General features: G+C 38.2%; 3 protein-coding genes across 6 annotated transcripts; 1 reads left to right on the top strand and 2 right to left on the bottom strand.

Moving 5' to 3' along the window:
• Positions 1-1,782: 1,782 nt before the first annotated feature.
• MSANTD4 (Myb/SANT DNA binding domain containing 4 with coiled-coils) lies at positions 1,783-9,977 on the bottom strand. The gene is made up of 3 exons (XM_064718351.1): positions 9,883-9,977; positions 5,444-6,071; positions 1,783-3,733 (listed from the first exon to the last, which is right to left on the bottom strand). Exons 2-3 carry the CDS (start codon positions 5,903-5,905, stop codon positions 3,158-3,160), a joined length of 1,038 nt encoding a protein of 345 aa, XP_064574421.1. The 5' UTR covers positions 5,906-6,071; positions 9,883-9,977; the 3' UTR covers positions 1,783-3,157.
• A 2,857-nt stretch (positions 9,978-12,834) lies between these two features.
• Positions 12,835-30,471, bottom strand: KBTBD3 (kelch repeat and BTB domain containing 3). 4 transcript variants are annotated; one of them, XM_064718316.1, is made up of 4 exons: positions 30,363-30,461; positions 22,583-22,920; positions 21,259-21,500; positions 12,835-18,441 (listed from the first exon to the last, which is right to left on the bottom strand). In XM_064718316.1, the coding sequence occupies exons 3-4, from the start codon at positions 21,480-21,482 to the stop codon at positions 16,821-16,823; spliced, it is 1,845 nt and encodes a 614-aa protein (XP_064574386.1). In that variant the 5' UTR covers positions 21,483-21,500; positions 22,583-22,920; positions 30,363-30,461; the 3' UTR covers positions 12,835-16,820. The 4 variants fall into 4 exon arrangements, with proteins under 4 accessions (XP_064574386.1, XP_064574400.1, XP_064574392.1 ...); XM_064718330.1 differs by lacking the exon at positions 30,363-30,461 and adding an exon at positions 29,589-29,608; XM_064718322.1 differs by lacking the exon at positions 22,583-22,920 and having other exon boundaries at positions 30,363-30,471.
• Positions 30,472-30,720: 249 nt separating this feature from the next.
• AASDHPPT (aminoadipate-semialdehyde dehydrogenase-phosphopantetheinyl transferase) lies at positions 30,721-57,848 on the top strand. The gene is made up of 6 exons (XM_064718304.1): positions 30,721-30,884; positions 31,659-31,884; positions 44,723-44,844; positions 45,561-45,722; positions 52,341-52,418; positions 57,099-57,848. The coding sequence occupies exons 1-6, from the start codon at positions 30,741-30,743 to the stop codon at positions 57,255-57,257; spliced, it is 891 nt and encodes a 296-aa protein (XP_064574374.1). The 5' UTR covers positions 30,721-30,740; the 3' UTR covers positions 57,258-57,848.
• The last annotated feature ends 5,592 nt before the right edge of the window (positions 57,849-63,440 follow it).

Raw genomic sequence — 63,440 nt, 5'->3', positions numbered from 1 at the left:
ATGTAAAATACAAATCATTATCCTAATTGATAAATGGAGTAATTCATGAAGACGGAGGTGCTGGGATCAAGCAGCAGCTCAACTACCTGTCAAAACAGGAGCCAGAATCCACATCTTCTCCGCCCTGGCAAGACATGTCTTCCAGGTAAGATTGTAGGATGTTCTCTCTCTCCTGGTTTGGTCCTTCTGGTCACTACCTCTTGCAGAGCTGGCAATGTTGCTCCTTGTTCCTACTCTGACCCTGTTTGGCAGTCAGAATAGTTATCTAGAAAGTTGGTCCCCTCAGGGCACACAATCATAAAATCCATGCTATCCCACTGTCTTGATCAATGTCCTATGCACTAGACACCTGACTAACTCCGTGAATTTTGCCTCTTTCATGCTTTAAAAGGAAAAGATTTTCTCCAAATCACAGAAAGTTACTTTAATATCAATTTGCATGATGCATACCAGAGAGCTGCCAATTTGTCCCTTTGTTCTGGTATATTGGATTTGTGAGGTAATGTCTTGGTAGAAGGAGGGGCTACAGGGGTGGCTTCTGAGAAAAGCTGCCAAAGGTTGTCCACATGTCCAACAGAGCCAATCCCTGGGGGCTCCAAGATGGACTTGCCCCTGGCCATGGCCAAGTCCATCAGTGCTGGTGCTAGTGACACCGGGATAATGTATTTAACAAGAGGAAAATGCACAGAAGCCAATGCAGCCAGAAAAGAATGACAATATCCAAGCAAAAAAGCCCCAGACACCAAGGTCAATGCACAAGGAGGGGCAGGAGGTGCCCCTGGTGCTGGAGCTCCTCTGCAGCCCATGGTGCGGCAGCTGTGCCCCTGCAGCCCATGGGGGAGCGGAGATCCACCTGCAGCTCGTGGGGGAGCCACGCTGAAGCACATGGAAACATCAGAAGGAACAGGCTCCCTGCAGGACCTGTGGAGAGAGAAGCTCACACTGGAGCAGGTTTGCTAGCAGGACTTGAGACTCCACAGGGCACCCACATTGGAGCAGCCTGTCCCTCAAGGACTGCACCCTGCAGGAACCACACCAGAACATTTCAGTAAGAACTGCTGCCTGTGGGAAGGACTCTTGTTACAAAAATCCATGGAGGACTGTCTCCCACGTGAAGAACCCCATGCTGGAGCAGGGGAAGAGTGTGAGGACTCCTCCCCTTGAGGAAGGAGATTAAGAGACAGCATGTGCTGAAGTGACCGCAGTCCCCATTCCCCATCCTCCTGCACCCCTTGCAGGGAGAGGCAGAGAAAACCAGGAGTGAAGTTAAGCCTGGGAAGAAGGGAATGCCATGCAAAAGGTGGTTGAAGATTTGGTTTTATTTCTCATTACTCTACTCTTAACTGATTGATAGCAAACTAATTTCCCCAAGTCAAGCCAGTTTTGCCCATTGCCATAATTGCTGAGTGATCTCTCCCTGCTCTTATCTCCACCCATGAATCTTTTGTTATATTGTCTCTCTCGTCCAGCTGAAGAGTGATGGAGCAATATTGGTGTGCACCTGGCATCCCATTGAGGTCAGCCCACCACATTTAGAAAGAAAAAACTCAGGGAAACTTTCCCCAGGGCATTTTTATCTAACTGGTTGGTATCTCCTTCCTCCTTCCTTTCTCAAGTAAGTCCCAGGTGATTTAAGTCCAGCTCTGAGGTGCCTCATCTTTCTGACTGACTACACAGGGAATACAGGCACCAGCAACACTGGGGTGCTGCAGGGTTCAGCATCCAGGTTTCTCTTCAGATGTATCCTAGCTCCTCTGTGAAGAAAGCCTCAAGAGCCATTTTGGAGTGTAGTAGTCAAATTTATTTCCACTGTAGAATCACACTTGTTTCAGTAATAAAAAAATAATCTTTGCAGAATAAAAGTAAACCTGTAGTGATATAAATATTATTTACTTGCACACAAATTCACCTAAGTCACTCAACATAAGTTTAGACTTAGTATTCCCACAGTTCTACATTTTCAATGGAGTTAACATGACAGTTACTTGCAGAAAGATGAGAAAGGTGAAGTCTGGCTCAGTTGGTATTTAAACATACATGAAATAATAGAAAGCTTCCCTCCTTGGCTTTTTTTTTGTTATATGACTACACTGCCTATGAAAAATACTAACAGCCTTCAGCACTGATCATTTCTGTTTGTCTAATTAAAATACATTACATAGAGAGCAACAGAAGCCTCTTCTGGCTGCCTTGCAGATGTGACTTTGGCACTGGCCAGGCAGAACCAGCAATGAGTGCAGAAGTGTTCAAGCTCAGAGGTTCTTAGGCTGAGCTCAGTCTCCATTTCTGAGATTCCTATCACTAGCTACTGCCTTCCAAGAACAAACAAGGTCTAGCAATTTCCTACAGAGGGTCATCACAGACTCATTAGACAGCATGTCTGATCCACCAGTAAATCCCTGTGCTATCCTAACACAGGTGCTTTACTCCACACAGCATTACTAATGGCGGGGTGAAACCAACAGGCCAGCTCATAGTATGTATGGCTGATGTGTAACTGCCTAAAATGAATATGTCAACCAAAAAAAAAAAAACCACCATAAAAACTCAAACCTATCTTCTGCACTCTCATTCAGTTCAAGCCATGGAACAACAGTAAACACAACTGCAACAAATTTAACTTGCACTTTAACTTCTAGATAACGCTTCAACTGTTTTTCCCAATTATGGGGGTGGAGTAAAAAAAGGGGGGAGGGAATAAAATTTAATGAATTGCTCTTGTAATGACTCTGTATTCCTGTGTTCTGCCGAAATTATACTTCTTTACCATATAGGCTATTGTCAGTACCATGTCCTCACAGCAAGCTGATTTATTCTGATCCTTCCTTCCTGTTAGTACGGTGACAAAAGTACAAGGTTCAGCCTGGACTCTTCTCAAGGCCTCTGTGAGAGGACGACACTGAACTAATACAGCACAATACTGAAGACAAGAGAACATAACACTTAAGTTCTGATACACTGAAAAGCAATTTCACACGTAAGATCATTTATGTAGGCACACTGACATATTGAGCACCATTTTTTTTTCAATTTAACATCAACATTCAACTCTGAACAGAAGAATGTTAAGCCTCTAAGACACTTTCAGTATCAAGGAAAGAACTACTTCTAATTTAGAAACATCGAAACACTAACGTTGACACCTTAGCTGAGATGTTCACTGCAAGTGACCCTCTCTCTGAATTCGAAGGCGCTCCTTCTCCACTTGCAAGCGCTCCTTCTCAATCTGCAGCTTCTCTGACTCAAACTTTAGGAACTGCAGCCTCTCTTTCTCTAACTGCAAACGTTCTTTTTCAAGTTTTAACTTTTCAGTTTCTAGATCCAGAGGCTGCATGATGGGTTTTTCAGTTTGGGTGAGGTCACTTTCCAGGGCAGGTTTTTCAGCATGCAGAGTCTCTAGCCTGAGTTTCTCCCACTCTATCTGAAGTCGCTCCTTCTCAATCTGCAGGCGCTCACGCTCCAAGTCAACGTGGCGCAGCCGCTCCTTCTCAATCTGCAGGCGCTCCTTCTCCACTTGCAACCTTTCGGCCTCGATGTCCAGTCGCTGCTTCTCCAGCTCCACCTTTTGCTTCTCCAGGTTTATAAGCAAGTGAGAATCTTCATAGGCTAGCCTAGCTTGAGAAGAGCTCAGATTTCCAAACTCTTCAATGTGGGGGAAGTCTGGTAGGTCATTTTCCTTTTTTGAATCTGGTAGAACTGATGACAATATTTCTTCTTCTTCCTCAATAGGAAACTGCAGAGAGGAATGCAACAGACAAGAATTACATTCCAGTCTTTACGGCAGAACAAATTTTTATGTACAACTTGACTGAAAAGAACATAGTGCATGTTTTTCATAATCTTTAAAGCGATTCAGAAATGTTTAACTTATATTTTGTAAAATAACCACGCTACGTCAGAAGATTTTTTTATCATTACAGGAAGAGAAACAGGCTTTATCTGCAACTTAATATCTGCTAATAAAAAATGGAAAATCTTGTCAGTGAACATACAAAAACATCCAGAAAATATAGCAGAGTAGTTATTACAGATAATTCAGAACAACTGATAAAAAACTGGATCTAGAAGACCATATGTTGTTCTTACCTTTCATAGAGCTAAGTGACATTTATGTAAGCCACCAGGCATTTGTTGTGACTAATTATTTATCAGAGCAGATGGATCCATAGGGTATGTGTTATGTAAGCTAGCCTAACCTTCAATAACTTGGGCTATTCCATTCCTAAAAAACATTTAACACTGACATTTTTCACATGCTCCAAACTCTCCCAACTCTACTAAGTGGGTCAATAAGCAAGGACTTTTTTAACCATTTTGTATTATCACATTTGCTGTAAAGCTATTTGTGGCACATGATGAGGTGGTGAAGACCACTGCTTTCAGGAGACTGTAACATTTTGTGTATTATTACAGCCCTTACAAATTCATAGTACAAAAGAGATAAACTGTCTCCCAATACACATGCTGCAAGAGAAAGGCAAACTGAGGAAGGCAAGTGTTCAGAAAAACTTTAGGACTAGGAGAGCCACCGTCAGTCCTCTAGCATTAGAGAAGACACACACTGTTCCTTCAGCACTGTCTGACAGTAGTTCTCACTACCATCTAACAGCTTACACTGGTTTTCTCCCAGCATACATATCAAAGGAGTTAAGACAGGAGTTGCCTCCCCACTCTTCCCACTCAAAAAAACCGAATCCAACAAAAAATCTCCCCCCCAAAAAACCTAAAGCAATAAAACCCTACACAAAATCATTTGAGTACCCCTTTTGGAAAAGGGAACTATGTGTTTAAAGAGGAACAGCAAAACTATCCCAACATGTGACTGTGCTCCAGCTGGTTGCCTATCCCAAGACAGTCACAGTACTACTAGGAGCATCAACTTGTCTATAGAATCCACTACTGCTTGCCAAATTCACGCTAAAATTCTGACAGAGAGGAAAGGCTGACTGACTAATTCAAGTAATGTTTTTATCTCCTGTAGGTTCATTTCAAGTAATGCAAGCAGTATCCTATTTCTTTCTGTATTCTATTTCTTTCTGTACCTGCAGGTAACATTTACTTCCATTTGTTAAAGATGAGCACTTCTCTGCTTATCCGTCGAGGCATTCTGAATACTAAAATGACCAGTTTCCTTCAACAGTATTTTCCTTGAATTGACTCAACTAATTCTTATCTGTGGCACATGCAAAAGGAAAATACATGTGCAAAGATATACTCGAAGTTTAGGGATCTCAAATCAGTAATCAACATCCAAGACCTTACAGACAATTCCAAGTTGCTAGATCTGAACACCATGTCTCTGAATTATATTTATTTCTACAGTTTAATTCACACGTTCAGAAAAAAACAGAAACAGATGCTATGAAGAAACACAGTAAAACGCCTTATGCTGAAATGAAGCAAAGGCCATATTGCACATAGCTCAAGTATATCAGTCACTCACTTCAAAATTCTGCGGGTCTTCCTCTTCCTCTTCTACTTTGATTTCTGTTAACGATCCCCCGGCTTCTCTGAAGTCAGTGATATTTTGCCACTCAAAACTAGATTCAATTGCAAATCCCATTTTCTCATCCATGTCTTCATTGAGAGAGTCATCTAAATTGGATGAAGGAAGGTGAAACCCAGCACCTACTACTTTGATGTTTGCATTCAGACGTTTTCTCTTCATGAGTGCTCTCCAGTCAAGGTATCGCCTTTTCACTTCTGTCCCTGTTCTCTGCTCTCCTTCACCTACAGCATTGACACACTCTGCTATTTCCTCCCAAGCTTTCCGTTTCATCTCATTAATTGTTGTATTAAGTTGCTTCGAAAAGAGTACTTCTCTCCTTTTTCTGATTTCCTTAAGGAGAGTTTGAGTTTCCTGAACACTAAAATTGCTTTTTCTTTTTCTTTTTAACTGTTTCATTTTTTCCAGGCTTAACCTAGTAATTTCACCAAGCAGACCACAGAGATGATCTGACACTAATCAGCTACTAATACAAATAAATTTAAAAGCAAATGAAAGCAGAGCTCAGTTCTCATGAAGTAAATTTTCTCTTCACTTTGTTGTATTTTTCTATTTGTCAGGCTTCCTAAGAGAAAAAGAGCAAACAAGATAAATCTCCAAGGTACACACCAGATATTTTCATTTAACAACTTGACTCCTAAGTCATCATTTAAGGAATGCATATTTTGAACTAACTGTTTATTTGATAAAGGAAAACCATTTTGCTAAACTTTCAATACAAAGTAGTCATAGATACTTCCTCTAATCTCCTATAAATCATAAAACCATGGATATATTAATATATCCATGTCACAAACTGTTAAGGCTGATTTGGTATTTCCATTATAAAACTACAGATATTTTCCTTCAGCTCTTAAGAGTTTTGTCAGTTGGGATTTCCTTAAGACTGAAATTTGACACACGCATTTCAGTTTGAATGCTCAACTACTTACAAAAGAAGCTGAAATTGTTATATCATTACTTCAAAAATATGAAATGTTTAGGGTACTGAAATTTTTTTAACACATTTTAAATAAGAAAACATTTTCATTAAAAAAATAAATTAATATGAAAAGTTGACATTTTCGAGATTCTTCTAACTTAACATAAACATAAATAAGAGAACTGGAGCAATCCTGTTGAATGTCACAAAATAACTACTAGTTAAAACAAATGTCACTCATTAGAGACATTTTAACAGGAAACAGATTTAAGTCACTATATGCCCATGGTAAAACCCTCCTGCATCCTTCTCATGCTGCTGAACATCTCCTGTCAGATACCAGGGCAGCTTTACAGTTCAGCCAGTGCTCTACCCTCAGCACCAGCTGGGGCTGTGCCTGATGGTGAGGGGAACACAAACCCCCCTGATTCACCTGACAGACTGTGTGCAACTCTGCAGAGAAGCAGAGACTGAGGGGACTGTTAACACAGTAACGAATATTATTACTGCATTAATAACAGATTATATTAAAAAAAAAAACCAAAACAACCCACCAAATTGTGGAAGACTAGGAATCAAAAATGGCTCTTGCTCACAGACTGCTTGACAATAGGTTCAATTTAGGATTATTTTGAACAGACTTTTGTACCATGCTACCTACCACTGCAGATAGGTTTAAAAAGCTTTAAGTCAAGTGGGCCATGGACTCACTATACACTTCTAGCTGCTGCTTGTTCACTGTTCATGCAGCAGAGACATTGGTCCACCTGAAGGGAAATGGCTTCCAGATTATAGATTCACTCGTTACTAACTAAATAACTCCCTCCCACCTATACGGGATTCTTAAATTACTAAGTATTTTTCCTCCTATTGTTCTCCATGAACTTGATTAAAGCACACACATCAGCACACTGCACTACAACTCCCCACCTGGGGAATAAGGTCTCATAGTTCAGACATTGTTCTTCATCGCTGATACACTACTGACTGCAAGTAAGTGGCTCACTTGCAGTTTTCCACATCCATGTTTTCTTTCATAGCCAACAAACACAGAAAAACAAACAAAAAATGAACTGGGTTTCCAAATTTTCATCATCTTCCAAATACAATTGTACATCAACATGGAAAATGCTGACAGGTAAGTTTTCTCCTTAGCTCTAGAGAGGGCTGAGAGTTTAAACATGCAAATGTTTTAAACGACCCTGTGGGCCAGCCCCCTGCATCACTTGACTGATCTCCCCAGCCATGCTTTGGTAAATGTCTATTCTGTTTTGGATCTTATGCCATAAGCCAAGGACATGACCTTTAAGAACTACAATACTAACTTGGAAACTACTGGCATCCAATTCCTTTACTAGGTGAAGTTTTCTTTTAGACTTTTATTTAAAACTTTTACTAGAACATATCCGATACGAACCCCTGACTTTCCCAGTGAAACATCAGCAAAATATATATTTTTTAAAACTCATGACTATCAACTTCCAATTGGTAAGGACACCCTGCCTCTTTAACTCTTTCCTTTTTGAAAGCATATTGCTTTGTTAAGGACAATTCCTTTCTAATTAATATAAGTTGAGTTAGTGAATTGTCTTAACAGGATATTTACTCCCAAAGATGGTTCTGTGTATCTATCTGATATATTAACTAAAAAAACCTTATTATCTAACAAAAGCTGAGGTTTGGGATATTCAGTTCTTAGCCATTGCCAGATGGTCTCCAGGATATTACTCTTTAATGAGGAAAAATGAGCTGTTACATACCCAAAGTACCTAAGAGATGAGATTGTAAATAAGCTAGGATTTGTACACCTTCTAGATAGCTACAGGAAAAAAACCCACCAATATTCCAAACCTCAGCAGCTGGGATAGCATTACTGCTCATCCTAGTAGCTGGGACAACGCTGTGTTTTGGACTAGTGTGCCAATAATGTTGGCAGCACACCAATGTGTTGGTTGTGCTTAGGCAGTGCTTACTTTAAACCAAGGGCTTTTCAGTTTCCCATGCTCTGCCAGTGAGGAGGTGCACAAGAAGCTGGGGCGAACTGCAATGCAAAATGCACACTTTGACAGTTTGGGTAGAAACGTGAAGTGGTGGCTAAAAAACCCCAATTCTGATGACAACATGAAGACTTTAATGTCTTCCAGAAAAGATGGCAGGATGGAGCTTAGACTTTGGGCCTGTCAGGCCAAAAGCAACCTGTGATCAAGAAGGCTCTCATCATTGCACAAAAGAAATACAAACTACTGGGGTTGAAAAGAAACAAGTACTGTAAAACTAAGCTGGAAACTCCACAAACAGAATATGCATACACTGAGTACCTTTGGCATAGTTAAAGACAGAAGCATCCTCATTCTGCCTCTATATTTTCTGTCTCTTTTGTTCACACTTTTATTGTCCGACCACATGTTGGACAAACAAAATAAAAATTAGCAAAGGCACCAAACAAACAATGAGGCAAACAAAAAAATCCATGCATTCACCAGGAGTGGAAGACTGTTGCTAGCATCAAACTTGAATTTTATGAAAATCATTATTTTTTACAACAGATGATGTCTTGATTAAAAAAACTTTTAGAGCTTATGCTTGAATAAAAAAAAAATCAAATTACAAGGACCTACTATCGCTAAGTTTTCTTAAACAAAATTAGGGTCTTGAATATCTTCTGCCTAAGGCTTTCTAGAAAACTTTTTTGTGATTCCTAAGCGATGGCTACACTGGCTTGGAGCAACTTATGCTTTTGTACAAAGGTTTTTACTACAGGAGGATCTGGACGCTGCACAACACATCACCCAACACAGCCCTGGAAGAAGCCTGCGGTTTACACAACCAAAAAAGCAGGCACAGAAGGGAACCAACAGCACCTAAAAGGACAATTCAACGAAGCAGGGAGAAAGCGCGGAAGATGGGAAGCAGCTGAGGACTGAGGCAATTGAAGGCACAGACTTATCAGGCCGCAGCTCCCGTTCCCCGGGACGAGCCAAGGCCCCGCAGGGGAACGGGAGGCCCGGTGCCTGCGCGGGAGGCGCCCCGGGAGGCTCAGGGCGGGCTCGGCCGCGGCTCCGGGCTCAGCGCGCTCCCACCCGGAGCGCTGCAGGCAAAGCAGGGCGGCAACAAAGGGAGGCGGGGGCACGGCGGGCTGCCCGGCCAGCACAGCCCGAGGCCCCGGGCAGATGGGCCCGTGGGCTCTGAAGCAAGCCAGGGCCTCTCCGGCCGGCGCGGCCCTGCGACTCTGCCGGGAGAAGGAGAAATAGGAACGGGACCTCCCCGTGGGGAGATAAGACGGCGGGCAATCGCCTCATCCCCCCCAGGGGCCGAGGGCGGCGGAGCCCCACCGCTGTGCCCCAGGAGGGCGGCGGGGGCTGCCCAGACGCCGCAGGGGGAGTGGCCGTCCCATCCCCGGGCCGGTGCCGCCGCCCGCCCCGCCCGGTCCCCGGGGGCCGCGCGTGCGACTCACCTGCGCCCGGCGCTCCCCTCCGGGCCGCCGGCCCTTTAACGGCCACCGCCCTCCCATTGGGCGAGCGGCCTGCCTGTCACTCGTCTCCGCACGCCTATTGGTGCTCCGTGTCCGCCGTTTCCCCCGCCCCGCCCTGCCGCGCCAGGCGGGCCGGAATCCCCAACGCGCCTCCGCCGGCGGGGCCGCGCCGCGCGCAGCCGCCGGGCAGCCATTGGCTGCAGCCACCGCTTGTCTTCTGCAGGCGTGCCGATGATTGGCTGCGAGCTGTGGTGGCCCGCCCCCCTCATCCAGGGACCCTCCGCGGGGTGGGTGTGGTGCTGCCGCTTCGCCGGAGGGCGCGGCCCGAGGTGGGTCGCGGCGCCTCTGGGCGGGGCCTGCGTGGAAAGGAGGAGGAAAGGAGGAGGAAAGGAGGGAGGAGCAGGGGGGCTCGAACGTGCGGGGTAACCGTGTATAAGCTACCGGTGTGCCCGCCCGGTTTATGATGCTGCTGCCCAGAGGGAGCGCGCGACAAACCGGCTGTTCGTCCTGAACTGCGCGGTTTGTGATTAAAATGGAGAAACGACGTCTATCACATCCCGTAATGAAAGAAATAAAAGTATTTTTCGGGGAGCGCTGCACCACGCCATTGATGTGGGTCAATATACACATAAATCGCTTTCCTGGAGCTGTCGGGCTTGAGGTTCCTCGTCCCCTCCACCACACAAGACGTGTCTGGTCCTTGTCTTCTATGTTAGGTCCTGGCGCCTTAATGATGTAACTCTACTTTTTCCAAGTTTGGTACCTCTAGTCTGCCGAACCTGATGTGTGCATTTAGTACTTCGCATATTCATTAACAGTGACTTGCTCAGTCTTCCCAAGTTTTTTCACTTGTATGGGTAGTAATTTGATTAATACAGCTTTAAGAGATCGTAACTGTGATGAAATTGCAAATCTCCCTAAAACGGTATTTTCCAGTTTCAGCCAACTATTAATTTACCAGTTTGCTAACAGGTAGTGATAGTGTTGCTGCCATAGTTGCCCACTGTGTACTGAAAATCCAGTTAAAAAGGAAAATGGTGAGGAGTAGTGGAGCAAGACCATGCCACATTGCTGACAAATATAACACTGAGGTATTTCTTACTGAAACCCATACATGAACTTGGCTTCCCTTTACATTATTACCAGTATATGGAGGGGCTTGACAGCTGGCGTGCAAACAAAGGTGAGTTACTAGAACAAATAACAATTGATGATTTTCGAGAGTATCCATAGCAAGGAAGAAGACAAGGCCATCAGCATGGGAACAGATTAGAAAAGATACATGAACATTTTTGTAAGTTAGACTATGTGCATTAGTAAATGTGTATACATGCCTCATTAAATTTCTGTAAAACTTTTGCCAATTACATTGATGCTAATTGCTTTCCACCAATTAATATAATACATTATTGTGATGTAGTTAATGACTTAAGATCATGTTCTGTTAAGAGTATATAAACAGGAGAATACACAGAATAAAAATGTTTTTTCTTGGACCCTGATCATGTGTGTATGTCATGTCTGACCTAACGGTGACACCAGTATTTTAACTTGTAATTTTCTGGTGCTCAGAAATCAAATTCAAGCGCTCTGTAAAGGTCTTGCAAGGTAGTTCACACTAGATTGAGGAGCAAGTAGGTGGATAAATGATGGAAAGGGGAGGTCATTAACAGTCTGATCCTCTGCTAGTCTGCAAAAATAATTAGTCCTAATTATACCTTGTTGAATATTCTTCTTTTATTGTGAAAGACAAACCCACTAAATATGATTAGCATTCCTAGAAAAATTCTAACTAGGAATCATATTATTTCCTAGAGTAGCTATGCATATAAACCTAGCTCTACTTTCTCCCAGAATTGTTACTCTACTTTTATGGAGGCTGTTAATCACTGGTGAAAAATCCAGGTGTATAACAGATTCCTCCAACAAAAATTCTTGGACCTCCTTCATTTATGTGAACTGACTTGATTTTTTGCGTAATTTATGTGTATTTTAATAATTAAATCCAGATTCTTTCTTCCTTGCTTTTGATGACAGGAGGAAAATCCCTACCATATGGTCTACTTCAGACACAAACTGTTTTAAGTCCATGGTGAATTCCCTGGATCTGTAGAACATGCAAAATACAGTTTCCTTTTGATTGTGCACAGGGTTATGCAACTTAAGCTCTCAGATTTGGTCTGTGAATCCCTTCATTGTTCAATATAAGCTTTTAATATTGTGAATGCTGCTGGAATGCTTTGTACATGTCTCCAAAAGGCTTTTGCTAGCTGAAAGGCTATTGGGGCAAAGGCCTTGGAGTGTTGGAAAGTTAATTTGTATTGCTGCAACTCTAATCTATCTATAGAGGAGTCTTGGGGTTACAGAATTTTCAGTTTTGGAAGGATATAAGACAACACTGGGCTCCATCACTTTGTATCGATGCCATTTCTGCAAGTCTTGGCATGCAAATTTTGGACTCTGCAGCTTTTTTCTCCTTCCATATAAAGCTCCTTCTACTAGTATGGAAGGTCCATTTCAGTAACAATAAACACCCAATCATTTGCAATACTTAAACTGTTAAAAAAACCTGTATATCAATCTGATCTAATTTTAAAAAATGATACCAATTTAATTGAGTACCTTACCATGGTAAACTTAAAAACTTTTCAGCAGACAGTTAAAATTAGCATGGGAACAGTAATTCAGCATGCAAAGGAAATACAAATACAAGGTCTAAGGATAATTATAAACCCCCCTCAGTGCAGTTTTCATCCATGCTAACTGCATTCTTGGTTATGGCATTCAAAATGTTCTCCAACTGAAGGGAAAAAAACAAACCAACAAATCCCAAAAGAGATTACCTGCATTAGAAACACTGTAGAATCTCTGCAGTTTAAAACTCACTGGGGAAAAAAAAAAAGAAGAAAAAAAAAGAGAGAGACCCAAGAAAGATTCAGTTGCTCAGTGCTTTATTTCACAAAAGAATGAACATCTCAGCAAATGTGTAGTATCATACTTTCCACATATCAGCAGAGCCCAGGCAGCAGTGAAATGTTACTGTTCTCTATGCTTTACTGGCTGTTAGAAGGAAAAAAGTAAATTGAGCATAATGCTCAACTATAAATATTGTCAAATACATCCCTGTTTTCAGTCTGTTTTAATTAAAAGAGATCTTATGCTGCCTCCTGTTGGTCACCTACAAACAGAAACATCTAAAATTAATCTCCACATTAGGAACTGCAGTCAGCACATTCTATAGCCTATACCTTACCTACTAACCTTTACTAACCACAGGAGGTAAACAGTTTTCTTCACAGAGTAATACCGTAAATAAATCTGACCCAGAAAATCTACTCAATTTTGATAATATAATGAATTTTTAACAGCAGTAAACTGACTTACTACAAATGCATTTAGAATATAGAAAACAGATTAATTAGTCCTTAAATAATAATCATCAGGTCTGTGCAAACATAATCAATAAAACACCTGAATAATTAATATTTATTATAACAACTAAACCAGTATGATAACATTACCAAAGTGCCATAACGTTTTGACAGCATTCTTTAAAAATTAAGATTATCCAATATAATCATCACTGGATATTAAAATCCCGCATACAATATATATTATCTTCGTGTATATTATACTGGTCATGCTTATAATGTATTCTGTGACATAAAATAGAATACTATTAGAAATGTTTTGGTTACATCATTTAAGTGCAAATAGTAGATTATAATTTTACATGCATTTTGTATGTTTAAACATCACTCTATTTCAGTGAGAACATACATAGTCATTAATCTAGTTACTATTTTTAGAGGAAGGTACTTTTTCATAAAGCTTTGATTCAAAGAGCTTTGAAAAGTCATAAAAGATTTTTAAAAACTCACTTTGCATTAATTTTGTGACTTTTGTTTTTAATTGCATAAATGCTCTGTAGACTGAAAAATCAGTTTGACCCAGACTACAACAGTTACTCAAGGAAATTTTTTTTTTTTTTTTGTGTAGTTCACTGAGATTTCTTACATCTTTAGCAATTAATCACAGGGTTTGGAACATAGGTCCTTTCTTCTATGATAAAGCCTTGTTTTTAAACATGACTTCCTAACACTTCTGCTTCTTCTGCATTCTGTTCTGCTACCAGATTTAATACTTTGTATGTGGAAATGTGGCATATGATCCTTTTTCCTTCTGTGAGAGCTGTAGTACAGGTTTACCTGCCTAACTGCAGAAAATCAGTACCATTTCACAGTAACTTTCCTGTAAGCAATACTAGAAAGTAACTGACATTACTACATTATTTCCTGATCACTGAGTAAGAGCTCACCTCCCTGTGAAATCCATGAATGATTTTTCAGACTGGGAACTGACATTAGTTCCTGCACAAGTATAGTGTAGAATATTAAAGAAGCACATCTGGTTTCCCAATTCAGCTACAGTCAGTTTTCACTGTCTGTAATTCCTCTGTACTGAGGAATTTCTCACATACGTCATTGCTCTGTCTGATGTCAGATGCCAGAGTCTTACAGCAAGTAGCTGGGTGGAAGACTGCCAAAAAGATCTGCTGTAGGCAAAAACTTAGAGGAAAGAGCATCACCTGAATGACTCACTTGCTTGCTGTTTATGTGACCCAGCAATCTGGTCATGACAGTGGCAATTAAAACACGCTTGCAATTCTCTAGTCTCTTTCAATTTGCATAGCTATTTATACCCATGTACTTACTACGGGCATATTATGTCACTTTTCTCAATGCATAAAGTGTATACTCATATTACTCAGGTATAAACACAACACAAATACATAAGCAAAGGTGAATTGGGCCTTTTATTCCAATGATGTGACAAGTTGCAATAATTAATGATTAATGAAATCTCTATGCTACCCTGAGTAGCTTCATTAAAACGAAAACTACCATTTTCCTATGTGTTTGGTTTTTTCCTATTGTTTCAGTAAGTAGGAATAGTATTCTTCCTCTCTCTACTCAATACATTTGCTTTGCACTAACAAAAAGTAGTTGTGTCCCAATATAAAAATACTTGCATTTCTGCAAGGTGATTGTAGAGGTTACCTAGCTACGTTTAGTTAAAATATGGAGAATTATTATGAAAAAAAACCCAAAATAAATGGGGAAGTTGCCTGAAATACTGTAGCAAGCTACTTACTTCTACAGAACTGACACACATATTAATATACAGAAATTACTGAGTGGAAGGGTCCTGCTCTATTCCAAATATACGTGATTTTATTTTACATGCTTATGAAAATTGCTATGATGAATGTTACCTAAATTTGTAAGGGTATCTCATAACAAATTACAGAGTCAGTCACACAATCAGAACCTTCCATTGTTTACTGCTTAAAACAGAAGCCTGTTCAAGGCAAAATTAAGCTTTAAGCATTAATATTCAGCTTGGGTTTTAGAAAAAGTACATGCAGTAGTGATGTGATAATGAACTTACCACAGTTGTCTCAAGACATATGAAAGATGTCTCTGATGCCTCACTAAATTTTATTCATTATTTAAACTTCTTGAAAAGATGTGATTAAATGTTTAAAATCATTATTTCTGTCTGGCAGAAGACAACCTTACTGCTTTCACAACACTTATGGGGAACATAAGTGCTCTCAGTGTCTTATCTGGATACATGGTAAGAAAGGAAGTTCTCAGGCTGTGGAAGAATCCAAATTAATTTACGAAACCTAGCTAATTTCAGTGTCTTCCTGTCAGAAAGAAGACTGACTTTGTAAGCATGAGATCAAATTTACTTCAGAATATATGGCTAGACTAATATTAGCACTAAAAGTCCATTACAATTTTAACATTATCATAGCTGACTACTTAAAGTTTATCAAGCAATATATTGTGAAGTAACTGTATAATATTTTTTCATCTAAAAAATACAATGAAGTTCAAGATAAAGTGTTTTAATTAATTTAAACCACAAGAGATGATTTCTCACCTCAGAAATACTATTTACTATTGCCTTTTAATATGGGGGTGCAGTTTTGTAACTTTGATGTATGACAAGATACAAACTTTTCCCATAGTTAACGGAAGCAACAGCTACAGTTCAGTTTACAGCTTGCTGCTATAAGCAGCTTAGTGACTGCTTAGTAGGTAGCACTGAAGACTTCAGAGATGAAGACTTCTGACAGAAAACATCCTGAAGTTTTCTTTCTTTAGTTAGCAACATCACTGAAGCAAAGGTAACACATGAATCATCTGTCCTGTAGAAATCTTACCTACCCTGCAGTATGTCATTGAAGTTTACTTTGCCACAGTTAATGGCATGGAAACAGAAAATAAAGCTACTACTAAGGCACAAGGATGGAGAAAAACTGGCAAAACTGAAGAGCTGAAGTAAGATGCCAGGAATTATCAGTCTCTTCAAGTTAGATACCTGGTTTTAATACTGTGAAGGTCACTTTGGCTCTTGTCCTTGCTAAGGTCATTGTGATAAGATAAAGCTGACAATGTATTCCTATTACAGGTTTATGAACATGGAAAATCTGAATCACACTAATGAAAATGTCTTTTAAACTTCAGTTACATAGGGAAAACAGTATCACAGTCAGTTTTCTCATTTAGCAATTTGTCTATTGGGACAACTGTGAATATTACAGAAATAATGACACATATTACACAACTAATTCCTCATTAATATTCTTTTTGGAAAATTAATATAATTTTTAAAATTATTCTAATAATTACAGAGAAGAGTTGTATATAAAATTAAGTATATAATACTGTCTCTATAATGACTAGCATGAATGACATTTTAATGGAATCTTCCAAAAGCAATCCTACAGCATTTAATCGAAACTGAAAATTTAAACAAATAAGTACATATTTCTCCATCTGTAAACTAATACTTAAAAACTATTCTACAACTTGTGCATTTAAATAGACTCTTTTAACTTGGGAATTTCAAAATTCTCCAGAGCAAATCGTCAGTACAGGTGACCAGGGGTCCCTATATTTATTAAACTGAATGACCTGACAGTAAAACTCAGTTAAGGCTCTTGGCATTGGTGAAACTTCTTCCCACTCAGACCTACTACTGTGGTAGACTTGAACTTCATCTGTGATTTCTTCTGGAGCATAATCACCACCTAGTATATAAATTTTGTCTTCTGTCCCAACTGCCCCTGCATTAAAGCCAGCGCATTCAAAAGATCCTTCCCCTTTCCAAACACAGGTTTCTGGGCAAAAACTGTAAACCTTGTAGGTGGAGAGATCACATATGTACAATGTGCAGTTCACTGGAACAGCTTTGATTAGAGTTGCATGGAAAAACTGCCCAAATTCTGCTACAAGCTCAGACCACTGATCAGTCATAGCGTTATACTTAAAGAAACAGTCAAGGGACGGATTAAAGGCATCAGTAATCTCTACTTCTGAGCCAAGGACATAAATTATATTCTGGCATGCACTTGCTTCTGGATAGTAGATACCTCTTGGTAACTGGCTTACAGATTTCCAGTCTTTGGAAAGAGGGTTATAGGATTCTACATCCAAAAGACTCCGAGTTTCTTGAGCTCCTCTGGTCTTTCCACCTATCACAAAGAGCTGATTTAAGGTTACAACAGATGTGTGCATTGTCCTCGGTTTTTTCATAGCTGACACTATGGAGAATTCATTGCTGACTGGGCAGTAGCACCAGGTTTGGTCAGTGGCATCATGAAATGGTTCAGCAATATGAAGCCTGACAGTCCTATAACAATTACCCTTGCATCCTCCAGTTATAAATATTTTTTCTCCATAGCTAGACAAACTTGACCCTGGCAGATCAATCATGTGCGTATGTGGTAGTTCTTTCCATTTATCTGTTTTGATGTTGTAGCAGAACGTATGTCTGTTTTCTCCATCTTCATCAGTTTTATGAACAAATATATATTTTTCTGTTGTTGAAGGACGTGCATCTGGAAACAATCCACTGAAGTTCTGCACACTTTTAACTGCATCATTGATTATTACTGAGCAATTAGCACTCTTAAGTAAGTGCTCTTCAGAATGCAGAAAGTCCTGCAAAGTCTTTTCAGGTAACTGGTGTAATCTCACTTTTTTAATCAAATTAGGCAGGTATTTCTGCCGTGTTTCTAAGTTGTGTTTGGTCCATTGGAGGACAGCTTTCAACACTGATTCTTCCTCAGGGACATCTAGTTCATCAGCCTCGAGGCATTTTTGTAATATCTCAAAATTCATCTCCAAGAAGTCACTCGATCTGAGCAGCAATGAAAAGTGGTGTTGTACAAAATCTAGCGCATGATCAAACAAGCGGACAGACCCATAACTTTCTGATAGAGAAAGCAACTGTAAGCAATTCACAAGATCAATACTTTTTATTAGGAAGTCACTGCAAGCTTTGGAAAGGAGTGAAACTTGAAGAAATGACGACAGTTGGAACAGCATTTCCACATTATCATTGGTTATCTCTGTTTTTCCTGTGTAAGCATAATCAAGAAAAGCTTTTACTGCCTTGGGTGATAGGTTACTAATAGTAACATTGCCATCATCCCGTTCTTTCATATTAACTTCAAACATGGCTCTGTGAATAGAATACAGAAGATATACACACAAATTAAAGATTCAGCAAACAGATGAGAATACTGATGTGGAAGGAGACAATTAGGGGCACTTAATAATGTGGGCTGGTCTAAAATTGGTCTAAATTGTGGAAGTTCTTATATGAACAATGAAATTACTTGGTGTGTTTGAAAAAAAAAATATTGGTGATAAGAACATATTCAGTGTGATGGCTTAAGAAAATCATTGCAGCACCTGTGTTTTGTATGCATTTTCACAAATGGTGATGAAATCTGCAGCTCTCAGCATGAGAATATGTGAAATATTTCAGGACAGCATCAGTTTCTACTTTGGGAAAGAAAGCCTGATTTAAAAAAATACATAGTAAAAAAGCCCCATGAGTTAGGTCATGCAATGTGGATGAGTACATAAAATTATGTGGAAAAAAACCCCTTCCAAATTGCAGGCTGAGCAAATGGCCAGACAGATGATGGGTGTAGTCCTCAGAAATAAAAGTAGGTAAGGGGTAAATGAGGAGAAAAAACACAAGGAAACTTAATTCTTGCTTTAGAGTTGACAGAGAGATGTATGAGTACAGGCCAATGTCAGAGAAAAAATGAGATTTTGATATGATTGCATGACATAAAGAAACTGTGCAGAAAGTAGATTGTGACTGAATACAAAGATGATGGTTGAAATTGTGGAATGAACTATTGACCAGGAGATTTGTGGAAATTTTATTACAACTTTAACTGCTTTATTCTAACTATGTAATAACATTTAACTCTTTCACACAATCTAACACGGCAAGATAAAATAATTAAAGTTTTACAAGCAAGTAAGTGCTAGCAACAGAACAGTGCTGCAATATCCCTTGCCCTACCCTCCCAGAGACTAAGCCTCAAGCTAGGAGAGCAGCGGCTTCTGAATATGACACAAGATAATAAGGGAGGAAGAGTTTGATAAATCATCAAATGCAAAACAGAGAATCTGGATATTAATATATCATAGTTAATTCATACTAAAAAAATTGTTATATCATAGTTCAGTTATACACTTAGTATCTCGGTTGTATGGGATTTTTGAAATCTCATTTTTTTCTGAAGCCAAAGAGGAAAAAAAAAAACTATCCCTGTGTATAGCACATACTCTTTGGGATGTGAACACCTGGTAAAGGAGGAACTTGTCTGACTTCCTGAACAAGAACACAAAATTACAGTAAGACAACTGTGTCCCAAAGACCTCTTTGCATACTAAATGATGACCCTTATAATCCTTTGCTCATTAACTCACGAGCTATGAAAGCCCTAATTTGGGAGTAAAACAGCAACTGAACAATACTAATAGAAGAAGAGCAATGTAGGCAAAGGCTTTGACTCTTAAAGCTAACAAGTGAGGATCAAAATGTTGCTGATTATTCGGTTTACACAATGAAGCCAAAACTAAGAGAAGTCCAAAGGCCAAAGAAGACAAAAGGTGTTCCATTTCAAAATGTTTGTAGTGGACCTAGGTACTTTTTATTCTTTGAAAGTAAAAAATGGACCTTGCATTGCAGGACGACTTCTGAACCTGATGGCTGCTATTATCTATCATATCAACCATTAGGAGCAGGGAGAGATCTCTCCTGGCAGTTTTTAATCTGAAAGTCTGTAGGTAATGAAAATGACACACGCGTTTCCATGTGCTTAACTTCAGTTCTAAAAATTACCACTGGAAGTTATTTCATCCTAGTATTTCTTTCTACCAGATCATCTTGGTGCTGTCAAGCAGTTAAAGACAAATAAAAGTAGTCTTGTGTGTCAGAGAAAAAAACAAATCTGCTCCTACAGTAGAGAAAGTGCTCGTTTCTTCCGCATTTCTTCTTTTTTTCAGTAATTCTTAGAACACATCTAGCTATCTTCTGTCATACATGGCAGACTCACTTAGACCATGGGATGTTCCAGGACATTTGAAAATAACACTCACTCATGTACGGGCAACCAAATTGAGGCTATTAACTCATTCCCAAGAGTCCATTTTTTCATTGTTAGAGTCTGAGCTTTGTTTTTAGTAAACTCTATTCAGAAACACTTTCAGTGTGGAACTGAAAGTTTGAACCTTTCTAATAAAAAGGTTAGCAAGGTTTATTTATAAATTAATATTCTGTATGTGAATGAAGACTGTCCCTTAAGAACATACAGCTTTAAGCACAAGAAGGAAGATCCATTTCATGCTGAAAAGATGAAATCTGTAGTTTAGGAAAAGTATGCATATCTATTTAAATACCTCTGAAGACAATTTCTACAACACCGACCACTCTTCTTGGACAAACAAAAACCAGTTCCATTCCAAAGTTATGTACAATTTATCCACAATTGCTCAGTACAAGACTACAAGATATATTTGTAATCAATCGTTTCACAACATGAATGTGTCAAAGTACACAGAATATCATATAAAAATTGATATAAAAACTGAAACAATATCCTTGCAGACCTTCAAGTACTGATACAGGCAACAGGTAACTCTTAAACATACATAACCTGTGTCAGTTCAACCTAACAGCAGAACCACACATTTATGATTTGAAACTTGTATTACTGAGTTTCAACTGCTGTTGGAATCTGATTCATAAAGTCCTCATGGCTTTCTGAAAATACAAAGAGCTGTATCTCGCATACCCCTAAAAGGATGTTCGAATGCTGTGCTCAAAACTCTGCAGATATATGTAAATTGTGATAATTTTTTAAACTTTTGGTTTGTTTGTTTGTTTGTTTGTTTTAGTTCTATTCCCTCCCTCCTTTCCTCCCAGAGAACTTAGAATCTATTTACTGCAAACTCACACCAAAATTAGGTTTACCTGAAAAAATCACTGCATGCTGCCAGTACACAACGATGACAGGGAATTATTTCATCTTTCACACGAATTTTAAAATCAAAAAATATATTTTGTTCTCTGAACTTTTGTAGCACTTTTAGAATTTGTTGTCCATGACCTTCAGCCACTAAGGAATTGATTTTATTTTCAGGAACAGAAATTCCATTGCAAATAGGTCTGCTAATGTAATCCCGTTGATTGGCCATGTTTTCTTCAATCTATTCCTGAAATGGAAAAATAAGTAATTGATTCTACAGTCTTATTATTAGAAAAAACCAAACTAAATCAATACACCATAAAACAAACAAAGAAGTTCCCAGCATTGAATTTAGTTTGTGTATCATATGCACAGTTAGAAATTTGTGTTACAAATGACTTTGACAATACTACTACTTTGTAAAATATATTCATATGGCAAATTTTGTAAAGTAGATTATCTGCCATATATCAGAGAACAATTCTACAGATAATACCCACCTGTAAGAATTTTTTTAATAAAGTCCACGGGAAGCACATCAAGGAGTGTGTCTAATTATCAATTAAGAGAAAGACTAGTCCTAGGCTTACCCTCAAAAAACCCCAAATTTTTACAATTTTATGTAAAATTAAGATGGAAAAAGAAAAACTTAGTTACATATTTTACATTCCAAAAGACTGATCACTCTACATCTTGTAGTGGAAGGGAGACAGAGGCTATTAGACTGCATCCTAAGTGGATTCCCATGAGGCACTCTGGACATGCAGTAATGGCATACAAACAACACCAAGAGCCTGACTGAATACCAGGATTGCTGGGACTTACCAAACACGGTCATTTAGAGACAGTTTTTTGACAGTACACCTTTGAGTGCTTAGTCAATTGAAACTGATTTTGTCATGAACCTCTAGTCGTGTTAGGAAGCTTTGTGTTTGCCCACTCTAAGTTTCATTTAGAGTGGCACAAATTAACTGGCTTCAGAACACATTTAAATTTCAGACCATCTCCCTTTCAGCAGCCAAGTTTGTCTCTGGTGAAAATCCCTACACTGAAGTGCGGTTTCTTCTATGGTAAATTGGTTTGAACTGTTTTTTACAATGAAAATATTTTATACCCCTTTGTCAATATAAAGAAACATCAAACATGATTATATTTTATTCACACATATTTAAAGAGCTATTTATTTATTGCAGATGCATAAATTGCCCTTACTGAAAATCTGAGTCAAGACTGCCTATTTTAAAGCTTAAAGAAACATTCCAATTTTTTTTTATTCCAGGATTTTGCTTCCACGATTCCAATTAAAATCAGTAACAGATAATGGCCCACCTGAATTGACAGGGGACAAAACATTCCAAACAAAACCCAGAAACAAGAAAATACTGGGTTTGGTTTTCAATTTTCTGAAAAGGCTCATCTGATAACAAGATATATTCAGTGGAAACTAAACCATCAGGCAGTCTTCATGTGAGGTACTTTCACAGCAGACTGTTCTATACTTTATCTAGTCAGGTGGCTCCAACCACAAATAGACCTCCATGTCTCCTGGAAGAGAAGAGATCCAGTGATCTTGCTGCCAGCACTGGCACCCTTGGAGCAGGCATCTTCTCCTTCCCATGGCCAGACAATCTCAACGTATTCACTCTTTCCATTCTAAGCCTGAGGAACTAGGAAAATACAGAAGAACAAGACCACCATTTATTCTGATAATGAATGGCCTCATAAACCCCAACTTCCATAAATCATGAAACTTTTTCCTATGTCAGAATTCTCTAGAATACCTTTTTCTTATGAATTTAAAAGCCTGCTCCTCAAAAGGCTGAATCTTCAAAAGCAGAGTTGCTTCAATAACATTAGTTTCCCACATTTGAATGAAACTTTTTTGTAAAAGAAAGTGAATTTCAAAGTTTATTTGGCATCACATCAAATAACACTTCTTCTAAAAGAAAAATAAACGTTTCTGCAAAATTCTGGAACTGACAATTGATACTAGACATCTTTCTCCACTTACATGTAATTTCTATAGCAAGCTCTAACCTACAATACGCTTTCTGATGATAAAATTACCAATTTCAGTAATATTTGTATTTGTATTATGAAGATGGAAACATCTACTGTAATCAAGTTGAACTATGCTATTTTAGACAAGACATCATATGATCACTTTCATACAAGCAATCAATGTTTCAGAAAGTTTTATTTACCACACTATTACCACAAAAACTCTATTCCAGTACATTGGTGTAGAGACTGTGAACCTCTTAATTACACGTTAATTTATTAATGCTTACATAGATTTTTCTTCTGTTAAAATTGTTATTTGACATAATTTTCCTTTTCATATTTATTCATTCTTACAATTATCAAGAGTGTTGATATCCTCTCTCAACTTTCATTAGAATGAATAATTTTCAAACTTTCCAAGGTCCACTTATAAGGCTGAGTTTCTGGTTTTCCTTATTATTGCTTGCAGTTTTCTCTTTACTCTGGTTTGATCCTAAATTTCTTTCACTGATACAAGATTTGTTGCATGTTATGGTTCAGACCTCATCACTGTCTCAGTAGACCAATTTCCAAGTCATCTAGTGCATCCTAATCCTAATCTCTAATAGCAGTATCACATTATTTTCTTAAAAGCAAAATTCAGCAGTGTATCTTTAATGTTTTTGTCCACAATTAAGGAATGTAGTAATGAACACTGTGCGATGACAGCCTAATTCACCCTTCTATTAAAAAAATACATATTAATAAATTCAATTTCTAGCTGTCTTGTAGCCAATTCCTGACTTACTTTATAATTTTAGTATTAATGTACCACTTCACTGAATCTGCTGATGATTTCAGAGCCCTTCAAACTCTCTTAACAATTCAGCTAAAACTTGGTATGTTAAACAAGGCATTTATAATTATTTCATGCATTCTTCTACAAAGCCATATTAATTATCAGTGGGGGATTTTATAAATATTTGATCAGTAGGGGTTTTTATAAATATTTGATAAAAGGGCAAGAAACATAGGGGGTGCAGATATATGTGGAAGAGGTCTGCAGCTCAGGAATGCTGGGGAACACCCCTCCTTTTATTTGCTCCATAAACTCCCCAAGGATTCCTATTACAAAGCCTGTCTTATTGTGGATTACCAAGAACCAAGCTCCAGTAAATGGTTCATTAGATCTGGGATCTCTTACTTTTCCTCTTTAAGACACGTCTGGGTGTTGTTCAGCAACCAGCCTTGCAGCCTCCCCTGGAATATGACACAAGTACTTCTGTACGTGATCCAATCTCTCACCACCTGGCAAAACCTCCCTGCTCGTCCTGGACCTTTACAGTCTTACACTGGCAAATGCCCCCTTAGCTATTAGCCTGCTTTTCTGAAAAAAAACCAAAAAAAACCAACAAACCAACAACTGGTTGACAAAGACAACTGAAAACTATTCCAAAACTAAACTCCCCTAAAGTTAAAATTTAAACACTTTCCCTGGCTTATTTTTATTGGATAACACCTGAAACACAAGGCCAGTTGGCTGCTACAGTGAAAACTGATACAAACTTCAGTTATTAAGGTCAACCCCATATAACACATGTGAAGGGGACATATATGTACCTCTCAAAACTATCTGTACAGGTGTCCAGTTGAGGGGCCAGATTCTGCATGCCTGACAGTCAAGTGGCAAGCAATGGCCAGTCTGTGTAGGGCCACAGAGCAGCGAGCAGTTGAGCAGAAGGCTGGGGATATGCCAGGACCTAGGACATCCCTCTGGCTGTCCTGAGCAGCCAAACCCCTGCCAGAGGTCTCAGAGACCCTGGCACAGAGCCCAAAATGACTGAGGTTTTGATTATGACCCATGGAGCAAGTTACCAACCTTAGATGAAGATCTGCAAGCCACGACAAATTAAGTAGAATGATAGTGAATTTATCACATGGTGAAAAAGCAGATTTTGGGGTTTTTAGAATGGAGGTCCAGGGGGCAAGATGAAGGGAGGGATCTGGACATGTCCAGCCTTTCTCCTTCTTCTTCTTCTTGGCCTCCATCTTCTGCTGTGATGCTGGCACTTTTAGACTGGTTTAGAGAAGAAGCTCACTGTCTAACATAGGTGATAGGTATTGGAAAGTTATTGTAAACATTGTACACGTAGTTTTTAGTCTAAAGACATAAAATAAAATTCTTTCTCCTGTCCTGCTGAGGTCTCCCACGACAGGGGACCTCAGCAGGACAGGAGAAAACTTTTATAGATAAGATACAATAAACAACCTTGAGACCGAGAAATGAAGAGCCCTGACTCTTTCTTCAAGCGCCGGGCTGGGAAAAGGGACTTCCTAACTCTTCTTGGGGTCACTCTGACAAGCTAGAGACCCCGACAGGGATAGTAAACTACTTTTGGTCATTATGGTGGATGAAATAAGGGACAGCCTGAGAGCTCAGAGTGTAAGAGCATTCTTATGATCTGTCACAGAATCCAGTAATAAGGGCCCAGACCTCATTAGCTGTGCTGTTTATGAGAGCCCTCTGTCATAGAAGCATAGAGTGGTTTGGGTTGGAAGGGCCATGAGGGATCACCTGGTTACAAGCCTTTGCCAGATTTAACACTGTCCTTTCCCCAGGACACTAAGGGACAGAGCAGTCTAGAACAAAAAGACTCATTGACCCAGATGCCAGGTAACCACACTGAGAACTCTGATAAGATCATAGTCAAAATATAAGATATACACACATTCCTCATAGTATCTAAGCATTTGTAAAAAGCTACAAGAAAGTGTTTAACTGACCTTGATTCCATGCAAACAGCTGCCAAAACCTCACTGAATTTCTAGTGGAACTTTTCACTTCACCAATGCTAATGCTCCCTTTCCAAAGATATATGGAGGATGCAACATATTTATGATTGGTTTTTAGTTAGCACCATCAACAATCCTTCTTAAGTGTTCTTATAATTCTGTACCTAGAAGACACTGAAATGCATTAATTTATTTTTTTATACTTTTCCTTTGGGAAGTTCAAATGACCTTTTAGACATGAATTTAATAACCTGGATATATGTTGAATCCTAGATATTACACTAGGAGACTATAAACACAGCATACTGTTAAACTCACAAAAGGAGACCAAAAACATCAGGACAGACATTTTCAGAACATTCAGGCATACACTAAAATCATAACCACTGCAACAGATGTCCTAGAAATGACTTTCACATCCATTCCACCAGATCAGAAACAGTAAAGGAAGCAGAACTGTGAAGTGACCTTTGAGCAGAGATGAACTTTTGTTTGTGCAGAATCTGTTGTAGCTCCTACCAAAGCACTGATGGGAACATACTCACATAATGTACGTATATTAATAAACATTTTTGCTGAAAAGATTTTGCTAAACCAACAGTCCAAATAGCCTTAGCTGCTACAACTGATAAACAAAATGGTTAGAGAAGTTTAAATATGCTAATGAAGTTGAGAATGGTGGAAGATGTGCAATTATTTCTTTGTGAAAAACCAAGGAAAAGATGTCAAACTAGGGAGAGGATGTGTAATAACAGTGAAGCACGAACACCCAAATGAGGGTCCAGAAAGACAGCGGCAAAGACACCAAACTGTGATCACTTTATAATAGTGAGATAAAAATATACATACAAATATGTGTGACTTTGAAATAGCCTAGGGAATTCTGCTTTGTGGTAGCACTGAGCACACATAAATATCACACATAGCTCAGCTCTACTTTGCCAGGAAAAGCCCCTTAGGGCTGTGTCTGCCTGACATAAACAGGACCAAACCCTTGGAACGGGGCTGAGGCTCCAGACTGTACCAGCACAAGGGAGTGGCCATTCAGAAATTACAGGTAATACTGTGCAGGTAGACATACATGCATGGAAGAGCTCTCTCCTCTTCCAACACAGCTGGCAAAACCAGTCAAAACTCAACCCTGATTTGGTACTTTAATAATTACAACCAATTGTAAAACAATCTATCTGCTTTTACCTGAAAGCACAATACAGCTGTGCTACAGCACTCACCAATTAAAAAAACTTAAATCTTTGTACTTCATAGCAGGTAACTTATGAGAAATAAATTGTTCTTCAATGGAACATTATGTTTTTTACATGGCCTTCTCCCAGCTTGGACAGTATGTCTTACTAAGGACCAGGATTTTAAAAAAGGGAAATGTTAAGACCTGGTATTTTACAGAACATTTAATGTACCTAGGATGAAAGAATTAAGCACAGTGAAGATGAAGTAATTGTATAGATTTCTCTAGAGAACCTTCAGGGGGTCTTTTCCATACAAAATTTAAGGGTGCATTAATATATGTTTTGAAAAGGTCAAGATCACCATTCTAAGATCTAATATTAAAAGTATTATAGTATTGAGTCTACTGGATACCCAATCAAGATGATTTGCTATTTTCATTCCTTGTCCATTCAAAAGGAGAGAAATTAATGACTTGTTAATAAGTTTTAAAAACACCACTCTACACTCTGCATCTAATTTAACATTCACTAAGATGAGTATGAGTGGAACACATATCTGTAGGATTTGGTGACACTTCTAATGAACTAAAAAAACTGACTACTAAAAAGCCAAGAGTCACTTAAAATGTAATTAAACTATAAATACTGAGGACAAGTTCTGTGCTTTTATATTCCATTAATGTGTTGATTGTCAGTGATTGCCTGAGATTGAAACCACTAAGAGAATTCAGAGGCAAGTTCCTGCCTAGAAATTTCAATGCAACTGAGTCTCACACGTTTTTCATAAATAACTGAACTTCAAAGAAAAATAATATTCAGTCAATCATTTCAGCAAGCAAAAAAAAAAAAAAAGAGGACAGGACCTTTTGCGACATTTAATCCACAAAAATGACATTTATCAATTATAAATGTTGGGATAATATTCTCAGATTGAAAGGTGACACAGAGACTTTAAAGCTTTGTGTTCTTTAGAAGTGATGAAAAAAAATCAACATGGAAAAAAACCCTAGCATGGTATCAGTAGGAAGTAAGGAAATTGAAGTAATTCCAGAAGGCATTTCCGGAGTGGAAGATTCCCACTCTGCAAGCAGTGATTATTAAGTGCATGTTCCCTGATAAACACATGAACCCATTAAGATAAAGTAGTAATCACTTAAAAGAAGTAAAACTGGCTGGATTTTCTCTTAAAATTAAATTTCTCTAATTCACCAAGTTATTTTGCAAATTATTTCCTTTGCCAAAAAAGATCAAGAACTGTAATTTTAATTTTCAGGAAAAAAAGGAATTAAAATGACACACTGTACTTCTAATTCTGCTGAAAATAACTGCAAATTCTGTAAAAGAAAATGACAGATTTTAATGGCTTCTGTAGTCTGTCACTTTTGCATGTGATTAAAATGCAGGTTTGTTCAAAACACGCATGAAATATTGAGCATCTTTAGAGATTAATTTAGCATACCTTATTATAATAGCATGTTTTACTTAAAAATGTGTGTTTATATTGAATACATCCATAATTATATTACATATTATACAATGCACCTTAAGCTTCAGATTGCACTTACACACGAAGCTCATTTAAAAAAAAACATTCATCCACTAGTGAAAAAAAGTGCTACATGTTTAAATCTCTTAAGTAGAGAACATGAACAAGCCAAATCTATCAATCAAACCAGAGGGGTTTTTTTTTTGGAATTAGGTAAGATTCACAATTCATTAGTATTATAATCTATCAGGAACTAAATATACAAACTGCCACAATTTTCTCTTCAAAGTGCACAGAATACAAAGTTTGAAATGTAAGCCTCAGGTACAGTTTGATATTAGTGAAGAGCATTTTCCTGGGATTTTTTTCTTGATGGTGTTAAATCCTCCTCTGCTGTCAGTTAACTTTATCTCTGGGTTTGGATAATGCAAAAGATTATGCCATTCCTTGCTTCATTAAATCATGGAGAAAAAAAAGAATAATATTTTGAAATAAGTCAAATACCCAATTGATTCCTTGACTAAACATTTTTTTATTCAAGTTACTTCTGTGTTTAAAATATTTTGTGAAGACCAATCTATACTAAGCTATAACTGAGACTTATTCTGGACAGAAAGACCTTCTGGCCTGTGCAGAAACAGCAGTTTTCCATATTAACAGTGAGCCAGCAACGGTGAACAACAACAACAAAGGAGGATGGTAACAAATACCTGCAATAAAACAATTTTCAGCATTTTTGCATCATTTGTACATGGTCAGTAGGGGATGGTGAAGTGCAAGGATTTCTAAAGGTAAGCAACAGAAAGACAGGTTGTAAATTTTCAAATAGGCCCCAGATTTTAGCTATGGTTCAACTCCAGAACCAAAGGGCAAACAAATTTATTACCTTTTGAGGATTTACAGATGGCCTATAATTGAGGAAAAATGGGAATCCAGTTGACAACCACTGGAATTCTTAACAGAACAAAGCGCACGGGATGCAAGAGCCGTTTGTTTGAACAGATGCTTAGGAGCCAGAACCCCGCTAGGGTGATGCAGCGCGCTGCATCTGCTCTCGGGACAATCAGCTCCTCTTTATGGTCAATAAAAGGTACACAGAGCCCAGCCCGCTGCGACAGCGACAGCTCTGCCAGGGCCCCGGAGGGCTCTCCAGCGGGAAGGATGCGCTGACGGCGGCATCTTAGCAGGATGCGCTGCTGGCACAGACGGGCCGCGCATCACCTGTCCGCAACGGGGCGCGCTGCCACCAAGAACCACCTCCCCCGGACCCCCTCGAGGCCATAACCACCTCCCAGTGCCGCACAGGGCCGAGGAAAGCGGAATTTAGCGGGCAGCTACGCTCCTTGTGCCACGGCCAGGGTTATCTGCCATCCTCAGCCCTGCAGCAGCACCGTCTGCCATCGCCCCCGCCGCGGGAGGGCAGCGCCGGCAGCGCCCCCACTGCGCATGCTCAACCGCCCGCGCCTGCGCCCCGCGGCGGCTCCGTTCATTCTAAGGGAGGACTAATTCTGACAGGACGGGCGGGATGGGGCAAAGGGATTCCCTTCCCTCACAGCGCGGCCTGGCCGCGGCATGCGGCGCTCCCCGCCACTGCCGCCTCTCCGCAGGCGGCGAGGCGCCGGTCCCCCCTGAGCGCTCCCTCCGAGCAGCGCACACCCACCTGCAGCCAACACCCGCAGCTCACCGACCGCTCTGGCCCACCCTCCGCAGCAGCCACGCCGGCAGATTGGCTCCTTCCGGCGTCATTCTCCCGCTCCTTGCACTCGGAATGGCTCCGCCTGCCGCCACTCCAGGTGAGGGCCCGCCCACCTGTCCTCGCTGACGACACCGCGGGTGCTGCTCCGCCGCAGGCACCGCCTTTCCCCTGATAGGTCGCTACCTGGCGCATTCCGCTGTCACTCACAGGGCGCTCTGACATCTGGTTGGGTATTGCTCTCAGGGGCGGGGCCCTCCGCGCTTCCCGCACGTCGATTGGCTACCGCCAGGCCCGGGGGGCGGGCGCAGGGAGCGCGGCCGGGCCGTGGCGGCGGGGCCGGCCATGGGCAGCGTGCGCTGGGCCTTCCCGTGCGGCGCATGGCGGCCCCGCCGCCGCGAGTGGCTGCTGGCCGCGCAGCTGGTGCAGCCCGAGGAGAAGGAGCGCATCGGCAAGTTTGTGTTTGCCCGCGATGCCAAAGCCGCCCTGGTACATGGGGAGCCGGGGCGCGGTTGTTTCTCTGCACAGTCAGTGGTGCCCAAGTTTCAGATTTGCCATGGCAAAACGTGCCGTGTGAGGGCATTTCAGGGGTGTAACGCTAAAGGATAAAGCTTGTATAAAAGTATGAAACCAGGAGGGACGGCAGGCTGCTCTCAGTAGTTATTCTGAAAGACTTCCCAACTTCTAAGTCGCGATACCAAGTCAGGAGACAAAATCAGCGTACCCTGACGAACTCTACATGGGACATCGGGGTAACGACTGGGAGAATAAAGCTGTTCTACAAGATCCAGGGTTTAAATCTCGCCTAATAGCATAGTAGTACACGCTTGCTAATTAGTCTGAAAGAAGTTACTCATCAATTTTAGCTGTTGAGAATTTCATTTAGCACCTAGTTAGTAAATGGATGTAATGAAATGAAGTCTATTGAGATAATTTTACCGTTCAGGGTGGTGTAAAAAGTATTTATTTGTGCCACAAAATATCGCAAATAAGTTACTAATGTAGAGAAAGGAACTACTACGATATGTCTAGGCTGGGACTTACGTTAATTGTGCTAATAGTGGCCGTGTGTTTGATGCTCTGATGTACTCTTCTGCTTAAACTTATTTGACGCAGGTTTTATAAAAGGGAGAAATTTTAATTATTTGTCTAAAATACGCAAAGTGATATCAAGAGTAATAAACCAAGTTTTTTAGGTGGGTGGTTTTTTAGCAACTATGTAGCACAATAGTTCTGTATGAATTACTTCCATTTTTTTCACAGGCTGGTCGCCTGCTGATGCGGAAATTAATGGCAGAGGAGCTGTGCATACCTTGGAACGAAGTCCACTTGCAAAGGACACCAAAAGGAAAACCTTTCCTGGCCAGTAACTTAGTTGGTATCAACTCAAATTACAGCTTCAATGTCTCTCATCAAGGAGATTATGCAGTCCTTGCAGCTGAGCCTGAGCTTCAAGTTGGCATTGATATTATGAAGACTGATTTACCAGGTAATTGATTATGGTGACTGAAGCAGATTCTGCAGTGTTTGAGTACTGAACATTTTCCTATTTCCCAAAGAACCAATCTGTGTCCTAGAAATGTAGTGTAATTAGCAGAGGGTGTGTGAATGTTTTGTGTATTTGGGATTTCTAGCTGTTAAATGCACTCCTCATTGTTTATTTTGGGGTGTATTATAGGACAGATACAGATATATTTCTCTTTCAGAGAAATAGAACTCTGGGAAAATAAGATCATGAATCCTTCTATCATATGGGCAGCATCTGCAGATACTTTAATTATGGATTTGCTGTGTGTGAGGCAGAAGGAGGAACATCTTTCCAAATAGGGACAATGGGATCCATCCACATGAGAGCTTGATAGACTGTGTTACTCAGTTGTCCCATATGTATGGACATTTTGTGTGTCAGCAACACAGATTTGCTGTGAATGTGCAGTAATCCTCAGTGAGAAGGGATCATGAGGTGGTCTTGGGAAAAGACTAGACTTTACAAACTTTAGCTATTGGCCTATTTATTAGTATGAAATGACTGGATAGGTTGGTGAACTTCAGGATCCAAATTAGGATTGTAGCAAAGTGTGTTTTTAAATACAGTTTTATGGAGGTGATTTAGCTTGCAGATGTTCATCAATGCATAGTCATGGGTTAAAGGAGAAACATACTGGGGTTTATGATTCACTGGAATTCTTTTTTTTTTTTTAGAATCTTCCTTAAACATTTAACCAGATATGACAGTAGTAGCTGTGTTCTTAGAGGATCTTTCTTCTAATTTTTTGGAGTTGCCTGGCATTTTATGCTGCAAAATATGTTGTATTGTAAGGGAGAGACTCAGGTAAAACCCTGACTGGATAACTTTCTATCTGATCACTTTACACCTCTTTAATGACAACTACAAGTGTATAGTTTTGCACTGTCACATTCAGCCAGGATTCACAGAAGCTTTGCTGCAATCTGAAGTTCATTGCTGTGACTCACACCTGCTGTAGACCCTCGCTCTGAGCACAGGTTCAGCATGTCAGGCCACAGGGCAGCCTTTGGAGAGTCCTCCAGCAGAGCTGTTGTGTGTTTGGTGACAGGAGCTTGTCCAGTGGGTAAGGCTGCTTTGGTACAGGGCCACACCTGACAGGACTGCAGGAACACAGGGCCCAAATAACCAGATTAAGCTTAATCTGGTGCTTTTGTCATAGCTCTCTCAGGCAAAGCAAGCAAGGGGATGTCCCAGCTGTGCCTCCTCACAGCATCTTGCACATCCTCAGCCTCTTCACTGGGGGAGCAGAGTGACAGAGAAGGCCTTGATGCTGTGCAAACACTGCTGATACCGGTGTGCTGTCAACACTGGGTCAGGCATAGACATAAAACAGAGCAATCCACAGGCTGCCATGGCAAAGGTAACCCCTGGACCCAGTACCCTTGGAAACACCCTGGTTGGGCTGCCGCTGGCCTTACCACAGGACTCGCTAATTTTAATTCCTCATTCCAAAAAGTTTCTAGTTTCAGCAGGTAAATAGTGAAAATCAAAACATTCAAGCACCTGTATTTGAAACTTTTCTTGGGAACTGCAAAATTCAAATTTATGCAGAAAAATAAAAAAAAAATTATGTGTGGAAGTAGGGATATCTTACATCCTCTGCTGGTATTTTATGCAGGGGAAATGTAGCTGGCATTTTAAAGGCATGTTGTCAATGTCCAGCAGACAAGTTTTATGAAGGGTGTTCAACTTTATTTCTGAAGTCTAAAGACTAAGTAATACTTTGAGATCTGATACAGACAGACTTTAGTGTTTTTGGGAGATGCTGGTGATTTCAAAAACTGAACAGTGAAAGATGACTCATATGTCTTCCTTTTTGTAATTATAATTTCTATTTTTGAGAAAGAAATAAGATACTAATGGAAATGTAATAATTGTATGTTGAAAAGAGAGCCAGTAAAAAAGTAATATTAAGGTTAGAACTTCATATTACAGAGACTCTAATTTAAAGCTGGCCATCTTTTCACCTGAAATTATTCTGAGGAAGATTTTAGTCTTAGTAGAATCACCTTCAGCTCAATTTTGTTGCTGGGCTATGAATAAGTAGCACTGACTTTACCAGTATTATTTTCTCTGATAGTTCCACTGAGTGGTGCTCTTGTCCTGCACTTGCTAAGTACATTTTATTTGTGAAGGTGCATCCACTATAAATCTCTTTCCTTGGAACAGCTACAAGGACAAAGAGTTCCCTATGAACAAAGTACATTTCAGTAGGTTTGTTTGTTTTCTTCAGACACTTGTTTAAATACAAAGTTTTTCATCTTATGGTGTTGTCCAACAGCATCTTGATTGAGGTCTGTTGTATTGTAGCTCTTATGTTCCTTTATTGTTCAACCAGCGAGCATACAGAATCTGCTGTGCAGTTATACAAGAGTATCGTGCAGCTGAAAGTTTTGAGAAATCTGTTGTTTGTGTGCTACTATGTAACAAGGAGTTCTGGTGCACATAAACATTTTATGCCACTTCTTAATCCATCCTATGTATTTTTGTTTTAGTTACTGTTCGTAAGAAGCTCCTTCTTTCCATATTACTTGTGCTCCCTTACATAGCCTTCTTCAAAGGTGAAGGCTGGCCACACTAGAAGCTATTCTTATCACTGCAAAAAGCAGCAGTTCTACAAAAGTTCCACAGGTGTGCAATGGTTTATCACCTTTTTTCCTCTATTCAGATATTGCAGTAAATACTGTAGTGATGATAGAAAAGGAAAATATCCTCATCAGGCATTGTGTGTTGCTACCTTTTGGTTTTCTGGCAGGTTATTGTAGATTTAAATAAGTCTTTCAATTTAATTGTTTTTGAAGAATTTCTGAGATCAATGGTTATTTTTCTTCTCTTTAGATCAATTTAAGATGAACTCTTGAGTCATTTGGAAAAATGCACACTGTCCTGTAAATTTGTTTGTAGAAGTGTCTATGTACATTATGTGGCCAGGTAATGCATATGAGTTTATTTTAAGCCTTTCAAAAAAAGAAAAAAGAAGGATTCTCACTGTTAACTCCTGTGGAAAAAACTGAGCTTGTGCTTGATTTTTTCGCTTATGGAAAAGAAATTCTGCAACAAGTGTCAACTTGGTTTGAGTGGTGTGTGGGATGTTGATTGACCAGTCACTTAAGCTCTGTAAAGCAGAACGTTTTCAGAGACTTAGGAAATAATTACAGCTTAATAAAGATTGCCTTGAGCATTTGAAAAAAGTTTAGATGTTAGGCTCAAGAGCTTTCCTGCTGTGCAAGTGAATTTCTTTTCACTAATGCTATTTTTTAGCTTAGATGGATTTGCAAAGATAAATAAATTAACAGTTCATTCCATATCTTTGAAAATCAGCGTTCAATCTTTCTTACATATCCCACTATATTTGCTTTGATCCAGATGTCTCCAATATCAGTTTTATTCCAGAATTAAATATTTGACATGCAGTAGAATTAGCTTTTCTCATTAATATTTTGATTTTATGCTAGGCTTGCTTGTTAAAAGACACAAAAGGGTAAATTATCTGCATGTGAGTTTCACAGAAAAATTAATTTGATCTAAAAATACTCAAATAAATGCTTTTTTAAGAAAGTAGGCTATTATGTGCAAACACCTAATTATTTGAAACTGGTTTTCTCTGAGGCAAGGAAATATAAAAAAAGAACTTGACGCATTTTTCTCTTTTTATTCTCATTATCACATTATTGGGGTGAGGTAATGCAAGAGATGATCGAGTTCTTCAAATCAGAGACAGGTCAAACTTGTATCTAAGTTCCACATGAAGAAGCTAAATACCATACTTCAGTCTAGCTAGTGGAGGAAAGCTCTCTCTCCAGACAGTTTTAAACTTGGTGCTGTTAATTTTGGTGTATTCCTAAGCCTAACTGAGTTAGGCTCACCTGCATCATAGTTCAGATATTTGGCATGTCTTTTATCTAGCAGCCATGTTCAGTTTTTTTAATTGCAGTGCTTCTTTAATTGCTGCATTTCAACTTTTCAATAAGAATTTCCTGACCTAGAAACAAATTTCAAATCAGGTTGTTCTTTAGAGTGCTTTTGTCCTTGAAGTGATTTACCTTAAACAAAGTTTAAACTGTTCCTGGTTTTCTTGTTGTATTTCAGTAAATCTTTTAGCAGCAATCAGTATCCAGTCTTTTACTGCTAGAGATAATCACCAAATTGTTAGCTAATGTTACAGCTTTAGGTGTGCAGGTGCACTGCTTGGAATGAAGAAATTAACAAAGGGTTTGATTTAAATGTTCCTTCTTACAGATCAAAGAAGTCATAATTTATCAATAAGCACATCGTTTTTAGATGTGAAGGATGTTAAAACAGCTGATATCCTTGCTGAGCTAAAGAATCTCAGTGATGTTATGCACTTACACTGAGTAAACAGGGAGGCATTTCTTTGTTCTTGTTCTGTTTGCAACTGGGAAGAAACAGCCATCTTAAATGTATTCTTAAAGGATGTATAATATGTAACAATTTCATTGCTGTGCTTTATTCACATTTCTAACACAGTTTTAATTGGCAATCAGACAATTCTGTAATTGATAAAGCACCAATGCTTGCTAAACTGTGAAAGAGAGTTGATCTTGTGATTAAATCTCCTTTTTAAAGGAAAATGTCTTTATTTTCCAAAGAAACATTCTTAATTCTTTATGATTATTTCTTTAATAGAAAAATGTAAAACAATTTGGATTAAAATATAAACTGATGGCAAAATGCAAAACTATAAAATTAAGCTGTGAAGAATATATATTTAAAATGAGGAATAAACTAGTGATTAGGAAAAGAAATATCCTAAACTAGGAGCTTTTATTAAAAGTAAGAGTTGGAATAAAGAGTAACTATAAAAATGCTTGTCAGATTGTTTTGGTGTTGTTTTTTTCATTCTGCACAATAATCACAATTTATTGCTAAATTGGTAGTTTGGGAAATTAAGTTGCACAGTCACAATGAGCAGCTAAATAGAACTGATTTTTTTTACAAAACTAAAAGTGTTTCTCAGCCTTTGACAGTTAGCTTTGGGTTTCCAAATTAAGAAAGTGTAGCAGAAGAATTTGATCCAAGGAGTAAGGTTATGTAATTACTATGTAGGTGTTAAAAAATTGCCCTTTGAGAAGTTTCTTGCTAACACTGCCCAGTTCCCATAGCTTCAGCCCTACAGATACTTGTATTTGTTGCAAGACTGCAACATAGAAGCTGAGTTTGCTTTGTGTTGTCACAAGCTTATTTGGAGAGTGACTGTGCAGGTATTAGAGTTTGGAGCCCTTACTGGTTTCAAGGTTGTGAGACAGCCTTTTAGAGACAGACTTGCAGATTTTTTTTTATACTGACTTATGAAATGCTAGAAACTTATCTTAAAAATTTCACAACTCCTCTCAGTAAATATAAGGAAAAATAGCCTCAGCTGTATTTGCCTGATATATTTCCTTTCTAAGAGAAATTCTTATTTTCAACAAGACAAATATTTTTGTATTTCCTAAAAAAAGATGACAGGTTGCTTATGTTATGTCAGGTTTTCAGGAGCATTTAGGATTGGGAGACATTTGCTAGTTCCATAGGTAGATGCTTTCTTTCCATTTATTGGGTTGGTGCTGGGAATTCTAAGCATTCATAGCTATTATGTGCTGTGTTGTATTTTGATAGAAAATCCAATTTTGTAGTGTATTAAAAAGTTATTACTTGCCCTGCACAGTTTTCTGGTTTGTTCATCAGATTTGTTGGGTTCTGTGTTAAGCATGTATATCTTCCTTTTTCTTTCCTAGTAAAAAGAAATTTAATAAAAGCAAAGCAAACACTTGGAGATGATATCTGCAAGAGTAGATACAGCTGATACAGGTGAATAGACCATTGAAGTTCATCAGTTTTTCATCTGTGGGCCTCTTCTTTTTCATCTGCTTTTGCCATGTTGCAGCACATTTATCTTACACTTGCATCTTTCCTTCTATATTTTGGCTGGATAAAAGACAGCTCCTGTAATGGCAAAATTTAATTTGTGTGATGTGAAAGGGAAGGATGTGGGGGGACAACATGCCAATGACCAGCTGACTGCTGTCTCTTCTCTGTGAGAAGACCAAACAAAGAAAAATATGCTGGATTTTAGCTGTCAGGTGGGACAAACAGTCTTCCATCTGCTGGCAAGCCAAACAAATGGCTTTATAAGGTTTTGGTTTTTGGATTTTTGTTCATTTGTTTTTAAAGAATGTCCTTATGTAGGAGAGATTGATTCCCAAATTTGAAACACTAATACTACTTCTCTCATCATGTGGAGTTTTTAAGACTTCATTATGAAGGAGGGAAGGATGGAGTACATACAGTAGTGGGAAAGTTTTAAGTGTGAAAAGAAGGGATATTTTTACTGCATTCAGCTGTGCAATTCATGTTCTGGGACAGCTTCTGTGCCAGGTCCTGACTTCTGCCATTAAAGAGCAACTCTCATCAGACCCGTTCAGGGAAACCAGCTCAGTTTGAATCAGCTTCTGCTTTCTAAGGTCGCAGAGCTTCCCAGGAAAAATTTGCATTAGTCAGATGAAGGAGGTGTTAGAAAGTATGAATCATGTAGTGAAATACATGTGGAAGATGAGGATAACTTAGGTACTGAGAATTTGCTCCCCGCCACCCCTTTTATACAGTATAGTATTTTATATACCAAATATCAACTAGATTCCAGTGCAAAGCAAGGTTCTGCAGTGGTCTTAGCTTCTTAAAGATGGTCCTACTTTCCCTATAATTACATTGTTGCTAAATACCTAACTTTTTCTGCTTGATAAACTGTGAAAGGGAGATCATAAAATGTAATAAAACTTTTCAGAGATCTGGTGGCTTGGTGGCACTAGGTAGTGTAAGGCTGAAGGTGGTCAGACACCATCTGGCCTTTCTGTTTACATCTGTAGTTGTGTCCTCATGACTTGCCTTATAAAGGAAAATATATTTTTATGTTTATTTATATTTTTGGGGTTGTGTTTTAGTGTGAAGTAGCATAACTTCCTAACTGTTGAAAGGAAGTAGAGTTCCTGCTAATCTGGCAATGCAGTGATTGATGTAACTGTTTGATGTATGTTCTATAATGAGAAACTGATGAAAATGTCTTTTTTGTGGGGTAATTTTTGTTTTTGCTGAAATATTATGGCTACCCAGAGCTCTGTTAGTTGTGCTCATGCAACTTCTTGTAAAGAGCTTAAGCAAGTAAAAGGTATAAGAGTTGGCAAGCACAAGTTAGGAAACTCCTTATTTTATTACTGCTCATTGCCTTATTTGCTATCACTTATTTGGTTGTATGTGCATTTTTCTCAAAGAGTTTGAGGTCCCTTAATCTTAGTGATTAAGATCTTTTGTATTTTATATGTTTTTATTTTCTCTACTCAGAAGTAAGCTAAAACTATGAGCTTGCATCCGGGTTAGTTTGTCTACAAGCTCTTCAATAGCAAGTGTATATTCCAGCTGAATGTTTGGCATGGTAAGAACATGCTGAAATATTCTGGAGTCTGAACAAAATTTGAGAGGATCTGGAATTTCTTTTTCAATTTTAAGAATAAATGACAAAAAGCATGAATCCGTTGCAGACAGTGTGCTACTTGTCTTTAAATTGATCAGCTATGCGATATGCTGTTAACAGCTTTTAATTTTATTTCAGGTTTTTTTAACCAAGTCATAGCTGCTGTTTTTCCAGCAGCTTTAGAGTTAGAGCTATCTAAGCCATTATGATCCTTACTTCCTTTTGTTTTACTTTGACTGTCAAGGCAGCTTGCTTAAATTTTCATCACTGCTGTTAGACCCAACCACATTAATGCAATTGAAACCTTAGCAGTTTCTCTAATGTTGCAGAGACTTAATGATGCTATCTGCAGAGAAAATATCAAACATTATCAAATTATTTCAGTGTCTTTATAGCTGAATTTTCCAGATTGACATTTTTATAATGTGGAAGATGTTGGGTAATTCAAAGGAGGCAATGTCAAATTTTCAGGCATTTTAGAGTTAGTGCTTCTGTAGGATATGCCAAGATAAAACACATGGAAGTTAACATGATGAGAATAGATGTTTAACATACATATAATTGGGAGAATTGTGGGATACCAACAGGAAGTGTGGAGGTCAGAGAATCTAAATCCAATTTCCAATTCACACAAAAGCTGTGTGAGCTGGTAGATTGAGAAAACATGAATTGTTAATGTTCTATCTGGTTCTTGTAAGTTACTCATTTATCTCACTAATTATTTGTCTTGTGTTGTTTCTAAATGTCTGTACAAGGGTTAGTTGGTATTAATAAACAATTAGGGCTTGGGCATCTGTTGCACAGAAATGTTTTCTCTGTATCAGGTTTCTTTGGTTTCCTTTAGAGATGGTAAAATGTGATCAAATATGGTTGTACACCAAAAGGATTGTCAGCCCAAGCATCCAGGACTTGAACCATCCATCCAATACAGTTGGTTAGTTTAGAAGCTTCATAGCTATCTTGTGTTTCACATTTTAGGTTCACATTTGGGTTTCATATTTTAGACTGAGCTGTTCCCGCTTCAGTTGTTTGTTTTGCTGTATATGAGGTGTCACACTGCCACTTTGCCTGTTTTCCATCTGAAAGTGAACTGATCGTATTGATTAGATATTACTTCTGAATCATTGACCTCTTTCTTTTATGCAGTTCAGGTTGGTGAGGAGGCTGTTTGCATTCTGGGATTTCTGTCATATTTTTGTTTTGGGTGTTTGTTTGGGTTTGGTTTTGTTTGTTTGTTGTGTTTTTTCAGGAGATTAGTTGATCAGTGAGCTGGCAGTAGTAGCTTTATAAGCTAGGTTGTTTGGATCTGACCAAACCAAGCTGAGGACTGTAAACTCATAAAACCTGAAGTGAAGATGGTTGGTTATCTACTCTTCTCATTGTTTTTGAGAATGCCTGGCATGGTTATAATAATTTTTGATACAAGTTTGTACCCTGCCTTTGTGAAGTATACACTGTGTTACCAAAGCTGACTTAAGATTAACCTGATGTTTGTAAAAATGTAAAAAATTTCTTTATTAGCCTTATAGATTGTAATTTTCACTATTAATAACATCAGAGTTTATATGGATCTTAATTCTGATTGCCTTTATCTTCCTACAAATACAGCTTGTTGGGATTCTTTAGCAGGCAGAAAAATGGGGGAAATTACAGTGTATTTATGTGCTATTTCTACAGTACATTTGCAAACAGGACTAGAGAATATAGTCTGTTTTCTTATTTTTCACTCCTGCCTCTTTTTAAATTCAGTCTTTTATATCTGGTCTGTGGCATTTCTGTTCTACAGGGAAAATGCAAAGCATATTTTTGTCTAGTCTTTAAAAAAGTGTAGCAAAAACTCAGTTGTCATTGCAGTGGAAAACATGGTATTATGTATTAATGTAAATAGTTCATGCAAAAAATCCAAAATGCAGACACGTATGCACACATAGGAACACACACACTTACCTGTATATAGCAAGTTTACTTTACAGGCTTAATATTGGAGTCTTTTTTTCCAGTATCACTCACTATTTCCTCTCATTACTCTTCCTGAAATTTCCAGGGTGTTGTGTGCTTTTAATTTAATGAAGAAACTTAACTTGAAAAAGGGTTTAGGGTTTATTTATAATGACTAGAATGCAATGTTTGAAAGATTACTCAGTTTATATTCTTAAGGAGCTGATGTACTTAAAAGTTGATTAACAAGGCATGTATTTTAAAATCAGAGACAGCAGTATGATTAATGCTCAGCATTAAAAGGAGTTAGTTTGTTATTTTGAAGAACTCTATTTCCTGACACAGGCAAGTAAGAAGTACTTACTTAAGAAGTCAGTTTATTTCTGAAACAACTTGACAAGGGGGAGCTACTTTAGAATTGCAAATTTAAAACCAAATAATTAATTGCTATATGGACTTGTTCCAGTTCTTTCAAATGAAGTTTTTTATAAATTGTAGCAAGTAGTTGGCCATAACTTGTGGCTGTTTTTTTAAATCAAACTAAAAGCAAAAAACATAGCATTTAAACATAAACTTTCTGCTGCTTCTAGTTTTGTCCCCTTCATATCTCCTATGTCATGAGAGACAAAGGGAAAATTGAAGGGGATTTAGCAAAGGGCCACCAAGGTGGTTAGAGGGTTGGGGAGCTTCACTGACAAAGAAATGCTGATGGAGCTGTGTTTGTTGAACCTGAGAAGGTGAAAGTTCTGAAGAGAGGAACCTAATCACAGCCTCCCTGAAATGTAGCAGTAGCAGCAGAGAGGATGTTCATAGTTGTCTTCATGAGGGTGCACAGGAACAGGGCAAAAGGCAGCAGGCTCAGGTTGCTTCAGGGGGAGTTCTGTCTCTGTAGAACAGGTCTGCACCGTGAGAACAGCAGAATACTGGACCAGGTTCCCCAGAGAAGGGGTGAAATACTCTGCTTGACAGAGCCCTGGGTAACCAACATAAGGCTCTGTCTTTCAACAGAAGGTTAGACCAGGTGGTCTGCAAAGGTCCTTTTCAACCTACACATTCCCCATGGTTCTGTGAATCTGTCTTTCTCTGATACTGAAGCACATATGGAGAAAGGACTAGGCAGGCTGTGGAACTGCAGGTAGCTTGTGGAGAATAGGAGTCCTAAGTCTCCTGATGCACTCCTCAGAGCCAAGCAACTGTACTGCTTTAGGAAACAGGGAGTAAGTGCACTTAAGGACAAAGGGGTGCCCGAGCTTCTCGAAGGAGCAGCTGATAGACGGTGGAAATGGAGGGGAAAGTGCTGTGTGAATTTGAACTTGAGTGTTGAGAAGGGTAGCTGAACAGTTGAAGAAACCTAGGACAGGAAAAGGGGTGAACAATGAGGAAGAAAGTAGTAGCATATGGGTTTGATATGCACTTGTTGTACTCAATGGTTTAAGCATCAAGTATATTCACCACGTGTGATAAAGCTGTGGTGGCAGGACTGATGAAGCTGGAGCCTTTATATACATCTGCATGCTGAAGGTAGTGTAGTGTGAATAGTCTTAGGTGGTTTTCTCTGGTAGTCCTGGGTTATTGAAAGGAGGAGAGCTCTCTGAAAGTAATAGGGGAGGAAAGGTACACCAGGACATTCTGGAATGTTTTGTAGTTTGATTCACAAGAACAAGCTGGAACCTCACTGCTGTTGTCTTAAATATTCAAGAAAAGAGAGAAGGGGGAGAAAGAAGTGGATTAGAGCAGGTGTTAATGGAGTTATTTGATTGTAAAATGGGCCATACAAACCCAGAGACGAAAGAAAATACCCTTCTCCAACTTCAACATTTTTTTCTTTTGTTTCAGGGAAGCTGGATTGTGGAATTTTGCCTCAGTACTTCATCAAGGCATACTTAACATTGTGGTTGCTTTTTTCTTCTACTTTATTTTCTCCAGAGGGAAGGTAGTCCTATCCTTAGACTGTTCTGGATCATTCCATGCATAGCTTAGTGCTTCAACTGTCAACAAAATTCTGTCTTAAGATGTTCGCTTTAAAATGCCATTGAGGGCATCTCTGAAATGTCACTGCCACATTTTGTGGGATGTGTATGTCAGACTTTGCAGTATGGTTTGGAAATTGTGAGAAAACTTGAACGTGTGCTTTAGTGTTACATTGGTTTGTTCAGGACAGTTATTACTGCTGCCAGTACCTGTTTTAATTTACTGCTTACATAGCTGTAGAAGACAACCACTTTATGGAGAAGGCTTGATGCCTTTACCCATCATGGTTGAAGGGGAACATAAGCACAGAAAAGGAAAGCTCCTTGCCGAGTCAACTCAAAAAAATTACTGGCACAACTAGTTAGAATCTGCATCTCGAGCAATTATTTAGTGAGTGAGTTCTTCAGAGTAGTGTGGTATAGGGAGGGGGAAAATGTTTTGGATTAAATATGACTAATGTTATATTTTTAGTAAGAACGCTGAGTACCCTATCAAAGAACTTGTCTCGGTATGTGGAATTGTCTCTATCCAGATTTTTATTATCCCTACTAGAGAAAAGAGATTGTTTTCTGCCATTGTCTCTTTAGCCACCTGTAAGTCCAGTTGGACTTGGATGCTTGCATGGGATACTGATTGACACAGGGTATGGGTAGCCAAGCTTGTAACAAGGGTCACAGATTTCAATGTACTATGGAAATGCCATTGATCAATATGGCTACACACTGTAGTGTCTTCTAGAAGGCAAATTTAGACTAGTGGGGAAAAGAGGTGTGGCCCCCAAAGAGCTGCTGCAGTGCCACTCAGCTGTAATTATTTTTAGAGGTACCTTAAATTTAATCTAAGGATTTGAAGGTTTGGTAGTTTAAGGCTGGATTTTTTGGAGGACTTTTTTTTTCCATTGGTTTATTTCTTACTGTTATTATGGGCACCTCTCTATCCCCATTTTCTTCCAGAATAGATCCAATCCAAATAGCTAAATGTGTGTGATAAATTCAGAAGACTGTGCTTTTACAAGTGCTTAAAAAAGTGTTTCTTCTGTATCTCGCCATCCAAGGGTGGGAGGCAGAATAGCTTGATAAATTTTGACAAACAGCATGCTATTTTATAAAATGTTACTAGATCAAGCTGTCAGATGCCAGAAACTGTATATCCTACTTTTGTAGTTGAATATAAATTTTTTATGTTTATATAAAATTATCATTGGTTAAATACTTTGCCATTTAGAGAATGCTGGAAATACTACATCCTGTACAACCATCAGCTCACTGCTTTGAGGCTGTATAAATTCAAACTGTGAAGCAGAGTTGGTTAATATTTTTTTTTCTCATGAGTTTTTTTCTAGAGCAATAATGTGAGGTAATTCATTTGCTTATTATTACTACTCTGTTCAAATTTCTGTAAATATCTCTGTCTGATTTATAGGTAGTAGCTCAATTCCAAATTTCTTTCACTTAATGAAGCGACAGTTTACTGAAACAGAGTGGAATGTAATCAAGTCCATGAGTAATGAATGGATGCAGCTGGATATGTTTTATCGGCACTGGGTAATACTTTTTTTCCTATTTAAAGTCTGCAAATGTTCACGTTCTTTTCTGATGTAATTTTTTATTTTCATTATAGTAAAAATGTAATCTTTTTGTATTTGCGTAGAATCATAGAATGGTTTAGGTTGGAAAAGACATCTAAGATCATCAAATCCACCACTAAACTATGTCCCTAAGCACCACCTCTACCCATATTTTAAAGAATTTCAGGGTCACTCAATCACTTCCCTGGGCAGATTGTTTCAGTGCTTGAAATGCCATTTGATGAAAAAGTTTCTCCTGTTATCCAGTCTAAACTCCCTGGTGCTACCTGGTATCATTTCCATGTGAAGATATTTGTGGACTTTATATTTCAGTGATTATTTTAATATCAGAATAACTTTGAGAACCATGCTACAGCTGACATTTCCAATGGGATTTATTAGTAGTTTTAAACACATAGCCAGAACAAGATAAAGCACTTCTATCTCTATGCACCACTGAATAATTTCAGTTGCATATTTATTTTAATGCAGCGGGTTAGGCTGGGTATAAACTATGCTGATAACTTTTTCTCTTGATAATTTCATCACTCTACCCTCACATTTACAGTAGTGTAAGTCTTAAATTTATTTTATCTGCAATGTGTACTCAGAATTAATGTTTATAGAGCAGTAAATAGCAGTTTAAAAAACAGCTTGTAGTCAGTATAAATAAAATACATTTTTGTCTTTTAGGCCTTAAAAGAAAGCTTCTTAAAGGCCATTGGAGTTGGAATTGGCTTTAACTTGCAAAGAATTGAATTTAATGTGTCTCCATTGCAACTGGAAATAGGAAAGGTGTATAAGGAGACAAAGATGTTTCTGGATGGAGAAAAAGAAGAGGAGTGGACATTTGAGGTAAAGAAAATGTTTTCACTAGTGATAAGCAGTCTCAACTCCTTATCGTTGCATTGCATGTTTTTTTTTTAATTGCAGCTTTGCCTCTTTCCTCTGTAGAACCCCATTGAGCTTATATTAATCAAAACTTAGAATATAAATCTGCAGCATTTTAAAGATTTTTTTTAGATTGCAAAGACACCTCGTAGATGGATTAGTCATAATAATTTTGTTTTTTTCTGTGTCTGGAATATACTTCCTGCACTCTGGGAAGAGCATTCCTATGCAAGAAGTTCACAGAAATATATTCAGGCCTGATTTCTTGAACAGGTCTAAGATTCTAAAGTTCTTCATCAGAAGGTGTAGAATTGTTGGTCTCAATAGTCCAACTGAGTCTTAGGGTTTAGGCTTTTGTTTTCCTCCTTCAGAGTTACTGGGGCTTATCACTAAAATATCTATCCTTTCAGATTTGGTAAGAAATTATCAGTATCAACTCGGGTAGCTTAAAGGATACATAGGGAAAAAATGGATAGGGACATGTTTACTGATGGACCTGGCAGCGCTGGGTCAACAGTTGGACTTGCTGGCATTGAAGGTGTTTTCCAGCTGAGATGATTCTGATTCATAATTAGTTCTCAAATTATTTAATTACCTCAAAAACAAGCTTTGAAAACAAAATAAATGACAATCCCATATCTCTACACCTCAGAGGCATGTTTGTTCAACCACTTTAGGCAAAGCAAAAAATGGCACAAACTCTCAAGTGCACTTTTCAGTAAGATTATTCAGTTTCAAATTCATATTTGCATTTTGAAAATACCTATATTATTGTAGACAGCTGTTCCAATAGAGCTGTCTGAATGAGAAATTTCTGCTGTATGTGTATTTTCTTTAGTATACAAACTACAAGTACCCTGTGCATGTGGTCTGAAAGAATGAATGTTCCAGTAATGTTTAATTTCAGAGTATACGTTTTTTCTTCACAGTTCATTCCTTCATTCAGCACTCCTGTCCATTTTTGGTTTTGTGTTACAAGTGTATGCATACTAACTCAGTCCCCTTACTCAATTTCTATGTAGTATAACAATATTAGTATGTCATGGAATTCACTAGTTGGAATTACACTGGAAAAGGAGGTTATTGGGAAAGCCTGTGGTAGGTCTCGTACCAGAATGCTTTCTGTGTTACTGCAGTGTCCCATGGCCAGGGAACATCTGCCTGTCTTCACTGAGTTCTGGAACTCCTGATTTTGGTCCTCGATGTGCCTGTGGTTCATTGACAGAAATAGCCTGAAGATGATCATGCAGATAGCTCCCTGTAATACTTAATTGTTTGGATTTTTTCCTACTACTTAGTAATTACTGCTAGAACGTTCATGCAGTTTTTGTCTGAGGAATGTCTCCACTTCCAAGCTTGCCCACCTGCTTCCCACAAGTACAGTATTATAATGAGGCAGATTCTTGTATTTCAAAGAAAGGGCTTAATATCAAGTTTCCTTTAAATACAAGCTCAATTGGGATATAATTTCATTTAAATATCAACATTCATTGAAATTAAATAAATAAAATGTTTTTCAGTTACCAAGCTCTGGAGAGCCAAAAATTAAGCATAGCTTTACTTTTTTGTCTCTTCCCAAGTTTTTTTTTCAATTTTGTGTCTGTTTTCTTACTTAGAAAAGTCTTTTTTTGTCTCATCAGATTTTTGAAATAACTTTTTAGTTGAAGACACTAATTTTGAGAAATCTGAAAGTGTCACTTGTAAGACTATATATTACTGATACAGGCTTTTCCTTAGGTTCCCTGTTGTGCCAGTTTTACTTTAGGGAGCTTTTTCTATCAAATAAAAAAATATAATGACCTCACTTCTACATTTCAGAACTGCCTATATCTTAGTGAAAGGAAATGATCAAAGAGAGCACAACTCTTTAAAATTCACTTATCACATGTTTTTGATTGATTTATTTCAGTTTTTAAGAGAAAGATTTTAAAATTTACTAAAAATGGAAGGGAGAAATAAACGGGGATTTTATCCATTTAAGTTACACAAAATATTCTTCTTCAGAAATACCATGTTATATGAAAAAGATAACTTTAAATTCATAAAGACCAAGAAAAGATCCTCCACCTTATACTTGTCATGACTAAAAGGTCAAGAGAAATACTAATGAATCAGAACAAATCAAAATTGACACTATTTAGACACCCTGTAACTGTTCACAGTCAGAGCAAAGCCAATTCAAATTGGAGATAGAATTTTCTGTGAGCAGTGCAGAAAGGTTTCTCTTATTTCATTGTAAATACCAAATTAACTACTATGTAGTTATTAGTTGACTGTGTGTGGTTTTCTTACCAAGGGCTTAGTTTTGCTAGAAATATCTTTGCCTCATTCACATCCCGCATTTTTTGGCTTCAATGGAAGGCAGTTGATCAGAAAAAGGCTCTTCTTGTTTGGTCTTGATGGAAGGATTTATCTTTAGAGTCTTGCTTTTGTATATTACTCTAGAGATTGCTACGCAGATTCCCTTCAGCTGTTTTGGAAGGAGTTGGAGGAAAAAAAGCTTTGTTTAAAAGCATCAATTTCATTTTAAGATATGACTGCTGTACATGTTTAATATGCTTTATTCTTATAGACAGTACATGCTTTCCTCATTTTAAAAAGGTGACTTTAGCTATTGCTAAATAAAGGACAGCTAGCCCAGTAGAGAGTGATAACAGGATTTTGTCAGGGTGTTGATTTAGAATGGAGTCATTATGATGATGGTGATGATGATTATTATTATGGGTAATTCTGTATGCTCCGTTTACTTCCTTTGAAGAAAATAAACTTGGAAAATTATACTAGTTTTATCTCTGGTACAGTTAATTTTCTTCTTAGTAGCTGGTGTAGTGCTGTGTTTTGAATTCAGGATGAGAGTAGTGCTGTTAACACATTGAAACAAAGTCAAGGACTCCAGTTTCTCATAGTACCCTCCTGTGTGGTATGAGCTGCCTACTACTATGACAAGAATGAAGAAATAGTTAATTCTAGCAAAAACAAAAGAAGTTGATTGAAAACAGCTATGACACGTTCTATAATTTAAAGAGATCAATGCAAGTTTATAAGATAGATTTGTAGCAGATCTTAAATATGGAAATATATATTGGCACAGGAAAAGGTTTCCCAGAGAATTTATGGATGTCCCATCCCTGGAAGCATGTAAGGCTAGATTGGATGGGGCCCTGAACAACCTGGTCTAGTGGAAAGTATCCCTGTCCAAGGCAGGGGTTTTGGAATGAGATGATCTTTGAGGTCCCTTCCAATGTAAGCCATTTCATGAGATTATGAAAAATAAATTCCTAGTCATGATTTGCAAAATGTTAAATATAGTTGTGACCCTTTCCTTATTAGTCCCAGTTGTGTGCAATTGATCAGGAAGAATAACTGGATAGTACTTACTGGAATCGATATTAAAGAAGACTTTTAAATGAGACATAACACTTATTTTTGTACCTACCTCAACTTTGGATACAATTATTTTATACAGGAAGTACATGATTTATCCTAAACTTTGCTCTGGGATTAAGAATCACCTGGCAGGACTGCTGTTGCACAGATAACATTTTGCATTTTTTCACAACAAGTATTTGCTTGATTTGTTTATATGCAAATAAATTACTTCCAGAATATGAATTTCAAAGAGAGATTACCTGGGTCAATTTGAAACATATTTAGTAATTGCTGGTGTGCAACTGTAGTTGGCATCTTTCACCCTCAGCATGAGAAGTAAATCCTGTTGAATTGTCAGGAATAAATAAGAATAGAAACTTTCATTTCTAAGACTAGCTAATCCAACTGGATTCACTCATCAGTCAGTTCTACTGGCTGGGAAGGTACAGATTTGTCATTATCTGTCTATTGTTGAGTGAATTCACAATGATTTGAATTCTAGACACATCGTTCTGCCAAGTCTTTGAAATGAGATCATTGTAAATCTCTCTGTGCTCTAGTAACACTTTTGTTCTGTGCAGACAAAAACAAATTTTGGTCCATTATATGACTTCTGGTTTATAGAGAAGAGTCTTAACAGAACAATCTCTCTACCCTGAAGGAATTCTATAGGATTGTCCTCCTTTTGTTAATTATCTATTTCCATTTAAGATACCAATTTTATAAGCTGGTATAGCTTATAAATTTTATAAGCTGGTATATCTCCAGGGAAACAAGCTGGTCCACTGTTTTTTATAATTTCAGTATGTTTCATTAATTTCCTTGCTTAAGGTTTTTGCTGGCCACTAGTAAAGGCCAGGAAGGATGTTCCCTTCTGTATTTCATCTGGATTTACATTGCTCTGAAACAGCAAAGATAGATGAAGGGCATAGTTTATGTTTTATTGTTAGATGCTGAAAACTCTCTTGTGACCACAGAGGATACATGAAATAAATTAAATGGAACCTTTTTCATTTACTGTTCATTGGGCAGGGTCTCTGCAGGGAAGGTCTATCTCAACAATCACTGCCTGTTAAATGCAGCTTTGAACTGAAAACACCATTATTTAGCTAACAATATGTGATATAGCATCTGTAATATGTTTTTAGTTGAACAAACAAGAAGTAATATAAGTTGACCTCTTAGCTGATAAAAAGAAAATTCTGTGCTTAAAGCTGTTTGCAGATTTCTGATTACAGGTGTAAGCCACTGCTGAATGTGCTGTACTGTGCTCTCTGTTCTGATCTGTCTTTGACCTCTTGGACATGCAAAAAAAATGAAGAAGTCTGGAAAATGAAGCAATTAAAAAGAGGATACAGTAATTTTTCCATCTAGAAGAACACAAAAAACACTGCCGCCCCAGAACTATAGAAATGGTTTAGCAACACCTGATCAAGCATCTAGTATTCAGTCTTTCTTATTTTTGAGGAAGTTACAGAAATGTTCACACTGACTACAAGTGGTTACCTCTGAGATAGCATTCTTTATGCTTGACTTACTTTCAGTTTTGTATCCTAGTAAAGGAGTGGAAAACCCAGTAAAATACCCCATAGAAAGTACATTTATAGCTCTTGCAGTTGTATAAAGTATTGCTTATTCTGTAGGTTTATTAGTTTTTCTTATATGAATTATTTTTCTTAATCTAGACAGAATTGAAATATTCCTTTTTTTACTAGCACTTTGCAGAAGGGTATGACAATACGAGCTTGATGGGGGTTTTTTAAAGTAGGTGAGGTTTCTAAAGTTCACTGCTAAAGCTGTCAAATGGGCACAGTTTTGGTGCTGAAGAGATCAAAGTAAAAGCATAGTTCTATTTCCTCACCAGCGCCTCTCAGCCAAGGCACCACGTTTGCCAGAAACATTCCCCAACCTTACAGTTGTCCTAGTGCTCCACATGACTGGATGCAGCTCCAATGCTGCCTTGGCTGGACTGGGATGAGTAGATTTGAGCTGAGCAGCTTGGCTTTTTATTTATATATATATATATATATATATATATTTATTTATATATATGTATGCACAGGGCTGTTTTGGAATCACAGGAATGGTATCCTGGCAACTGAAGCCTTTGAAAATTTTGTATATTAGGTGAACTGTAGAAAAGCCTGATGCCCACTGACACCATTCTTCTAAAACACATTTTGCTTAGATTAAAGGGGGAGAAAAATAAGGCAACCAACCACATGTCAGAGGAAATAGCAGGAAATCATGGTGCTTTCTTTATATTATAATATAGTGCAGTTAAAATATTTCCCAAGGAAGCCAAAATTGGAGATTCAGTCTTAAGTCCCAGGAGAATATCCCAATGACTTTCTAATTTTCAGATGAATGGCAGTATCAAAACAGATCACCTTCCTAGGTAAAATTCTTCTTATTCTTGATTTCTAGTTTAGAAAGTGTGCAGAAAATACATGAAAGCTTTTGAATAAATAAGCATGGAAAATTTTATTTTGTCCCCTTAGATATATATATTTTTAAAATCAATGGAATTATGGCTTGGCTATAGATTAAGCATTATTCAGAAGTAGTAAATGTCTTTGGGGTTCTTTATCCTGAAATTGTTTAGGATAAATTTTTAGTCTTTCTAGAAGAAAACACTTTCAAACCAAACTATTAAATAGATAAAACTCTACATTACTAAATATATAGTTATGCATCTAAAAATTGTTGATTAGTATTTACACACAGCAGTACACAGACTATGTCAGGAATTCAAAGCTGTGCTCTTACATGCTGTCTGAAGCCAAGAGGGAAAGAGTCATTGGTTTAAGTTTACTCTGACATAACTGTTTTTCAGAATACCTTCTTGAGGTTCACAGTTCATCTCACTGGAAAAGGGTAACTAAGATGGGTTATATGGTTTGGGAGTTAAAAGGGACTGGTAAAGGAATGCTTAGGTCACAAACTTGAGTACAAATATTTACAAATTGATAAGATGGTGGTAACCTGTAGTGATCTGTCCTCAGGCCTGTGAACATTTAATGTGTCTGCATCATTGAACTCTTTAGGAAAACTGCTAAAAAGTACTATTGCTTTTTGAATGTCATTATTTTAAAGTATTTTAAATGGTCTTGTGCTATTGTTCTGAACCATACTCTAAACACTTATATACTCTGTACTCTGGAAACAGATAAAAGAAAATGCATTTACATTGCCATTTTTCATCTTTACTAGGAAACCCGCTTGGATGGCAATCATCATGTTGCAGTGGCACTTGGGAAACAGGAGGGATTTGCACAGAAGGATTCTGATGTAAGGAATTGGGAAGTAGTTCCATCTCTTGGTGATCACTTGAATATAAACTTAGAGTGTAGCTAAAAGTGTGTCATCTCATAAACAGGGCCAAGAAGAAAGCTTTTCTTAGGCATGGTTAGGGTTAACCAGAACCAAGCAGTGTTACTGAAGTGTTTTCTCTAGTTCTGTTGTGCCTATTTCAGGAAAAGTCTGTGAAGGAGAAATGGTTTCAGAGGACAGCAACAGATAATGTCAAGTCTGTAATGCATGTGTTTAATGTGTTCATTCAAGAGAAGATTAAGTGATTTTTGTCACAGCCTGCTAGTACTCATGTGGGAAAGATGGTTTTCACAGAGGGAAATGGAAACAGTGAACCAATCTGGACTGCTAAACTTGTGTGACACCTCACCAAGTTGATTATAGTGGGGGACTGTCAGTGCGTGTATCCCAGAGCAGATCCATCGCTCAAACACCATTGTGACAAGATAACCCTTGAGACAAGCAGCAACAACCAACAGATGGGAAGAACAGCAGTGTTAGTCTTCATTCCATGTGGTGTCTCTGTAGAGAGAAAGAGAAAAGCTACTTAAAAGCTTTTCATTATTTTCTGTGTAATTTAAAAAAGACCTCAGTCCTGAAGATAGCAATAAAAGTCAAATTTAAGGGACAGGCAGATTGGCAAGTTGTAGCCAAAACAGCCAGACAGTCAGCAAATGAGAGTGTGTCAAATTGCCAGATTTTCTCTGTTGTTCTAGTTGCTCACAAGAAAATTGGTTGGTTGTTTTCTGTTATTTAGATACAAAGATTCTACCAGGAACTAGAAAGAAAAAAGAAAATTAGTATAGGAATGGATGAAAGCATGGAAGTGATAACACACACTATCTATCATGGTAACAAAGTCAATATTCATGGATAGCAAAGGGATGCAGACCTTTTAACTCATATTGTTTAGATTGAGAAAAAGAGGTGTTAAACTACCTTTGAGGATTTAATGTAATAAATCAGTAGACAAATATTTTTTAAGAAATTATGTGCATTTTTTTTTGGCAGGACATACTAAAGTTAATTACCCAAGTATTCTACAGGAATCCAGGATTTTTAAGTATTGATTTTCACCATCATGGTCATTTAGCTTAAACGTACCATAGAAAAAATAGTCATGATATCAAAGGTTATGATGAAAAGTCTTTGAATCAAGAGTCTCAAAGGCTTACTTGTCCATTGACTACATTTATGATGGGCCTAAATTTCATTATTTCAGTTCTATGAAGAAAGGTCACTTTCAGCAGAACAAGAGTGCATTCTGTGACTCCCCAGTAAGGAAATTAAGTGAAAATTTATGTACTATTGCATTGTGCCTTTTTAGGCCTCCTTCTAACAGGAACATGGAGGAAATGGATGTTACCTTCTCTCTTTTTAAAAGAACCATAAAAATTATTATATTTATTGCTAGATGTGTTGGAAGAAAAAATTGTTCATTCTAGTTTAACATGTGGGTAAATGTTACCCAGTTGTTTTAGGATGTCAGTGTTTGTGTCAGTTCCCTCTCTGCAATCACAGGAGTAATTCATTATGGTCTGCTTGCAGAACATCTATTTTCAGCTTTCTTCACAAAATGATGGCATGTACCTACAATTCCCAGGAAAGATCAATTGTTATGTCAATGTACTGTAATTAAAAATCTCTAGTGTCAAGAGTCTTATCAAAATGCTAGTGACTGCTGTATGCTTGAGGGAACAGAATGTTTATCTATGCTCTTAACCTAGATCTAGACATTTATCTAAGGCTAGTCTCAATAAAAGATGGCTGAGTTTAAAATTCTTTATAAATCCTGTGTAGGATATAAAGTGTCTTCTGTCTATCTCTTGCTGTACTTTACAAGAGTTGTGATGCATTCTGTCAGGACACGCTTCCTTCAGACAAGCACGTGCTGAGGTTCAAACTACATCTGTTAACAACTTCTTAGCTCAGAGGCTTGGTTCATATTTGGTATGCATCTGTAATGTCACTTGCATGGCTCTAGGCACCATTCCTGCAGCTTTACCTCATCTCCAGAATGTCAGATGAGCAGAAATGTCTCAACACCATGTCACTTGTGTAAGGACGTAAAGTGAGAGGCAGCTCAATCTTTTTCACTTTCAGTCTGCACTGACAGCTAAGAGTTCTTCTGTGCTGTTACAACAAGCACAAACCATTTTGTTGTCTCTGCAGTTATTCTTAATAGTAGCCTATTGCTCAAATACTGATGTGGAGAATTTTTGCTTTTTGCCTATTTACTGACCTACCTTCACTGATGTGACAGGAAAAACAAAATCCTCAAAACTGACCTTGGACCAAGTCACCTCCAGCACTTGGATGTAAGGAAGGAAGGGTCCACAGGGCACAATTATGAACAAATTCCCCAAATCTTCTCCTGAAAATCAGTGTGCTGGAGTGCCTCTGAAGTGCCTGTACACCAGTGCATTCAGGATGAGGAGTAAACATGACGAGTCACAGATCTGTCTGTGGCTGCAGGGTTCCAACAGCACAAAATGGTGGAATTCAGGATCCTAGGGTAGTGAGGAGGACTCACAACCCTTAACAGGAGGAGAGCAAACTTTCTCCTCCTCAAAGGACAAAGAGGGGTCCTGTAGGACAGGGCCTCAGTGGAAAGCTGAGGCCAAGAAAGCTGCTTTTGATTCAAAGATCATCTCCACTCTCAAGAGAGTTCCATCTCATTGCATATGAAGTCAGGCAAAAAGGCCAGGAGGTCTGCATGGATGAACAGGGAGGTCCTAGCCAAACTTGGACATAGAAAGGGAAGCATACAGAGGGTGGGAGCAAGAATGGGTAACATGAGAAGAATACAGAAATATCTGAGCATCCAGGGATGAAGTTTAAAAAGCTAAAGCTCAAACAGAATTTAATCTGACCAGGAATGTTCAAAGCAACAAGAAGCACTTCTGTAAGTGCAAAGAAGCCAGAGGGAAGGGTTTTACTCAACAAGACAAATGTTGAAAGAGGCTGAGGTGCTGAATACCTCTTTTGCATCAATATTTCTTAGCAAGACTGGATGTCAGGAATCCCAGGTTGCAGGGATGAAAGAGGAAGGAGCAAGGAAGATGTGCCCTTGGAGGAAGAGGATTAGGCCAGGGAATGCTTGAGCAAACTGGATGAGTGTAAGTCAGTAATATTTATGGGATACAGCTGGCATTGCAAGGCCCCTCTCAATAATCCAAAGATTATTGAGTCCCCAAATATCACGGGGACTGAAAGAAAGCATGGGAGAAGTAGGACCTAGGCAATTACAGATCTGACAGCTTCACCATGACTGCTGGAAAGATGGTAGAACAGCTAGTCCTGAGCACCATTTCCAGGCACAGCAATGACAAAGAAATCACCAAGACTGGTCAGCCTAGCTTTGCCAAGAGAAAATCATGCTCTACCAACTTAGTAAATTTGTGTCATGAAATGACTGGCCTGGTAGATGAGGTTAGAGCAGTGGGTAGTTGTCTACCTGTATTTCAGTGCCGTGTGTCTCTGGCACTGTCTCATAAGATCCTCCTAGAAAAATGCTGAGAGCTGGGTAAGCAGTGATGTATATTGGAAACTGGCTGAATGTTTGAGCACAGGGTGTGGTGATAGAGGTGCAAAGTCTGGTTGGAGGCCAGTTACCAGTGCTGTGCCCCAGGGGTCAGTACTGGTCCAGTCCTGTGTCACATCTTCACTAATGAACTGGATGATGGTGCAGTGCGCCCTCAGCAGGTTTGCTGGTGACGCCAAATTGGGAGGAGTGGCTGATGCACCAGAGGCTGTAGTGCCACACAGAGAGACTCTGACAAGCTCATAAAAAGTGAGTCAGTTTGTCTGATGTACTGAGTAACACCACTGCAGAGGAGCCCTACTGAATATTATGAAATATTAAACATTAAGAATAGGTTGTTCCTGCAAATGCCTATTTAGAAGAATCAGCTATATTTATGTTTGATTTGTGCAGGCTGTACTATCTGCCCTGCTGTCTCCAAACAATTACATTTGGAGATGGCATACAGCAGGCTGCACAGTAGTGTGCTCAAAAAAAACCCAAAAAACAAACAAACAAACAAAAAACCCTAATATTTTTCTTCTTTGAAATGTGATTTTTTTTTTGTTGGAGTGATGAACCTATCATGGAGACACTGACACCATCATCTCTAATATCAGTCCACGTTTAATTGGTTCTAACATGGGGAATTGCAGGTTGATTGTGACCGCTTCAGTTTTTAAGTAGCACTTGAGCCTGAGAGAAGCATGCAAAACATCAGTGACTACTGTATTAAAATGAGTACAAATAGGCACACCTAGTGGAATAAATCCTCACACAATTGACTTAAATAATCTTTATCTGCTGAAGAATGAAGTACAGTTTGTTTGATGGTGGTCTTTCTCTTTATTGGACTCAAATAGTCATTCTGTAAAACTTGCAGCATTCTGTAGAACTTACTCAATCAGTTTTGTGAACTGTGTTTCAACAAAAAGCTTGATTTTTCTGTATGGCCTGTTACATGCCTCTAATAGTGACTGCATAGCCTGAATGAGGAGAAGTGACATTAGTCTCAAATATAGACTAACTTCTTTCTTCTTCAGTTAGCAATGTGTAGTTTAAATGTGACAGAGAATTTTACAGGAAAAAAATTTATATTTATTGATTCATTTTGTGCTAATATGTTTTTTCTTTAGGTCCATTCCATGGAGCCCAACCAACCACAATTTACATTATTGACTTTTGAAGACTTAGTTGCATCTGGTATTCCTGTTGCACCTGAGGATTCTGCATATTGGGACAACTTCTGTTCAAAGCAGGAGGGTCCAGTGAGACAGAGTTCACATTCAAGATAGGACTGTGTATAAGAAAAAGAAACTTGACAAAGTTCTTATGCAGTTATCCTGTTTAATTTGAAGTACGTGAATAAGTACACATATGTAAATGAAATGTATCCTTCTCTACTTAAGCTGACAACCTGATTTTCATGACACTTCATTGGGATTCTAAGGAAGACATGTTTCCTTTCTTAAGGAATTCTGAATCAGAAGCCTAAACCAACATGCCTTTTTGCATCTCCTTGCCTGTGGCTCTTACACTTCAGTAATTATCCAGGCTAGGAACAGAAAGCAGCTGTACAATAATGTTGTTTATAATGAACAAGTGTTTAGTATATAAAAATGTGTTTCCATACTAATTTATGCTGAAACTTAAATTATGATACTGCTTTTTCTCTTACAAAAATTATTCATTCATTCTCAGATGGATGAATAAAAAAAATGCTACAAATTCTTATGCTGTACAGCACTTGGTGTTTGTGTAATGCCAGGCTGTAAAGGTCTATAGTAGTCTTGAAGCTACATATGTGGATGGGAATTAACTTACAAATATTTCATAGTCTTTTCACTTCTTATCTTTGTTTATTAAAGCTTCCTGTATGCAACTTAGTATTTGTCTTTTAACAGTTCTTTTTTGTATTTTTTTTTCCTCAGCAGTAGATGCAAGCCAAGCAGCAATTCAATTTTCCTAGGCTTGCATTTGCATCAGTCATGTGGGGAAGGAAGCTCAAAGAAAAAAAAAAAGCTATTTACTTATTTCCAAATAGTCTTGTAATGTCTGATGACAGAACATTTTACTGTCCTAACATCAAATGAAGATTTCTGGAGATCTGGAGATCTTGGGTGCACATCTAGAATATTTTTTCTTATTTTTCAAAATAAATCCTGAAGCCATTACTTCTCACTCTTCTTTCTAGAAATCATAGATACAATGAGATCCATCTAAATTTGAGAAAACAGAATGATCTTTGCACAAAAATAATCACCTTCTGTCCTGCGGTTAAACATAGATCTTCATTGAATTTGGGGTTGTGTACAACTAGGCTTCACCCTGTATTCTGGTGTACACCGTGAAAAGGAGAATCTACTTGTAGTGTAACCTCTGAATCTATCCCATATTACAAAGATGAAGAAAATTGTGTGAGAGAGGATGATTTTTACAACTATTAAACAAGCATTTGGAGTTCTGAACTCCATTGAATAGTTCTGAATTCAACATGCTGCTAAACTCTCCTGCTTCCAGTGCTGATTAATTTTTTTTCCCATTTCTATGAGTCTCTCATCCTGCATGCTAATCATAGTTTTTAATGTTTTGCTTTTTTTCCCCTCCAAAACTGCAAATCAGTGAAGCAATGACTCTTCCCTTCAGTCTCCACAGGGGCAAAATTCGATGTTCAGTAACTTCAAATCTGAAGTTTAAAAAAAATACAGAATACCTTATATACAAATTCTAAGTCATGTATTCCAGAGTGTTTGTCTTTTAGAAAAATGAAATTCAATTTGCAATAAATAATTTGCAATCCACAGAGGTCCAGTATAGGCCAATCAGTCACTGGACCCATCTATTGCAACTTTGCCAGACAGTTTGAAGTTGCCAACTTTTTTGCTAGGCCAAGGAATCAAACTGCAAATATGGGATGAACTGAATAGAAAAATTTCCAATCTAGATTTCTGGGGGTAAGAGAATTAATTTCATATTAGAGATTAGTTATTTTTGCATGACAGCAGTGTCTCAAACCAGAAATTTTCTTTCATTGGAAAGAGTTTTAAAAGTATTAGTGAATTATTTATAATATTGTGCTTGCATGTAAGTAGAGGACAAGCCAATTTTGTTAAATTAGAAAATTGTGCTTGGTTTTCTTGCAAGATATATGATAGTTTTCAAGACTGTATCTAATTAGAAAGAGTTTATTTTGGTTAGTTTTCCATTATGTAAAATCTTAGTTTAGAGTGGTTCATAAAGAATTTTCTAGAAGACTGCAGTTTCTCAGGGTGTGATTTTTTTCTGTGTCTTTTAATTTACACTGAAGTGTTTGAAAAATAAGGTCAATCTCATTTTTAGTTTTAATAGCAGTTAGGTTAGATGATGGTAATGCCTTTTGAAGAACCACTTGAGTCAGGTTGATTTATGTCATTGCAAATGGACGCAATTGTTGTACTTGCTTTTACCTCAGTGGGAAAGAGCAGCTAGATCGTTATGGAATTTTTGGCTAAAAGCATGCTGCTAAAAGGCCAGCAGGACATTCTGACTCCTTAGAAATGTGAATGATCCTTCTTAAAATCAGAAGTAAGTTTTTCTGGATATTTGTGCTGTGGAGGCATATACTGAAATAAGTGTTGTTAGTGTGTACAAATAAATTAATGTTATTTCACAGTTCTAAGATAAATTTCTTTTTTAGTTCACTGTCACACTTTTCGTTGATAAGAAGATAATTGAGCCTTTTCTCCACACAAGGCCACAACACTGACTTACTTGCATTTCCACAGAATACAGAGCCAATGGCCATAGAGCCTCTCTGCCATTTGAGAGCAGCTCCAGCTTCCCTTGCTAGGTCAAGCTGTCGGCCCAGTCCAGGCTAGGTGAGCTGACCTTTGCTGTCTCCCATCATTCTTCTGTCCCATTTACACCTAAAAGCCTCAGCACCTTTTGATTCCTTCTCCAGAGCTCCATTCCTTCATCTGTTTTGTTTTCTACATAGTGTCCTTGACATAACTGTACCACATGCTTATGAAGGTAAGAAGCTGTAAAAACACAAGCTCTGCTCCACATGAGCCTTTACCAGCAGTGGCTGCAGCTAGGTAGACTTTTTCCCTATGGAACACCATTGACCCATCCTCCCATTTCTCAAATTCTCAGATTTTGGTCTTAGATTGGATCCTATGTTTTCCTAGGTGGAAATCAACACAGTGTTTCTGAAAAGTATTTCTTAAGTCTCTGATCAAAAAATAAATTTCAAAAGTTTTGGTCTGCAGTGAAAAGATGGTTAAAAATGAATAGATGTGTTTTAGTTTGGACTTGTTCAAAACTTTTTGTATCTTACATCAAAAATGGTTGAGCAGATTAGGAACTTCAGGGGGTAAAACTGGGTTCAAGGCAGTTAGCAACAGTGTGACAAGAGACAGGTGCCATTTGATGTGAAAATCTAACTGAAAAGTGGATCATGAGAGTTCACTCAGCCTTCTACGGAGTCTGTAAACTTACACAAGATGTAGATTGTTACTATCTTATGGGATCAAGTCCACTGGTGTTAATCAAGTATGCTGATCTTAGACAGGAAATCAGAGGTGCATCAACAGAAGAAATGTATATATGGTTGTTATATGTGTGCTCTGGGAAACATCTGGGGAACAGCTCAACTTTAAACTACCATCTCTACCCAAGACACTGCAATAAGGAGATGATTTGTGAAAAAGTTGAAAAGATGGTTATGCAAGTCAGCATAGAGTGGCCTTTGTTGGAGCTTTATGCAATTATAGTGCTACATTCTACAAAGATAAGTGGTTCTTGGCAAAATTGAAACCATGTCTAAAACAGCAATTGAGACTGTCAGCCTTAACTGCTGCCTAATTCTGCAGGTGTGCTTCATTATCCTCCAGAATTCAGTTAGTTTTGATTACTTCGCTCTTTGTAGAAAATGTAAGTATGAAAATAAATTCTGAATTTTCAAGGGAGACAGCATTTGAAATAAGGTTTGTTTTTTTTCAAAAAGTCATTTTTTGCAATATGTTATTTTCTTGCTCTGCACAGGCAAATTATTATTATGAATCCTCTTTCTTCTAAGATTGGGTATAATTTCTTTACTGCAATAAAATGTGGACTATTTTGCGTTTGAGTTGTTTGTTTGTGGTTATTATTTTATCTTGCTATTACTTAGATTAAGACAGAGGTAAGATTATTGAAACACTTGTCTAGCACTCCTTTGCAATTTTGGAAACAAATTATGGGACCATTAAACTGTACATTCTTAATGGCGTCCTTTGGATGAATCATGAAGCCAAGGTCTGGACCAGTTCTCCACTACTTAGCTTTCAATTTTAATTTTGTAACATGAAACCCAGTTTCTGACAAATAGGATGTAATATTGGTGCATTCTGTGCTGGAGTCTTTCTCATCTTGTGGTCTAAACTGGCATAGTGTGAAGTTTAACACTCTTAGGAGGATGAACATTTTCAAATATTAGACTACAGTGCTGCCCAGTGTTGCTTCAAATGAAATTTCTGAAGATTTGTTTTTTAATTAGGACATGGAACACAAAGGTTTTTTAGGCTGTAGTAGGAGCTTCTTCACACAGCAAAAGCTCTTTTACTTGCACAAGACTTTCTTTAAAATATGCGAAAACCTGTTTGTATTTGTAAATGAGTTAAACAGTAAGGGAAATGGGTATTTCAATTGAAATGCATCTTCTGTTTTCCAGCACCTCTTGGAGTACTTCAGAGGTTTGCCAGGATGCTTGCCAGATATGTCCTAAGAATTTAGTGATGCCTTTTGACATTTGGAGCAGGAACACCAAGATTCCCAGCATTATCAAGATGCAATGCCAGACCAATAGGCAATGGCAGAATTTGGAAGGACTTTAAGAGCTTTGATAAATGGTAAGACTATAGTTATAAATGGCAAAGCTCTGAAGGGGTTGTATAAGAGTTTTCTTCAGGTTCATACTTTTAAAAGTTGTATAAATGTCTCACTTTGGACTTGGTAATTACCTCATAAACACAGGCATTTAAGTCTAGCCAGATATTCTGCAAAAACACTGAGATTTTAATTTTATACTTGCCCCTTTTTGTTGAAACACCTGAGTAGACAGGTACCTCATTTCTGTCCTGTTTCTCTGTGTGTTGGTGTGCCTTGTGCTGTGCCCTTGGTACCACAGGACCTCTAACACACCCACCTGAGGTACTTTTGCTGCCACAACTTTTCAGTGGGGCTACTCCCAGCATGCTGAGAATTCCTGCTGGCAAAGTTGTCTTTGAGCTGAGAAGAAAATGTATTGGTACCATTACCAAACTCTAGTAGATTAATGGAAAATATGAGTAAAGAAATTACATGTAAAGACTTTAATGCTGTAATGCAAATGACGAAAAGTAAATATAAAAGAAAAGGCATACTAATGCTAGCTTTTAACTCACAGAAGTTCTTAGTTTTGCTTTGTTCTAAGTTTTCAGAGCAGCTGAACTTGCTTCAATGCTATTATTTGGGTTTCTGGGGTTTTTTCCCCCTCAAGGTTAAATAGCATCTGTGTTACAACTTCAAAGTCGTGGTTAAGATTTCCCAACTGTGAGTTTCTCTTGTCCCTGTAGCTTAATGTTTCCAGACTTGGTTCAGTGTTCTAAAAAATTGCTTTCCTTTAATCATGAAATAGGCTGGAGTTCACCCAAGTAGCCAGTCACATCCACTTAATCCCTGGGAATCTTTGTCCAGAGGCAGAAGTCAGGAGCTTGGTGTGCCCTGCTCCCGCAGCCTGGTGCTGCTTGAGCAGGCAGTGATGGCTCAGCTGTTGGGTGTGACACTGGCTTGCTCAGAGGAGGAGAGGACCTGCTCCTGCTGCAGGGGCTCTAAAGCTGCCTCCTGGTTTCTGGAATTACCTCGCTCTGCTGAGTGATACTGCTGCATTATGTACCGAATATCAAACTCTCTGTTGCATGACTGTTTTGATTTTTTGTTTTGCAGTGTTGGAGTTCTGCCCCATGAATTTGCTACCACCTGTTGTCACCACTGTTTTCGGGTTTTGCCTTTGCATGAATATACCACTGCTTTTGTCTTTAAGGCATCATAGATAGCAATCTTAATAACTAGTGCAAAAGGGAAATGCAATAAGAATAGCAAAAAAAAAAAAAAACCTTAATAAAAATGATTGCAGATTTTATGTGCATTATTGCGTGTTATATGTAGTAAGCTGTATATGTAATATTTTACAACAATAATTTAATACATGTATTCTATGTTTATAAATGTGGACTTCTATATAAATGCACACACTGCTTATCTTATCCTTCAATTAAGCACAGGTCTGAGTTTTCCTCTGCAAATAAGTACACAAATATCTATACGTAGTTGAAATACTCATTTGTTATTTTTCATCATAGGGGTGTTTTGATATATTTAAATGATTCCCTATTGAAATTACTTGGGGTTTGCATTTAAAACAGCACACAGACAAAAATCAAAAAATACTGCCATGAAAATATTTTCTCTTTAAAATG

This window comes from Zonotrichia leucophrys, chromosome 1, assembly GCF_028769735.1.
Source record: "Zonotrichia leucophrys gambelii isolate GWCS_2022_RI chromosome 1, RI_Zleu_2.0, whole genome shotgun sequence".
NCBI classification, from domain to species: domain Eukaryota; kingdom Metazoa; phylum Chordata; class Aves; order Passeriformes; family Passerellidae; genus Zonotrichia; species Zonotrichia leucophrys.
Note: the sequence above shows the minus strand (reverse complement) of the source record. Positions and strands in the feature narration are given on the sequence as shown.

Bases quoted from the DNA above. Each gene is read 5' to 3' on its own strand.
- MSANTD4 (XM_064718351.1), bottom strand. From the start codon at position 5,905: ATGAAACAGTTAAAAAGAAAAAGAAAAAGCAATTTTAGTGTTCAGGAA. The intron at 3,734-5,443 runs GTGAGTGACTGA...TCCTCTCTGCAG, and splicing joins AAGACCCGCAGAATTTTGAA to TTTCCTATTGAGGAAGAAGA.
- KBTBD3 (XM_064718322.1), bottom strand. From the start codon at position 21,482: ATGGCCAATCAACGGGATTACATTAGCAGACCTATTTGCAATGGAATT. The intron at 18,442-21,258 runs GTAAACCTAATT...TTCTATTCACAG, and splicing joins GCATGCAGTGATTTTTTCAG to AGCCATGTTTGAAGTTAATA.
- AASDHPPT (XM_064718304.1), top strand. From the start codon at position 30,741: ATGGGCAGCGTGCGCTGGGCCTTCCCGTGCGGCGCATGGCGGCCCCGC. The intron at 44,845-45,560 runs GTAATACTTTTT...TTTGTCTTTTAG, and splicing joins ATATGTTTTATCGGCACTGG to GCCTTAAAAGAAAGCTTCTT. The intron at 52,419-57,098 runs GTAAGGAATTGG...TTTTTTCTTTAG, and splicing joins TTGCACAGAAGGATTCTGAT to GTCCATTCCATGGAGCCCAA.